Here is a 71,186-nt window from a genome sequence, read left to right on the forward strand (position 1 = left end):
TCCTCTGGTCCATAGTCCTCCCAGTCTACCAGATACTCCAGTCGCCCACCACGATGTTGGGAGTCTAGTATCTCTCGTACTGTGTAGATAGGGTTGGCGTCAGGGTACATGGTACTGGTACATGGGGTTTGATCTTCGCTGGAGATCAGCAGAGCATTGTTGCCGGTTCACTGCTTGCTGGAGATGCTGGTAGGCCTGGTCCCAAACCCTCTCACTATTTTGGAACCATGTATTAACAGCTAGGACTTCCGAAGGCTCACCTGACCAGGGAAAGAGTGGAGGTTGAAAACCTAAAACATACTGAAACGGAGTGAGGTTAGTGGATGATTGACAGAGCGAGTTTTGAGCGTACTCAGCCCAGATGAGATAACGGTTCCAAAGGCTTTGGTTCTGATGGCAGAAAATTCTTAGGAAGCGACTGATGTCTTGGATTTTGCGCTCAGTTTGTCCGTTGGCCTGGGGATGATAACTGGAAGTGAGACTGACAGTAACATTTAGTAATGAGAAGAATGCCCTCCATACCCTGGAAATAAATTGTGATCCTCAATCGGACATGATGTCTTCGGGGATCCCAAAGTTCCGAAACACGTGTTTGAACAAAAGTTCAGCAGTCTCAAAGGCTGTGGGAAGAGTTCATAAATGGATTAGTTTGCATGCCTTGGAAAATCTGTCAATGGCTACTAAAATACATGTTTTGTCATCAGAAACAGGGAGATCCGTGACGAAATCTACCCCAATGTGAGACCAAGGGTGATGGCGAATAGGCAAGGGTACTAGCTTTCCTGTGGGTAGATGTCGTGGGACTTTGGATATAGCACACAGCACACATCCCCGGATGAACTCCTGCATTCCCAGTCACCAATATTTGCGCTGCAAAGAAGCAAGAGTCTTCGTTACACCTGGTTGGCCTGTTCCTACTGAGGAATGTACCTGTGAGATCAGAGCCTTGCGATGATCCTCGGGTACAAATGTCTTCCCCGGTGGGCATGCGGGTTGCATGGGTTGCTGTTGAGCTTGCTGTCTGAGCATTTCATCTAAGTCCCATTGAATAGGATTTACGAACAGCTTGGTGGGTAAGATAGGCTCTGGCTCCTCAGGGTTCTCCTCCATGGCGTACAGACGTGATAGGGTATCTGCTCAAGTGTTCTTGGATCCAGGGCGATAGGTAATCTGAAAAGGAAATCTAGTAAAGAAGAGAGCCCACCTGGCTTGGTGAGGGTTGAGTCTCTTGGCTTCTTTCAGGTATTGTAGATTTTTGTGATCAGTTAGCACAAAAAACGGTTGCCGGGCCCCCTCCAGCCAGTGTCTCCATTCTTCTAGCGCTAGTTTTACTGCTAGGATTTCTCGGTTGCCGATGTCACAGTTCCTCTCTGCAGGGGACAGCTTCTTAGAAAAGAAGGCACAAGGCATTGGTTTAGTTGCATTTTCAGAAAGCTTGGAGAGAATGGCGCCGACACCGGTTGTGGAGGCGTTCACTTCAACTATAAACCTTTTCTCAGGATCTGGGTGTTGCAGCAATGGGAGCTGTGTTAAAAGCCTCTTTCAACGTCTGCAAGGCTTGCTCAGCTTCGCGGGTCCACTGGAGAACTTTGGGTTTCCCCTTTAAGAGAGAGGTAAGTGGGGCATTAATCGTACTGTACTGGTTTATAAATCTGCGGTAGAAATTAGCGAAACCCAAAAATATCTCGGTCTTGGGTGTTGGCCATGAGATAATGGCTTGGGTCTTCCTATTATCCATCTTTACCCCATCTCTGTTGATCGTGTAACCTAGGAACTCAATGGACTGCTGATGAAAGACACACTTTTCGGCTTTTACATATAAAGAGAAATCTCTGAGACGTTTGAGTACTTTGGCAGCATGATACTGGTGATCTTTTTCATTCTGAGAATAAATTAGGATGTCATCAATGTATACAAGAGCAAACTGGTTCAGGTACTCACGTAGAACTTCGTCCATGAAACTCTGGAAGATGGATGGAGCATTTACGTGGCCATACGGCATCACTGGGTATTCGTAGTGACCAGCAGGGGTGATGAAAGCCATTTTCCACTCATCTCCTTCTCTGATTCTGACCAGGTTGTATGCGCTTCTTAAGTCCAGTTTAGTGAAGATATGGGCATCCCTGAGCTGTTCGAGGGAAGATGGGATTAGTGGAAGAGGATAGCTGAACTTTACCGTTATTTTATTCAAGGCTCTGTAGTCGATGCATGGTCTCAACCCTCCATCCTTTTTTGGAACAAAGAAGAAACTAGCCGCTGCTGGAGAAGTGGATGGCCGGATGTACCCCTGTCTTATGGCTTCCTCCACGTACTCCTTCATTGCCTCTTGCTCAGGGATGGAGAGGGAGTAAATTCGTCCCTTCAAAATGCTCTCTCCTTGAACCAGATTGATAGCACAATCCAATGGGCGATGTGGCAGAAGCTTGGAGGCTGCTAAGGGGTTGAAAACATCTGCAAATGAGGCATAACAAGGTGGGACATTGACAGACTGGTTCTCCTTAGGGCTTTCAATGGACTTGGAGTTAACAGGCATGGTAACAGGCTGATTATCAACATTGGACATAGGATGACTTACATGGGCGTTTTGACAGTTACAACCCCATTTAAGTATCTTTCCCGTCTTCCAGTCTATAAAGGGCTGGTGTTGAATCAGCTATGGGCAGCCCAGTATTAGTTCTGCACGACTATTGTTAAGTATTAACGGGGAGAAATCCTGGTGTTCAGGTTCCACACTGAGAATGATTGGAGTAATTTGAGAGGTTACGTACCCTTTATTTATAACTTCTCCTGTGACTGTGTAGATGGAGTAGGGAGTTGGAGTTCATGTCCTTTGGAGACGGTGGGTCTTGGAAAACTTCCCTGAAATGAAATTTCCAGCTGATCCGGAATCAACAATGGCGGTAGCCTCGACATCGAGGCCTCTAAACTTCAAATTTACAGAGATGGTTAGTGGGGTCGAAACAGAAGATTGAGGAAGGACCAAACTCACCACTAACCGTGGAGGACAAGATGGACAGGTACGTATGAAATGGTCTCCTCCCCAGCAGTACAGGCATAACCTCTGTTCTCTGCAACGATTTCATTCTTCTGGAGATAGTCGTTGGGAATCGACTTGCATTTTTTCGGGCGTGGCTCAGGAGGTTTTTCAGGCATGCTTGGGCAAGGAAAATTATTCACTTGGATAGTTTCTCGATAGCAGGACTGTGACCGTAAGTGAACACACAGAGCTTGCTGCATGAATTTTTCCAATCCCAGATTGTCATCATATATGGCGAGTTGGAGTCGGAGTGCGGGATTTAGTCCTCGTCGGTATACAGTTAGTAGGGCATTTTCATTCCATCCACTTGCTGCAGCCAAAGTGGGAAACTCAAGGGAATATTCTGAGACAGTCCTTTTGCCCTTTCGTAGATTTAAAAGCTGATCGCTGACCGAGGAATCTCCCACCGGACGTCCAAACACCTCCTTGAAATGGCCGACGAAATTCTGTAAGGATGAGATGATTGTAGATTCTTGAAACCATAGCGCTTCGGCCCATCTAAGTTCTGGTCCATACAGTTGCTGTATGATAAACGATATCTTTGATCTTTCAGTAGTGTACTGGTGCGCGTGCTGTTCAAGTGCAAGTGAACATTGTAGCAGAAACCCATTGCAATCTTCCTCCCTTCCGCTAATCCAATGTGGGAGTAGGATTAGCGGATGCGCTGTCCTTTGGTTGTGCTGAATTCATCCTTGTTGTGGTTTCGGTCAAGCCTTCTGTCAGGTAGGACAGGTGAATTTAAGAAATGTGTTTATTAAAGAGTTCAAGTGCTCAGTGTATCTTCGGTGCTCGCTGCACAGTGAAGTTCCATTCATCCAGTGTAGGCAGTTATACTCGTCAAACGGAGAATTGCACAGATGCGTGGATTTGAATATCAGATGTCAAAGCCACAGTTATTGATCGCTCACTTATCTTCGCTTCCTTCTCATAAGCCAAAGAAAGTACCCACTCAGAATGGTCATGGGAGAATACAGCCACCATAGAATCACATGGCATCGCACGGTGATCCACAGTCCTGGGAACAGCAGAACAAGAACACAGGTTAGCGTAACACTGAGGTGAGTAAACGTTACGTCTGACTTGGAGGCGCTGGGAGACAACTTTGCGATGATCGTTCCTGTTGGAGGCTTGACGGGGAACTGAGGTGCGGGTGAGTGTATTTATAGTGCTCTTGATTGGTTCCGTAATACATGGCAGGTGTGGCTGGTTAATAGTCAGGTAATTGAGAGCGTTGGTGATTGGTGGGGCCCGGGCTTGCCAGATCCCTGACACTAGTAGTATAAACAAAACCAACATTTTATTTTAGCCAAACCCATTTCAAACAAGTTTATCTTATTATATTATTGTTATCTTATAGACTCAAGAATACATTCATTCCAGACTCGGAAGACGCTATGATTTGAATTTACATTTATTCGACCAAATTACACACATCAGTCTCTTTCTCTGTGTCACAAACATTTAATTATAGTAATCGTCACATGACCAGCATTTATGTTGTGTCTCGTCTCATTTTCATCATGTGATAAAGGTTCATTGATGACGATATTTAGTCATAATTTTCATTGACAAAAGCAACACTACTCCAGATCAGAGAAATAAGTAAACTTCATTAAAATCTTTTTTAAAATAATTGCCAGTTGCTTGGACATAGCTCTAGCATTGGTGCAGGTAGAAAAAACATCTGGATAGTTCATAGACACCTCATCAGTACTCTTAACAGACAAGGGATCATATAAACTCTCTGGATTTCTTCAAAACTTTTATCGGATTTTGTTCAAGATAGCTGAACAAACACACTTTGAATCCACACAAACTCATCTGCTAGGTTAGCTGCTTTGTATACCTGGATCAGGAAAGCTGATGACGCATTCCAAGATGGTCGCGCTCTGTGAGAGCTCTGCAAACTTAAGAGTTTACAACGGTCAGTCTTGCTAAATTGGAAGTAAGAAATTCAAAGAAGTTTTGGAGATCCTGGAAATGGCACCGCCTAAGAAAACTGAGCCTAAAATGGAAAGCGATAGTCATATGTCTGTGGAACTTGTCAAAGTCACCAAACAGCTGACAAAGCTAACGCTGTAGTTGTAGAAGAGGTGAAACAACTGAAAGACATGATAAGCGCAAAAGACAAAATAATCAATGAACTCGAGAGAAGGCTCGATAACATTGAACAACATATGCGAATGGAGGATGTAATAATTACTGGCCTGACCATCAAACCTCAGTCTTATGCGAAAGCTGTTGCAAGCAGTGCAACAATGGTAGCAATGTCAGTGAGGATGCGGAGAAAGCTGATTTGCAAACACTGGAAGGGCAAGTTCTTCAATTTTTGGCCGAGAAGGATATACATGTGGATCCGAAAACCATTTCTTCGTGCCATACCCTACCACGCAAAGACAAGACGAGGCCTGCTATTGTCATGCGCTTCGTAAATCGGAAAAACAGAACTGAAATGCTGAGCCAAGGAAAAAAGTTGAGAGGAACAGCGGTGTATTTGAATGAGCATTTAACGCAGAAAATGGCAAATATTGCAAGAGAAGCCCGCTCCCTGCTGAAAATTGGAAAAATTAAGGCGACATGGACAAGAAATTGTAAGGTATTTATTCAGCTTAATGGGTCAAATCCGGAACAAGCTAAAGTTGTGATGTTAAGAGACTTAGATCTAGAACAATTTAAATAATGAGACATATTCCCTTTTGCATTTTCGATACACCTCAAGATATGCCGATGTTAAACCCTGTGGGAATGAATATAATCTTGTCAAAATGTGAATTGTGGTCAGATCAATGTATTTATCTTGTTGTTGGACTGGGCCTGTATGATTTTATTAGAATGTCTATTCGATCCAAGTACTCACACTTTCGATCATGGTCCCAAATGTTGATATAAACAGTGACAAAATATTTGATATGGATACTGTCTTTGCACATAATATACTAGTGCCTGGGGAATGTCACTACTTTACAACACAAGAGTTTAATGGGACTACACAAAGTTTTTCTGATGACGCATTTTCCATCATACACTTTAATAGCCAAAGTTTGAAATGTAAATTATCAAAGATTAACAACTTTCTTAATGATTTAAAACAGACATTTAAAGTGATTGCTGTAACAGAAACCTGGTCAAAGGAAATGCAAGTTGACAGTGTAAAGATCAACGGTTACAACATGTTTTATGTAAACAGGATGGGGAAAGGTGGAGGAGGTGTTGCCCTCTATGTTGATGCTAAACTTAAATGTAAAGTTGTTGAGCACAAAACTATAGCTGTGACTGATTTGATGGAAGCATTAACGATAGAAATCATAAATGACAAAGAAAAAAATTTGTTAATCACTTGTGTTTATAGACCACCAGGGCCTGCTACTGATTTGTTTACAGAAAACATTATAGAAATGTTTGAGGATGTAAATAACAAATCAGTAATCGTATGTGGTGATTTCAATATAGATTTGGGTAGCAAAATAGCAACTAACGACTTCAAGAATTATATGGAAATTGCAGGTTTATGCCCAATGATAACTAAACCAACCAGAATCACAACTCATAGTGCTACGATTATTGATAATATATATACAAATATACACGGTGAAATTATAAATGGTATTTTCATGACAGATGTGAGTGATCATCACCCTGTATTTATAATTTATGACAATTTCTGTATTAATACTATGCAAGATAACTCTCTCGTTGTCATAAGGGATAAAGTCTAGTAAAGTCTAGTAAAGCTATTGAGAATTTTAAAGAAGATCTTAAGAGACAAAATTGGGATCAAGTATATACGAATGACTTAAATAATGCTTATAATGCTTTCATGACTACACTAATTAATTCATATGATAAAAATTGTAAACAAATCAAAATTCGTGCTCAAACTGCGAAAAAATCCTTTGATAACCCTTGGATGACAAATGGGTTGAAAACGCTTGTAAAAAGTAAAATTATCTGTATAGAATATTTCTTAAAAAAAGAACAGAAGATGCAGAATGCAGATATAAAAAATATAAAAACAAACTTGTATTAATTATAAGAAAACAAAAAAAAAGGATTATTACACCAATCTGATAGACAAAAGTAAAGGCAGTATCAAAAACACATGAGGTGTAATAAATACAGTCTTGCATAAAGGCAGGGCCAAAATTATTACTCCTGATTTTATAACCAAGAACAACTCAGATAAATATGCGACAGAAGAAATTGCAAACGAATTCAATAATTATTTTGCAAACATTGGCTCCAATTTAGTACAATACATCCCAGATGAAAACATTGATGGTAGTATTATTCCACATAGTGTAAACAGTATTTTCCTTGAGAGGGTACAAGCGAGTGAAATTTTGAAAATTGTGTATGAATTTGCAAATAAAAAGTCAAATGATTATACAGATATGAATATGTCACTGATAAAGCAAATTATAGACGTTATTGTTGAGCCTTTTACTTACATTTGTAATTTGTCATTCACTACAGGGAAATTTCCAGAACGTATGAAAATAGCCAAAGTGGTTCCACTTTACAAAAAAGGAAATAAAAATGATGTTTCGAATTATAGACCCATATCCCTGTTACCACAGTTATCTAAAATTTTAGAAAAATTATTTGTGTTTAGATGAAAAAATTTTTTGGATAAAAATGAATTGTTAAATAATAGTCAATATGGTTTCGTTCAAATCATTCAACTGCAACAGCGATTTTGGAATTGGTAGAAGAAATAACAAATGCTATGGATAAGAAACATGTTACTGTAAGTGTCTTCGTGGACTTGCAAAAAACGTTCGATACCTTAGACCATGAAATATTATTGAGTAAATTATATAAATATGGTATAAGAGGCATAGCTCATCAGTGGGTCAAAAGCTATTTAAAAAAAAGGGAGCAGTTACTAAAATGTATTTTGTTTGCGGATGATACTACTTTATTTTATGCTGGCAAAAATATAAATGATATATATATATATAAATATAAAAGTTGTAGAGTATGAGTTTGGGAAAATTATGAGATGGTTTAACGCCAATAGATTGTCTTTAAATATTAGTAAGACAAAATTTATGATTTTTAGTTGTATAACAAAGGATTTTGATGCAGCATTGTCAGTACAAGGAGTACAGATTGAAAGGACTCATGAATTTAAGTTTTTAGGTGTTGTGATCGATGAACAGTTGACATGGAAATTCCATATCGACCATGTTAAATCTAGGGTATCCCAAATTATAGCCGTGTTACATAAGGTAAAAGTATCTGTTAATAAATGTGCCTTAATTTTGTTATATAATTCATTGATTGTTCCACATCTGACCTATTGCATTGAAGCATGGGGAAGTGCAAACAAGACTTATATAGAACTAGTTTTTAAATTACAAAAACGTGCTATTCGGGTTGTAAATGGAAGTGAATATAGGGCCCACACAAATCCAATATTTATACAGTTAAAAATCTTAAAATTTAATGACTTATTCAAATATAGCCTTCTAAAAATTATGTATAAAGCTCATTTGAAAACATTACCTGATAAATTGCAAAATAGATTCATCAAGAGAGTTAGTAGATTCAATTTAAGAGGAACTGAAGTCTTTCAGAAACCTGAGTTCAGAACAAAATTAAAGGAAAGATGTGTCTCAATACAAGGTGTCAGTCTGTGGAACAATCTAAATAGCGAAATTAAAACTTCAACAGAGCAGTTTGTTGAAATCAATAACACAAAATCAAAAAATTGTCCAATAACTTGTGGTGTACCCCAGGGATCGGTACTAGGTCCAGTACTTTTTCTTCTTTATGTGAATGATATAGCAAATGTTTCTAAGTTACTAAAATGTATTTTTTTTGCGGATGATACTACTTTATTTTATGCTGGCAAAAATATAAATGATATATATATATAAATATAAAAGTTGTAGAGTATGAGTTTGGGAAAATTATGAGATGGTTTAACGCCAATAGATTGTCTTTAAATATTAGTAAGACAAAATTTATGATTTTTAGTTGTATAAATAAGGATTTTGATGCAGCATTGTCAGTACAAGGAGTACAGATTGAAAGGACTCATGAATTTAAGTTTTTAGGTGTTGTGATCGATGAACAGTTGACATGGAAATTCCATATCGACCATGTTAAATCTAGGGTATCCCAAATTATAGCCGTGTTACATAAGGTAAAAGTATCTGTTAATAAATGTGCCTTAATTTTGTTATATAATTCATTGATTGTTCCACATCTGACCTATTGCATTGAAGCATGGGGAAGTGCAAACAAGACTTATATAGAACTAGTTTTTAAATTACAAAAACGTGCTATTTGCGTTGTAAATGGAAGTGAATATAGGGCCCACACAAATCCAATATTTATACAGTTAAAAATCTTAAAATTCAATGACTTATTCGAATATAGCCTTCTAAAAATAATGTATAAAGCTCATTTGAAAACATTACCTGATAAATTGCAAAATAGATTCATCAAGAGAGTTAGTAGATTCAATTTAAGAGGAACTGAAGTCTTTCAGAAACCTGAGTTCAGAACAAAATTAAAGGAAAGATGTGTCTCAATACAAGGTGTCAGTGTGTGGAACAATCTAAATAGCGAAATTAAAACTTCAACATCGTTTTTTGTTTTTAAGAAGAGTGTAAAAGCATTACTAATAAAGAAATATTATGCTTCTATTTAGCAGGAAAATGTGATATTTGATTTATGACTATGTATATGTGCTGCAAAGTAGATGTGTATTGTAAGCGCACCTCTTTGGAATTGTAATTTAACTTATGTTGATAAGTGGCAGATATTATAAGTTTATCTTCTTTCTGCTCCTTTTCATTTCTTTTTTTAAAAGAATGAAATAAAATATGAATTGAAAATGAATGAAATGAGTACCTGCTGTGCAAGTGTGCAAGATCAGGGAGGACAAGTAGCAGGTCCTCACGGTTGCTTCCTATTGGCCTGGCCAGACCTGGTTCCCCGAACTTGTACTCCTCGTGACAGCCCCACCCTAGCCAATTCCTCTGAGAAAGGACCATCTTTCTCAGAGATGGGGCACCCTCTGGCACCCACATCCCGATCTTTGGAACCTAAATGTGTGGGTTCTGGATGGGTCACTGAAGGTTTAGGTACCTTGCCACCTCACGTGGTAGCTACCATCAATTCAGCTAGGGCCTTGTCTATCAGACACGCCTATGCTTTGAAGTGGAACCTCTTTGTCACTTGTTGTTCTTCACGTCGTGAATACCCCTGGAGATGCCTGATAGGGTCAGTGCTTTCCTTTCTTCAGGAAGGGATGAAATGAAGGCTGTCTCCCTCCAGCCTGAAGGTCTATGTGACCACCATTTCGTCTCACCATGACCCTGTTGACAGTAAGTCTCTTGGGAAGCATGAACTGGTTATCAGGGGCTAGTAGGATCTAACTGCAGGCAGTTTCAGTTGACAAAGCGTGCCTGGAATTCGGGCTTGCCGACTCTCATGTTTTTTTGAGAGCCCGGCCTGGATACATGTCCAAAGCTCCCACCACCCCCGGAAGAGACAGACCAAGCACTCTCCAAGTCTCCAAGTAAAGGTTATCCCACTGGATAGTTTATGCTATTGTCTTGTCTTATCAGGCTTTATATATGAGTGAGAGCTCACTCAACTAGGGGTGTGGCCTCCTCCTGGGCCTTACTAACAGACATCTGTTGATCTGCAGGGTGGGCGACACCTAACACTCCTGGGTACTCGCCCCTTCAGGCCTTTACCAGGACCTGCTCGCTGTCAATCAGTTTGCTGCGCCATTCCACTCAACGGACTGGATGAGTGCGCTAATCCCTTCAGGTTCTTCAAGCACTGTTGATGTCCAAAACTTGCGTGCATGCCCTATGGGTCAGCCTCTGTGTTGGACTAGGTGCCTCCATGTGTTGTGATTCCCCTTTTTTGGGCAATTCCACGTGTGTATTTCTCCAGTAAGTCTGTTGGTAACATGTGTCATTCCTTTGGCAACCCACCTTGCCATCTCTGTTGTTGAAACATTCCACCCTGTGGGCTGGGTGCCTCAGACGTAACGTAGACATTTTTTAAGGTTTAATTCAAGTTCCTCCAAATGCTAAAACTTTTCAGCAAATAACTCTAAGCAAATCAAACCAAGTAGTCTGCAAATATTTTGAAGCAGCATCTCTAAAAAATATCTTTTGATTTACTAATGCAGATACAATTTGTCTCAAAGCCTGAAGACTACCACAAACAATATGTTTTATCAGAATCTGCAATTTGTTGTAGTTCTGCTTTCCTGCAGCTATTAATCTGTTCTAAAAAAGGAGACTGAACAAACTTCAAAATCCTCCATCACAAATCTTCCATTTACAAAAAAAGTAACAAAAAGTAGCGAGAAAGTATACTATAAAATAAAATGAAGCAAATACAGGAATTTTTCCCCATAAAACAATTCCAGCCCTTGGCCACTCAAACATAGTTTACGCAAAAATAACAGCAAATTAACTACTACAACTAAATGCACACAAAGCACATGCTCAAAGTAACTATGCATCAAATAAAAAAGCATGCTACAATACAAAAAAAGAAGCAGAAATACATTATACACAAAAGCAGGCTACAAAGAAGAAAAAGTAGCAATGCATCAACTTACAAAGCAAGCTACATGACACAAAAGTAGAATTACGTAAATATTACAAAACATTCTACAAAACAAATATATATAGTCCAACCAAAATCATTAAGTAACAAAAGATATTACAAAAATAAAACAGCTCTGCAAACAAAAGGCAGACTAAATAAAACCAAAAGTAGCTCTTCAAACAAAAGGCAATTCATATCTCGGACATGCCCCCATTTGTGTTACAACCATGTTTAGGGACCAACATAAGAAAGCCATTCTAAAGACAACAAATACCACAGTGGCCAGGACAAAAAAAAAATAAGGCTTTAATTGTATGGGTAAAATAATTTAATAAAAAATAGTAAAACAGCAAAAAAATATTTAAACATAAATCATAAATAAGGACTTACCACTACCACTAACTCAACAGTTATCCTATCCCCTGAGGAAGAAATCAAACACAGCAAAAGTTTTCTGGGTCAGCTCACTTACCTTTTCTTTCTTTGTACTCTGTGGTAACTAAACAAGCAATCACTCACCATCCTTAAACAAAAGAGAATAAGGAAAACCAAAACCAAAAATCAAACACAAAAAATATAGTTCCCAGGGCATGCCACCTTTGAGTTGTCACCAGCAGCTTTTAAAGGGGTCATATGATGGAAGTTAAATTTTTCCTTTCTCTTTGGACTGTTACAGGCTCTTGGTGTATAAAGAAGATCTGTAAAGTTGCAAAGACTAAAGTCTCAAAACCAAAGAGGTATTCTTTAAAAAAGTTAAGAGTCAACCACATCCTCCTAAAACGGCTCGTTCTAACATGCCCCTACGTGTCTACATCACTATATGTGATAACTTTATTTTTAATAAAGATACAGACTTCATCAGTAAGAGCTCGGTTCTTTGTTCACTTCATTTTACCACAGATTTGTTTACAAACAAGGCACAATTTGATGCAGGATTTTCAAAACTTTTGAAGATGCTGTGTGACTATATTGCATCCGATAGTAATGTTGCAACACAAGTGTGATGGTTCCAGCCACCAAAGACAGATTCACAAATAACCTGCCTGATTTATCTCAACTGCTATGTGATACTCATAAATACACATGGACTAGACAAAATGACTGGCAACATGGGCACTATTTTCTCTAATACAATAGAAGCTGTTGCCCCATCAAATTGAAAAAGGTTAGAGAAAAACGTACTGTGCCATGGTATAACAGTAATACTCACTCTCTCAAGAAAGAAACTCGTAGTCTTGGGGGAGTCATTACGTCGAAAAAGAACAGCTAGTTCATGCATTCATAACCTCTAGACTGGACTATTGTAATGCACTTCTAGGTGGTCCTTACGAGGTCAAGAAAATATGATCATAGTACTCCAATTCTACAGTCTCTGCACTGGCTACCTATTCAGTTCCATATCAGTTACAAATTATCATTACTTACCTATAAGGCCCTAAATGGTTTATCTCCTGTGTACCTAACTAGCTTTCTACCACGTAACAATCCATCACGCTCCCTAAGGTCACAAAACGATGGACTTTTGGTAGTTCCTAGGATAGCAAAGTCCACTAAAGGAGGTAGAGCTTTTTCATATTTGGCTCCCAAACTCTGGAATAGCCTTCAGACACACTCTCTCTGTTTAAATCTAGATTAAAAATACATCTCTTTCGCCAAGCATTCGAATAAAGCATTTCACAAATTGTGACTGCAGTTGCATCTGATCAAATGCGCATTCTTGTTCTTTAGCTTGGGTTAAACTAATTAATTTTACTTTGTTGGATCAGCAGCTATGCTAATGATGTCTCTATTTGTTTCTATGTTGTGCCAGGATTTACATCCCGTGGTAACTAGGATATACACAAGCTCCAATCTGGATCCAGACGAGAAGAGATGATGCTGACCCCTCAGAGGACCTCAGATGATGCTAACCCTGAAACAACAATCAGAACTTACAAATATTGCTACTTACTATGCAGTCACATAATAATTGCTGTTAATAGTGTTCATTGTCTGTCTGACTATTTCTTGTATTAATTTTTTTTTTAAATACTGTCATATGCACATAAACTTACAGTCACCACTTATAAGCTACTACTTTTTCATTTCATTTCAACCTTTATTTTTACAGGCAAGTCATTAAGAACAGGTTTTTATTTACAATGGTGGCCTGACAAGTGGAATGATCACATAGGGAAAGGGAAGTAGGGCTAAAATAAATACAGAACATTAGAAATACAGGTTAGCATTTACATAAATACATTTTAAAACATCAAACATCATCAATCTATTTACTGTTAAAAAAAATTATAATAAAAAAATTAAAAATAAATTAAAAAAACTTAAATAATTATGCAGTGAAGCAACTACATTTGTCCATGAACAAGTATGATATACTAGTTTTGAAGGATGAAATTGGAACTAGTTTATCTAGTTTAAGAATGTTTTGCAGAGCATTGCAAAAGATGTGGTGAATGAAGAGCGGTTTCTGTAAAGGAAACCTAGCTTGGCTTTGACCTTTGATTGCAGCTTTAAAATGTGAATGGTGAAAGAAAGCGATGTTTCCAACCAGATGCCCAAGTAGTTATATGCAGTGACTTGTTCTGGATAGCCCCCTTGCAGGTAGTGATGTTAAGGGCAGGAGGATGCGTAGTACCCTTATAGTAAAACCACATTATATTTGTTTTGGAGGTATTGAGAGTGAATTTGAGATGTGTAAAAGACTGCTGTAGTTGGTAAAAGCTATCTTGCAGGGTAGCTTGAACAGCCTCAGGGGAGGAACCTGTGGCATAAAGGATTGTATCATCAGCATAAAAGTGAATGAGTGAATTACCAACTGCCTGGGAAATGTTATTAATATAAATTAAGAAAAGTGTAGGTCCAAGGATGGAGCCTTGGGGGACACCCCTGGTAACCAGGAGAGAATGGGAGAAGCGGTTTTCAAATCTTACACGTTGAACCCAGTGAGACAGATAATTTGAGAACCAAACCAGAGAGTGATCAGTGACACCAATGCTTCTGAGTCTGTGGATGAGTGTATTGTGGTCCACAGAGTCAAAAGCTTTTGCAAGGTCAATGAAAATAGTAGCACAGTGTTGTTTGTTATCTAACGCAGTTATAGTAATATCACTGAGCACTTTAGTGGTAGCTGTAACACAACCATACCCTGATCAGAAGCCAAACTGTGCCCGTAGATGATACTGTTCACATTAAGATGATTGATTAGTTGTTTGTTGACAAGTTTTTCCAGAATTTTAGACACACAAGGCCAGATGGAGATTGGCCTGTGTATTTCTACTAAATATTGTAGAAATCTAATTTTCTGTAAAGTTGCTTTACAATGATTTGTATCATAAAAAGCGCTATAAAAATAAACTTGAATTGAATTGAATTGAAAACCTGAATTTATTAACTGTTTTCAGTACGTGGTCACTGTTGCTTTGTCTCTTCTTACAGATCGCTTGATATGTTTGAACTTTTTTGTAAAAAGTTGATGCTGCTGTAGATTCTCTCTCTCTCTTCAGCAGCTGAATACAGTGATGCTGAACTGAAACTCTCACAGTCTCATCAGCCTTTATTTAGAGTGGGTGGACTGACATTTGAACTGGGAGCAGTCTCTAAACATCTTAAACCAGTTTTTCTATTGTGTGTGTGTGTGTGTGTGTGTGTGTGTGTGTGTGTGTGTGTGTGTGTGTGTGTGTGTGCAATGAAGATAAATGAAACTGAAAGTTTCATACAGTGAAATTTTAGAACAATAGATATTGTTTCAAATCAGCTTGACAAATAATCATGAAACTTCTATGTACTTTTTTGTTAAAATTTTCAATAAACATATTTCTCATTTGCTATTAACATCATCCTTAAACTGCTATGCAATTAAATGTTTAAAAAAGATTGTTGTAGCACATAATTTTTAGGCCTAATATAATCGTCAGGGTGAATATTTCAAACTTTTTAAAAGTTACTGAAGTTTCAGACAAAATAATGATGATTCAGCATCACAGAGTAGAAGCAAAATGCAAGCATCTTTGCACACGAAGTACAGATTTGTCTCAATCTGACTCCATCACATGCATCACATTCATGTTTATCAGTGGAAACTGGTTGATTTGGCTGTGGGATTGTATGAATCTGCTGTAATCTCTGTGAAATAGTTCTAATATCTGATCAGTCATTAAACATTCTCAAAATCAGTGCGGTTCAAGATTATGTCAGCTTAGGAAAAAATGTTCCCATCCATAAACCATTGCCATTCTATGCACAACAGACTTCAGTATAAAGCTGCTTAAAGGCTGTGTTGCAGGGTTAATTTTTCAACGAATTTGTGCAATTTGCTTGTTGGTAATAAACATTTAAACTGTTATCGATTGTATTTTATGTTGTTGGGTTTCACAAAACGGAATATAATACGAAAAAGTAGGTACTATCTTACAGCGGTCTCCTTTCCCCCACAATGCATTGCATCACGTCACGTTGGGGAGAGAATTTACCAAAGCCCACCTTGAGAGCATTGAGAGTGACCAGAGAGACGAGTAGATGAGAGTATTCAGATAGCGCAGATTATAGATAAATACATAGATAGATATAGATAGATAGACTAGATAGATAGATAGATAGATAGATAGATAGATAGATAGATAGATAGATAGATAGATAGATAGATAGATAGATAGACAGACAGACATGATGCCTTCTATTTCTAGATGACAAAGACAAAGTTTACCAGTACTACGACACTATGACAAAGGTTACCGGTACTTATCTGAACTAACGTCATGATCACTGCCACTAGATATAAAGAAAGCATTGATTTTTCACTCTGTGCTATTCAATGACAGTAAAAAAATATATATAAATGTGTCGTTATTGTGCCCTGCTGCTTGTAGACTAGCTCCAGTGCTCATTGCTGTGTTGCTAAATGATAGCAACTCACCAGGACACTTCACCAACTCTCCACTCATTCTCCTCGGACCATGCATTTAATTGGCTTTGATGGCCATCAGTTCTTGGCAATTCCTCATTTTCCCTCTCACGTCTGGCAGGTTCGAAATTACACGGCTTCGGGCCATCATACATGTTGGCTCTTACCACCTCTTCCTCATCCCAATCAGTCGCTGCTGCGTTCCAGGCAGGTTTTTGAGCTCGTAATCAATATTTCATACCACAACTTAACGACTTTGTACCGTTCCAGGCAAGTTACGCCAAACTTTCTGAGCACAAGCAATTGTAGCTAGATTATTTATTTTATTGCAACGTTACATTGACCTAAAAACGTTTTTTCAAAGTGTACCACTTGCATAAACACTGCATCTGTAGGCAGTATTATTCGTAGTGGCTGCCATCATTGTTTTGCATGCTGTGTGACGTCAGAACTCGGAACTTGGAGTACATCGATCTAGTATGAGTTCACGGGTGGGAAGTCACGGGTTTGACTGCCGTTCCAGTGTACTTTCACGGGTTTAAGGTTGGAAAAACACGGGTTACGGGTTGCCTGGAACGCGGCATCATACTAGGCTGAGGCTACCTTTCCTCCACTTCTCCCCAACGTGACGCCATCACCGAATTGCGTAAAAAAGCGTTAATACCAAAAATGTAAAAAACTGGTCTTTAAGACCATTTTTGAGACACTTTAAAAATGGTATACATATCTTGAGTGATTTATGTACCCATTAATCGAAGGTGGTGGTTAACCTACAACATGGCCTTTAAACTCCACACTGATGAAAATGATTCTGTGGCAAAGCAAATACTACAGAAAAACAAATGCCATTCCTATATGAAAATGTTATGTCTGCCAATACTATTTGCCTGTAGAGTAGAAGTTATATAAACGTAAATATAAATGCCAAACCTACTAAGCTTTTCTGATGGTGGTCCCATCATGCACTGGGGCATAATTAGATTTTTATTATTATTATTTTAGCATTGCTTTTGTTTTAAGGTTTAGTAATTTGTGGTTTTGTTACATCTGGAGTTCATTTTCTACTCTATGGAATCAGATTTGTGCCAAATAAAACGAACGCAACTTTTGCGAAAACGAACAAAAAATATACATTGATAAATGAGAAAAACACTCTGAAAATAAAAACGATAAACTAAATAGCAAAAAAGTAACAGCGTCTTAAAATAAACTGCATTCTTTGTTGATTTCACCTTCAGCTTCACGTTTGCTGAAGGCAGTTTTGAATGCGCTGCCAGTGTTTTCGTTTTTGCTTTCCAAGTTTTTGTTTTCGCTTCGCAGATTTACGTTCGCCATTCTGACACAAACCTCTCGTGAGGGCGGGTTTAACAGCAGCTCGCTCTGATTGGCTCGTGAGATTTTGATCGGCGGCTCATTGAACCGGAAGTAGTGTTTTAGTGGCGCGGGCGCGTGTGGGGAAATGTAAAAAGAGGTTATTAAAGAACATTAATGATAAAACACGGATATTTTCCACATCGGAAGAAGTATAGGCTTATTCGAGATGAGTAATCGGGAGGCTCACAGAGCGTCGTCAACATCCTCCTCGGCAGGACATTCGAGGCAGCCTGAGGTAAGTTTGTTGTAACTAATAACGTTAATAAATAGAGAAATCGAGATATAACAAGTGTTATTCCTGTGCAGAATGCAACAGTTGGTCTTTATTTACATTGTTCGTTACTTATATGAACTTAACTGTGTTTCTCAAAAGCATCGCAAGCTAAGATTGTTACGTTAGAAACCATTGATGCCAAAGTAAGTTGTTATAACGTTACTTGGGCTTATTTTTTAGGTTTAAAAATGGATATGTGAAACACAACGTTTCTTAATGATCTTTCTTTAATTGGAAATTGTCTTATTTTGTATTTACTTTAATGATAACGCCGTGTCATTAATCTGGTTAAGAAAACAATTCTATCTTTGTTTTTTCATACAAAAACAAATATCTAATACTCTTTTTTTTAATATATATATATATATATATATATATATATATTTATATATATATATCAAGACCGAAGTTGTCACTTCTCCAGGTAGGCAGTCTACCAATTCATGTTGTTCTGTGTATATAAAATACCAACAAATGTGCATATAATTTTTCATCTTTTATTTTTATTATAGACTGGGTAGCTGGCATGGTTCTGACCTATTAATAAACAAACACTTTAATATATAATTATTTCTTTTCCACTTTTTGCACTATCGTCATGAAGCTACTCCTTGTCATAGCAAGGGTAGTATGATGTCCCCTTTCCCTTAAAGTAAAAGTGATCTCAGACTCATTTCAACGCTATGTGTAAATAGGGCCTATGTTACATGAAATTGGAATGATGTGAAGTAAAGTTCAGGATTTTCATTCTTGACCTATTCATGTACTTGAATATAGTTACTTTGGGATTATGTAATATCCTTTAGCAATTTATCAAACTAAACATAGTTCAGGCTTATCTTTTTTGAGATCAGCACAGTTAGTATTGTAAAACTACCTAATTGTTTCTTTTTCAGATGGTGGAGCAACTTTTTCAAGAGGAAACTATTGACAATGACCCAGAGGATGATGGTGTGGTGGTGCCAGAGATCTACTGTACTTTATCAGACCAAAAACTTACTGTCCTGCAAGGAATGATGAATCCTTTGGCATCAATGACCGGGCTTTATATCTACAGACACTTGATGTCATCCAAAGATTGTGCTGTATTTAACATTTGACTTGTGAAAGTCATACAGGTTATAAAGAAGGCAGAAGTTGGTTCACAGCTGAATTCTTTCTTTGAAACAATCTCCCACCTGGAATCACAATGGAGGCAGCTCTGACTACTGGGCTTCCCCTCTCATTGTGTTCAGATGCATCTGCTGGGTTGTTCAGGCCAACACTTCATAACGTTATGCTGCCAATTTATCTTGGTATCTTCTGCCTTCTCACTGTGTCTGTCAGCCTGTGCTTTGCCTAACTGAAGAGTCAACGTAACTTAATGTTATGGACAAGTGCAATGCAAGATGTTGCGCATGTTAACGGCACATGAATGATTTAGATTAGAAACCACTATCTGTTGGTGTTTAAACACCTTTTTTTGCCAAGGAGTCACATGACCAAGACATTTTACTGTCTTTTATTTTCTGGTGTATAATAATTCACTTGAAAATCACTTTAAATTGCCATTCATTTATTTTGAACAATAATGTTTTTTGTGAAATACTGTAACAAAAGTATTTAAGACTTTGTAAACCATTCAAAAGCATGTAAAATCATTAACAAGTGTTGTTGAACAGTATCTATGAATTTTAAAAAAGAAATTAAAACTTTTGGGAAGAACAGGGTCTAGACATTCAAGTTCGTTTTGAAATCCACACTAAAAGCAAGCACCATGTTGCACTGCTGTTTTCATGATTTCTTAAAATACATTAAAATCTGACAAATGTGCAGTGGGAAATGTAATGGTTTGGGTGCATGTGTGATCAAATTCAACAGTTATTTAAAGGCTTGTCTCTGAAGCAGGTGCCTATGTGCTTGACGAGTCAGCCACTGCATCACCCGTTGGACAGAGAGTGCCTCCTCATCCCGAGTATCGCCATCTAGGGCAGTAAAATATACAATATGTATTTAAGACATTTAATGACATCATATAGTACAATAATCATTCAAGACATTTGAAAACGTACAATTAGTTTATAACTAACTGCTGCTTTACAGAAGTTTACAGATAAGGTTAACATTAGAACAAACGGTATTAACAAAGCCATGTCTACCTTTTTCCTCTCTCCATTTGCTGTACATTAAAGTACCTGTCAAAAGTTGGAAACATTTAATGTTTTGGAAATCAGTCACTTATGATCACCAAGGGTACATTTACAGTAAAAACATATATTGTCACATTTAAATTTCAAATAAGTTTTCTATTTTAATCTTGTAAAAAAAAACTTGTTCCACAGGTGGAAACTGTCACGAGCGCTGCCCCTGACTCGTGCTGGTTTGGCCAGTGAAGGGTTAAGCAGCTCTATGATGTTATAATCAGTCTGATTCTGAGATCTTTGCTAAAAAATACACGTGACATGCTTGAATATGTTAGGTATCATCACCTTGGAATTATAAGGTTCTCTTTCACATTTTTGTCCAAATTTATTTATTCACATTTGTATTTTATGACAACTTATTTACATTATGTGATTTTTAGGTTATATCTACAAAGGATTATGGTATATATAATCTTTGAAGCTCAATATCTCTAAGATGATCAGAAAATTACAATTCCAAGGTGGCAAAATGTTGGGTTATAAAGAGCAATCAGGGTAACGGACTGAATCAAACTTCATAACATAATTAAAATACAAAACATAAGTGCACTGCAGACATGTAAATAACAAACCTATACGTGACAAACACTTACCAATCTAAATAAAGACCAACTGTTGCATTCTGCACAGGAATAACACTTGTTATATCTCGATTTCTCTATTTATTAACGTTATTAGTTACAACAAACTTACCTCAGGCTGCCTCGAATGTCCTGCCGAGGAGGATGTTGACGACGCTCTGTGAGCCTCCCGATTACTCATCTCGAATAAACCTATACTTCTTCCGATGTGGAAAATATCCGTGTTTTATCATTAATGTTCTTTAATATCCTCTTATTACATCTCCCCACACGCGCCCGCGCCACTAAAACAGCTGCTGTTAAGCCCGCCCTCACGAGAGGTTTGTGTCAGAATGGCGAACGTAAATCTGCGAAGCGAAAACAAAAACTTGGAAAGCGAAAACACTGGCAGCGCATTCAAAACTGCCTTCAGCAAACGTGAAGCTGAAGGTGAAATCAACAAAGCATGCAGTTTATTTGAAGACGCTGTTACTTTTTTGCTATTTAGTTTATCGTTTTTATTTTCAGAGTGTTTTTCTCATTTATCAATGTATATTTTTTGTTCGTTTTCGCAAAAGTTGCGTTCGTTTTATTTGGCACAAATCTGATTCCATACTACTCAAAATGATAGATTCTCACTCAAAAATGAACCACAGAATCTTACTAAGAATTGTGTAGGCTACCAAGAATTGAAGTCTCTGTGTACGTATGAGCACTGCATTACTTATTATAACATAATCTCTTCTTATAACATGAAGCAACACTGAGGTGACCTTGAGAACTGTAAGTAACAATAGGCCTACACAGGGCAAGACCGTGGCATATAGGCGACATAGGCAGTTTAGTTTTGTTTTTTGTGCGCCCTCTTGTGACCATTGTGCGCTCTACACCCACATATATTAAGCAAAATAATTTCTGACGATTAACATAATTTTAGTATTGATCGATTATCAAACTGATTAAAATAATGTTAGAATAAAATAAAATTGACATCAACGAAAAATCACAAGATTTGACAACGTCATTAAAACCCTTTCTGCGTCATGACGTAATTATAATACATCATTATTACACATTAATTATGCACGAAGCACGCCGTTAAAACGTTTTGCCATTCATGTGCTCTTAAAGTATATTTTCTACAAAAATAGTTAAAATATAAAATTTTACGGGCACAAGGTAGGAATCACACAAAGAAGAGGAGCAGAAATGATCAATATAGAAGTAAAAATCACTAGTTGTATTAGCACGTGATGTTTATGTAGAAGCCTATTTTGAAATAGCCTTTTTATATCATCTTAACTGGCAACACTGACACCGTGGAACGTTCTCGCTTGAGTTAACTGCTTATTTAATTTTACTTTATTTTGTTTAAAATGGTCTGGTCTCTACAATATGCTTTTAACAGATTCACTCATAAAATACCTACAAGGCGCTTCAACATCTCCATTTATTTATTATCACAATTTATTTAATACTTATGTTAACACTTATCGGTATGTTATGTTATATTATAGTAAAGTTTTTTTTTAAATCACTTTTTATTATTGACATGATTTCTTCATGTCTTTTCAAACTCGTATGACAATTGCTTCTGTAACACACACACACACAAATAGATCTATCTTATAGATAATGGGTGACTCCAAAATGACAAGGGCATCACAAAAGTTGTCCAATTGACTCATGTTCCCAAGGATTCAAGGGAATGTTATTTTAAGGGTTGTTCGTACAGGAAACACGAGACCTTCAGTGCTGATAAACACACGCAGTGTCTCGTCAGTCGGGCAGCAGCTGTACTCGGCACGTGCAGAAGCCCCGCCCACCCAGTGCACGTGCTCGTGGCGGCACGTGTGAAGACATGAGCTCATCACTGGTGGAAAAATACAACTGCAGCAGTACATTTACACTCTTCTTGTCTTTAATAAAGATGTTTTAAAGTGTCAAGAAGCTGACTCAAACGTGCTAAATGAATACTGAATTATCGCCGTTGATGTGTGCAAATAGAAAATGATTTTGTATGATTTGCCATTTTGTCATGCATTTACGGTCAATTGAGCCAAACGTTGAGTGTATTTAGCATGTTTACGGTATTTATATGGACATCTTCGTTTGTTTTAGGTACAAAGAGGACCGCTCGCCTCGTTCCGCTTATTGTTGTAGAGCAGGATGAGGCGGATAAACCGTTGACCAATCATAGAGCGAGAATCCGCCTTGAACTCTATCTACACGCCCACTCTGCTTAACATTCATAAGCCGTTGGCGAGTCAACCAATCAGCGCTTCGAGTTTCGCGTTCATCATGAATATGTGAGTGTTAGCCCAGTACACTTGGAGTGGATCGCGACGGTGTTGTTTTGGCAGTGTTTTCTCAAAGAACAGAAACAGGAGGATTAACGGATATACAAGCGACGTTTGTGTATTTCCTCGGATAGTATCACACTAATGATGCCCGGTCAAGCGTTGGTGACGGTGGCCATCGGCCCGCAAAAATCGTCCGGTTTTGTTTTAAAGAAGATCATGAATATTCCTCCTCCAAACATACTGCAGGATCAAGACGATGGTGAGAACCATAATCCTGACAAAATGTGAATGAAATGTAAACACCGCTCAGTTAAACGCGTGTTTGTAAGGTTAGTCGTGCACTTGGCGTCACCTCTAGAGCCGCGCGCTGATTGGTCGATCAGAAGAACAGAAAGTCCCAGTCGTATCCTTCATAGCACACTGAAATACCGCGGTATTCTACGTCCAGAAAAGCCTTATTTGTACGTCGTCGAGTTTAATATGGTGTGTATAGTATTAACACATGTTGAATGGCTAGAACATGCAAACGTTCAATGGTACTAAGTTACATGTGGTTGTTTCCTCCATGGTATATTTGGATACTTGGGCATGTACTCTGTGGTATTCTCCTCTTCTTTAATATGAAACTCATTCAGGATCTGTGGATTTGAATGCATGCTAGCGTTTAAGAGAGTATTTTAGTTACAGGTCATGTTTTGTGGATATAATGTCTCAGTCTTGTGGTTTCACCGTGCACCGTGAAGACTGACCTGCTCTTTATGAACGTTATTAATACTTAATCTTATCATCTCTCTTGAAAAAGACCCTCATTAGGCATCTGTAGGCGTGTCAGTCTGTTAAACACTTTGTCATTTCATAAATCTAGTCTCTAGTAAGTGTCTGTCTAAAGTAATTTTTTGACCTGTGGAAAATTGAAGTGAAGTTGGATGTCTGAAGGTCTGAACTCTTTCTGACAATTAAACTGATAGCTAACATTGGAAGTTACTGAAAACAAATTAATTTGTGCCATTTGAACAGTTTTTACTGTATGAAATCAAAGTGAAGTTAGATGTCTAAAGGTCAGAATTTCACAAAACCTGCCAAGAACATGTTCACATCAAAATCAAGAGGAGAAATCAAGAAATTATATTATTATTTTTTTTTTAACCATTAAGTATTTTCTTTGTTGTTGTTGCATTATGACATGGTGCATTTCAAATAATGTATTATTATCTTCCTTTGTGTTTTTAGAGTATTTAAATATCGTTTTACATCATGCTGAATTAATTTACTTTGATCAGCTGTGTGAAAACGTGCTTTATAAATACATTTTACATGCTACTTACCAGAAACTATGTAAATATGTACATTTCAAGCATTTTGTTTTTTTTATTTAATTCTAGTGTATTTTTCTATTTTATTTTGTTTTGTTTTATTGTATTTATCACTCCCATTGAAGTTTCTTCTGCTCTTTGATATTTGAGTAAACTGTAATTTCTTGCACAGACATCGAGAAGGAGAAGCAGGGTTTGATCGTCGATGGGACGTCCGGCGGCAGCGGCGGTTCGGGTGGCACAGGGGGCATCTCTGCCTCTCTCACTCCCGCCATCTGGGACAAAACCATCCCGTATGACGGCGAGACCTTCCACCTGGAGTACATGGACCTGGACGAGTTCCTGCTGGAGAACGAGATTCCCATCACACTGGAGGAGGAGCTGAGCAAGTGTCCCGAGGCGGAGTGGCGTGGCGGAGACACGCAGGGATCCTCAGATGAACTGCAGATGCCTGAGGAGGAGTACAGAGACGATGAAGAGTCTGAGGATGACTCGCTCTCTGTGAGCGTTGAGATGACAGCAGGTGAGATGACAAACAAGCTCACACCTGACTTTTTTTTGCGCGCAATTCTGAGTTTTTGTTCAGAAGTGAGAATTGTGAGATTAAAAGTTGCAATTTTCATATTTTTATTATTATGTATTTTTTTTCTGCGGTGCGCCAAAAATAAAAAATAAATGCATTGTACAATTTTAACTCAGAATTCATAGAAAAAGTCAGAATTGTAAGATGTGTATACTTGCCACTCTAAGAATAAAATTCAGAATTGCAGGATATAAAAATCTAAATTTAAAAAAATCAGAATGTTGAGAGATCGACTCAGAATTCTAAACAGAAAAAAAAGAAAACTTGGGAGAAATAAGTTTCCACAGTTTTCTGATATCAGTTTGACTGCTTTAACATAAAGCATTTTGTTGTTTTTCACTCATCTCTACATCAGTCCATGCAGTTCGTTCATTTATCAGTCAAAACACACTTACTGAAACCAGCACATAAACAGAAACTCAGCTATCTGCTGGTATTTAATTCGATTTGTTGACTGACTGGTTTCTGCTAGTAGATGAATGTTTATCTGGTTACTCCTGTTCTCTGGTCATGGGTTTATTCTGTTGTTTTTATACATCGCTCTGTTTTTACCTGCCAGAAGCCAAAGTGGACCCCGACCGCGTGACGCCGACTCCGATCGACCCGGAGGAGATCGAGGTGAACGTGGCCTTCCAGCCCGACCCTACAGATCTGGTCCTGTCCAGCGTTCCCGGAGGAGAGCTCTTCAATCCGCGGAAGCACCGCTTCTCTGAGGAAGAGCTCAAACCACAGCCCATGATCAAGAAAGCCAAGAAAGTGTTCGTTCCTGAAGATGCCAAGGTGAGACTGAACCGACTGAATGTTTCTGAACAGAAAAATCAGTGATATGGTAGCAAACCTGTTACCCTCGTGACACAGGCCTCTCGCTAGTCATTCAGGAAACATATTTTAATTATAATGACCAAATCTGATTCTTAGAAGTTCACCTGCTCTTATTTAGCATAAGCAACTTCTGATTAATCCACCATGTTAAAGTCAACAAGACTTTTTTATGTCACAAATTGATTGGATAAGATACAGCTGCTATTTGGATATGGATCATATCATACTTTTATTAATTGATTTATTGATTGATTGAGTGATTGATTATTCAGAATAAGGCCTGGAACATAGATTAGGGAGATTATTATTATTGCGAACTAAAACTTGCTACTAAGACGATATTTTAAAAGTATTTTGAAGTACTAAAATATCAAAAGTTAAAAAATAAATGAATAATACAAATTCTATGGATATATTAAAATATATATGAACAACAATAACACACAACAAAATGACTAAATCTCTAACTAAAATTAAAAGAAAAACATCCCAAATGTTAATAAAACTGTAGTAGTATGTTAGTGATACTAAAATAACACTGATATTTGTATAAATCTTGATTTGCACTAAACCTAAAATACACTGATTTAAAAACTTTAAATCAGTAGTCTTTCTTTCTTTCTTTCTTTCTTTCTTTTTCTTTCTTTCTTTCTTTCACTTGCAGTGCTTTATGGGATTGTAGTTTACTCCTAAAAGCTCTTTTATCTTTAAGCATAGAATTATTCGAAAATCAGTCCAAAAACAACTGAACCAAGGCTGCTAAAAAAGTTCATAGACACACAGTTTTACACATGAATCTGTTTAAAATAAAATCGCTAATGTTTTACTTGTGAGTCAGACTTTGAGAATAATCATCCACAGTATATTTTTCTTAATGTTACAAACATAAAACGTTAGGCTACAACTAATATCGTTTTTCCTGCCTCAGTAACGAGATGTTTGCATTCTTCCACAGGATGAGAAATACTGGTCGCGGAGGAAGAAGAACAACGTGGCGGCGAAGCGTTCTCGTGAAGCCCGGCGTCTGAAGGAGAACCAGATCGCCGTCCGTGCCACCTTCCTGGAGCGGGAAAACGCAGCGCTGCGACAGGAAGTGGCCGAGCTGCGCAAAGACTGCGGACGCTGCAAGAAGATCATGTCACTGTACGAAGCCAAATACGGCTCGCTGTGAGGGACGCGCTTCACCCCGACACGCATCAGTCTCTCTATAATTCACACCGCAGTTACACAGCCGGGGATTGTGGGTAATGTGGCACCGTGTGGGAAGTGGACGAGAATGACGCGAGCACGTGTTTTTAAGAGGATGTTTTAAGGGTCTAGAAGACACAAAACACATGATAACAGCATAACCTTTGACCTCCTCATACCTCATTCTGCCCTCCCCACGACCCTGATATGACCCGAGCAGTGAGTTCTTAGAAGTTTATTCGGTATGAAAATGAGATAATGCAGCCGACTGGAGAAGTCGCACACAGCAGACGCAAAGTAAGCGTTCAGTGTTTGGTCATGACTTTTACGACTGTTTTCGGCTCGTTTTTAACCTGTTTATACCTTTTTGTACTTGACATGTCATCGGTGTTTGTGTACAAGAGGTTTTTCGCAGAAAACAAGCGCATGACCCTTGATATGAAGCAATTATTTTCTTTATTCTACAAAAACGAGTGTACTTCGGGCGATTGCAGTTTGCGAAGATTTGAAAGAAAGAGGAGTCTGTAATTATACGCTTGTATCCATCCACCAGTGTCTTTGTTCTTCCAGAATGATCTTACTATGGTAAAAGAAACATTTCTATTGTGCAGATTTTTAACACTATAACGACTGTGCTGCGTTCAAACGCATCTTCACAGCAGTTAACTGGACGATTATTTTAACGCGAGCGTCTGCGCACGAGTTTAACTGTGAGCGACTTGATCAGGTTTGTTTTCAGGGTTTGATCCTGGGCAATAATGTGCGATTCATCTTTACCTCAGATTAGATATTTCTAAAGAGTGTTTTTTTTTTTTTTTTGTACATTTATTTCGAATAATTTTAGTCTGGCAGCTCAGCATCAGTTAAGAACACAAGCGTAACAAATTTCTTTGTAAAATGTAAATGTAATTTTTTTTATTCTTACCAATGACGCATTCATCATTGCATTCTTAATAATAATGCATTTTTAGATCGATTTGTGCATTGGTAAAACCATTGTGGCGTGAGCATGATTTGATTCAGTCAGTGACATTAGCATAAACAGCACTAGCATCATTAGAGTCTCACGTTTATTGCTGTTTTCAGTGGTTTTCCAAGTTATTGTTATTTTAAATGGTGGAAAATAATGTGCTTCCAGTGTTTTTATGGGTTTTGATAGATTGCACTAATCATGGTTTGTTTTTAACGCTGTGCTTACAATCAAATTTGTACCAGATCAACGTTTTACATTTTTAATTTGGTTTTAACAGCTAATTTTTTTTTTTTACATTTATAAAACTTTCCTCATTTTGTTTCTCTATAGTTTTTTTATACATGCATACATAAAAACAACGGGTCTCTAGCACTTAAAGGCGAATCTATTGTAAATTTGATAGTCGTTAGTGCATGCTGTTGTCATGGTGACGTTGTGCAGTGGGCGTGTCCTTCTCTTGCATATATATATATATATATATATTATCTTTTATATATATATATATATATATAGATTTGTTGTTTTAACTCTTTCTACTCCTGTTTGATTTCATTTTACAAACCAAACAAGCTTTCAGGTCAATCACTGTTTCAAATGTACAAGAATGAAGTTTGTGTTTGCCTTTATAGGGCAGTTTTGTGATTTTAATCAGAATTGTGACGTTGGCCTCTGGTTTTTGTTATAAATCTGTCAAATCAACTCCAGACTTTGAGTTCTACGTTGGACTCTGTGAAACTGAAATGTAGCATTTTGTCTTTATAAAACATGTAACTTTCAGTATATGGATGGACACTTTAAAAAAAACTTGTTTTAAAGAGTGCTGTTGTTTTTCTAAAGTCATTTTCCTCTGGTGTAACGCAGTATGTTATGACTATGCTGTATAATGCATATTAATAAAGATGGATATCAGTGATTTGACCTTGCTGAGGTTGTGATGTATCTGCGCTGTGATTGGCTGCTGCTGATGACATCACGTGTGTGAGACGCATCTGCAGTACAATGTTCTCGCAGCAGAGACGATCAGTGACCTTATGGGCATCTGTGCAGAAACACAAACAATACTGAACAAAAACATTATTCTGCATGTGCTTTCAAAGCACCTTTGTCTGTACAGCATCCTTTGTGTGTGTGTGTGTGTGTGTGTGTGTTTTCCTCCATTGTTATTATTCTCGGTCTTATGTTACCTAACAATCATCCTCACATTTGAGTGTCCTTACATAACATCTGCTTCAGAGGCACACACTGATCTGAATGGGTCTGAAGAGAGACAATCAAATCACCTTTATATGCTCGACACAGAATAAAAATCATATTCATCACATTCAACCTGAAGATAACCGGTCCGTTTTAGAAAAACAAGGATTTTCTCAAGTTGCTTTTTTTATTTTAATATATAAAAAAAAAATTAATATAGTAATGGGGTTGTTTTTATACATTTGTTTAATGTCTAAATTATTACATAACACATATTTTATATTAGTACACCTATAATAAACATATTACATTTTTAAAAATGCAAGGAATACAGAATCATTAGGTTAATTTTTTCACGTCATTCATTTTCAAAATATTTTACAGAAAGAGATTCAAGAGTATTTGATCACTGTGTCGGGGTCACTCTAAATGCTAAATGTTTAAAGAAAAATAATAGCTTATCAGATGTCCATTTACTAATTGATCTTATTTATCTTACTGGCAATATATATATATATATATATATATATATATATATATATATAATTTTTTTTTTTTTTTGCCAAGACTCCATAGGTTTGATGTTATAATAAGAGATGCAAGACATTCACACCTCTCTCTCTTCAAAAAAACAACAAAAATACCTTAATGACAAGTTTTGGCTCCTTTCTCACAAACATTCATAAAAAAATGTGCAAATAAGATCATATAAACGGAGCTTATGTAGTATTTAAACTTGCTTTGTTTCCAATAGTAAATGTAAGAAACAGAATCAATGTATATTACATGACTGGAAAACTAAATGGCCCATATAGACAGTTCTGGGTTCTGATTGGCTGAAGTCTGTGGTCAGAGGTTGTGACCCAGAGCTTCAGTCCCAGTCGCAGGTGTTTATTCAGCTGCACGAGAACAGGGAGGTTATAGAAACACATCTCAAGAGTTTGACATGCTGAAATGTTTTCATTTGCTGGTTGTAGTGTCTAACAAACAAACACAGACTAAGGTCTTCATGGTTCTTAAACTCTTTTTGGATATTATTAATAATAAAAAAATCCGGTTTCAAATTAAATCACATTTAATACAAAGACACAGAACTGGAGTTGTGTTACAAACCTGAAAAACTTTTATTAACCTTAATGGTGTTCTTTTGTTTTATATTACATTACAATACTACCACAATTTCCAAAATGAGAATTTTAGACTATTTCCCAAATAAACAGGATCGATATTGACAAAATGATTAAAGGATCTTTGTGCATTTAATTGTCAATTATACTGTTAATTTGAGAGAAACCTGCAATGCCTAAGGAACTAAATATTTTGGGTTTGAACATTAAGGATGATAGGAAGTTTATACACAGTGCTTTAAAATACTTAAATGTCAAACTTTATTAAGAAATCAAGGAGCATCAAACCAAAAACTACTAGTGTTAAATTGAAATCACTTCAGTAGAAGGTACAATACACATTCAGCACTTCGTTAAACAAACTTTATTAGTCATTTCATCTTGCATATATATATTTATATTCTTATAGTTAGTTCTGAAAAAATAACTTCAGCACGTAAGAAACTAAACAAAAGATCTGGAACATAAGAAATATATACATATTAGTGTCATCATATATATCTCTTAATTTGCTTTATAAATGCCATAGAGAACTCTTAGGAAAAAAAAAAAAAAAAAAAAAAAAAGCATAGAAAACTTGTAAATAAATTACAAACAAATGTAAAAATACACCCAGCCAAAGCATTAATAGAGAAATCTAAACCCTGCCCACCCCAAATGAAGCCAATGGAAACAAATGAATATTCATGACTCTGATGTTCACTTTTCAAACGTCGAGGAAGGACATCACAAGAAGTACAGTCTCGCCCAAACATCTTCGAAAGTTCTTCATTTGATACAATCTTTAAACTACATTACCAAGCTATAGTTAAGCCATAATTGGCCATTAAAGGGTGAGTAAAGAACCTTTAGCATCTAGCATGTAGTGTTTATTGTGAGGCATTGTGGGAGTTTCCATAGGTCCTGTGCGTAAAGTGCAGGGCGGCTGGATGGAGCGGTACGCTGAGGGGGAAGTGATGTCATAAAGGAAGCCAGCATTGGCTCCTACCTTCAGGATGATTCTAGAACACCAGCCTCTATCCTAGCGCAATAAAACGCTTCATTAAACACAATCACTGCAGTCAGAATGACACAACAGTCCTACAGCAGAACCAATCAAAGTCACAACAACCCAGCAAACCATCATTTAGTCTACGGTGTCTGAATTTACCAGATCTGCCAGAATATTAAAATATACATCAATTCCCAATCTGACTCACTAGAAACAGGTATAAATTATGGCTGGTTTCATCAGGATTTGGCTCAATGTGTTCAAACTGAAAAGGAGAACTATAAAACTAATCCAACATATCAGATATGAGCTGCCTCTTAATCATCAGCTCAAGAGCACCAGACCCACGTCGGTTCAGAGAACATGTCATAAAATTAGCATTAATCCACAATTATGACAACCGAGGTGTGACCGAACTGTTACCACGGCTGTAATCAGTGTGTCATGTTTCTGAACATAAACACCATCCCAAAAATCCCTTTTAAGCATCTAGAATCTTCTCTAAGAATATAAGCTTTTTTCCCAGAATCAATTTTAAAAAGTAGCATTAACCAAAGATTATAAAGACAAACATTTGGGCAATAAAGTGACTCATTACTGAAAACAACAAACACAAATATCTGTGCAACAGGAGGCTGGTCACTCCAAGAGATAGTCAATTCATAAATAAACAACATCATGAAACGAGAAACAAATTAACGGAAAAATAACAATCACAAGTTATACTCAATTAGTAGTGATAATACTCTTCATTTAACATGGTGGTAGTAACAGTGATTCATGGAGGGGGAAAAAATGTCCTCAAGGAAAGTGTTTCAGCATTGGGATCTCTTTGACTCTGAGACTTTAGTTGGCCAAGACCACAGGTTGGAAGGCCTGGCCGGAATACTGCATGTTGTATCCGAGTCCTTCCACGAATGGAGGTTTATCCATGAAGGAAATTCCACTGTTGCCTCCAATGATTCCCACAGCCTGACCTGGTTGTGGAGTAGAGAATGGATCGAAGGAGGCGTGTGGTTGTGGAGCCTGAAATGGCGTCATTGGCAGAACTTCAACGTCAAAGTAGATGGGCCTCTGGGAAGTGGGAAACACAAACTCTTTGGCATTAGGAGACAGTTGGCTTGGGATGGGACCAGCTAGAGAGTGCATGGAGAGGGAAAGGGGTTTGTGCTTGACCAGTCCCGGTGGGGAGATGGTGCTAGGGGAGCACGTGATAATCCTCTGTTGCGGGGCCGTGGTGACGCCAGAACCGGAAGCAACACCGGGGTTCCCGTACTTCTTTATCTTGGTGGAGCCAAATTTGGTGGCGGCAAAGCTGGCTGTGGTGAAGGTGATAGGTTGAGGTGTGGGCCGGGGGTTGGGTGTAGAGTACAAAAGACCAGCATTTGGTGGCGATGGGGAGGATGTATTGGAGGAATGAGAACTGGGATTGGTGGGAGTGCTGGGAGTGGCGTAGCCAAAGAGTCCTTGGCAAGACGAGGTAGAAAGAGGAGTTGGCGAACTGGAGAGTGAGGGTAGCATGACCGGCGACACCTGGCCACCAATGGGTATGAACACCTGAGCATCTGGATTAAAGCCCACACTTTTGATGTCCTCAAACTCCACGTCTCCTTTGAAAGCAATGTCAGACCTTTCAGCATTGCCCCCTAAACCTGGAAGATCCTCCGTGTAGAGGACTTTCACTGCACCCTTCTCCCCAATCTGGTAGGACACTTCATAGGGGTCGATCCAGATGCAGAGCTCTGGGGGAACGTTGGTACGGACCTCTTCGGTGTCCAGACCACTCCTCCTGGCTGCCAGCTCCACCACAGGGTCCCCAGGAGCTCCCAGATGGAGGCAGCGGAAGGCACAACCACGTAAAGGAGCCTCAGGGTACCAGTGCCCTTCAAAGCGGGACACCAGGATACGCTCCAACTCCTCACCGAACAGATCCGCCCTACGGCGTGGGAGCTTGTTGTATAAGTAGGACACTATGAAGTTCAATGCAACCTTCACCTCTAGATGCATGATGAATATGATGGTGTCTTGAAAGTTCCTTCGGTTAGACTTACAACAGTCCTAACATCTCTTGCAAACATCAAGGTGAAAATCTTTAGTCTCAACCTTAAGCATCAATTTAAAAGCAAGGCCTCCGATTTTGGATTGTTGCTCAGAAATTACTTAAAAGTGATTGTCAGAGACCAGCTGATTTTTAAAAATCTTTACTCCGAGGCATTGACGTATGAAGACAGCAGCTCTACAAGATCCAGTTTCTTCAAAACCTCTAGAAAGACAAAGACAGACCAGTTAAACAATATTAATACTGAATTAATTCGGTGTCAGTGTGCATGTTTGTTTGTTTGAGCAGATGCTAAGGCCAAGGTACCAATCCATGATTATCTTCATGAAATCCCTCCTGTCCCTCTGGCTAAAGCACTTAGGATTACACGTTGTAAGAGAGGGAAATTTACCACCATGTGCTCGGTCTACTCACACTAGCTCAAAGTGCTAAAAGGGAATGCTCTACAAGAATATATTTATACTTAAAACCCAGTGAATAACACATTTAAGTAACTCATGTAACTGCATCACGTACACTTTCTGTAATATACTCTACATAAATTAGCTAAAGATCATATTTGTGCATTTCAGTTTAAACCATCTGAGGGGAAACCCTAGACTGCTGATAAAATGGTGCCGTTGAAGGCAGGGGTTAAAAACTACAGCTCCCAGCATGCACCACGCCACCGCCTTTGACGTCATCCCCTAGAGTATGAATGTTTACATGACGCCTCCACATTTCAAAACAAGGATAAGCCCCGTTAAAACCAGTTTTATAAATGCACCACCCTTGTTATATTTCTAATAAAGGTGGATTTGCGATGAGTTGCAGCACATGAGGACAGTCACTGCCGGTAAATGTCATGAAACGGATTATGATTATTCAGAAAAAAGACGCGTTAACTATCACGTTTTTATACGGTCTCTGGTTTATACACAGACGGGCCAATAAATCATTAATACCAACACTTATTTCATCATGCAGCTGTTTTACAAGTTTAAAACGCGGTTTAGATATATGGACAAGGATATAAGTGAGAGTTCTCCTTGTGCGGTTATCTTATTCACAACTTCTGAATAATGTCAGTTCTGACGTTTACAAATAAATCTAAATAAATTGTCTATTCGAGAATATATGATAATTTAAGGTTGATCTTGCTAATTGTCATTGATAAAAAAAAAAAGACAAAAACAAAATGAGTCGTGTAGCTTATTAAAAAGTCACTTCATGCATTCAATGTCACTCAATGTCAAGGGTTTGATCAGATGCCAGAACATTAAACATCTGGTGACAAACTGAAATTATTTATTCTGTAACTAAACAATTATCCACAAGCCTGAAAGCGTTTACACTCCTTATCTGTTACAAAACATCCAGCAGATTCACATTATCTGCCTAAACCACATCAGCTTCATCAAAACACCAATCAAACATCTCACTCTTGACTTTATAAATGTTTAACTTGTATTAAACAATTGAATTAAATACTATTATCTAACACAGCACATCCAAACATGACAACGGTGTTGCTTGAAAATAGAAACCACTAAAGCAGATGGGATGCTGGAAGTTGGTGTTCATGTTGGTCTGCTGTGTGTGTGTGTGTGTGTGTGTGTGCGTGCGTGTGTTGGGGGTTCCCCCAAAAAACTTCTTGTATCTAACTCCAAGAGTATCCAGAGAGGTTTAATTCAAATCCACAACTCCTAACATTATAATCCATGTTGCACTGTGTTCCCAATTCACACATACACAAAAAAACAGTATTAGAAAAACATGTTCCATGAAGTTATTTGTGACACTCAGATATGAAAGGAGCTTTTAAATGTCCAGCAGCTCTTTTACACACTGACAGCAGACAAATAATCAGCTTTTTGCAAACCTTTGGCCTGTTTTAGTCATCTCAGCACACCATTAAAGCCAAGGACATCTGTGCAAACACAAGTTCATCCAGGGGGTCAATAGTGATGCATGCTAGAGCCTCAAATATGATCAATTAGCGCCATATTATTGTATCTTTAAATCTGTTACTTATGACAAAATAAAATGGAGGACAACTCCTCACTCATTCAAAACATAAACAAATATTACGAACCTATCCTTTCAACATCAAGTCATACGATTTGCTGCCATTCTGATGAAAGCAGTTAGTAATTATTTTAACAAATAAATGAAGTACTTACTGATTCAAAGCTCGTGTTTTTGTCCTGTGCTTGTCATGTTCATTAATCAAATGCTTGTGGAGCTGAAAAAAAAATCCTTCAAAGAGAACGGCTGCCTAGTTTTACGTTTGACTGAAAAGCACTTATATTTGTTTTATTTTATGTTTAATTCATGGCATGGCGTGACGTGTGCACGCTCCCGCACTCGCCCGTTTAAACTTAAATGTTTGACAACCTCGCGCATTTATATCTCAGCGCACGAGCGCGCTCCGCCCTGCGCTATGACGTGTTTTCAGCTGGAACTACTTACCGATCAAATCTTGCGCAATAATAACTAAACCCACCCAGATGAACAAACGGTAAAAAGTTTGGAAAAACGTCCTGAACGCATTTAAACTTTATAGAAATTACTCAATATTCGATTTTTTTAAATACTATATGTTTTAACTTCTGCATAATCCATATAAGTTAAATATCATGCCGATCTGACATTTTTATTGGGTCTCAGATGTATTCCTGAGGCAGGTGTTTGTTTTACTTCGTCTCTATTTGATTTGGCGGAATAGTGTTTCCAAACGTGAAGCTGTGCGACGGAAGGCTAAAAATAAAAGATGTCATAGCAACAATGCAGCCATTGGCTGAAAAACCCGAGGCGCGATCGGCCATTGGTTCAAGATAGCAGCGACCAGCAGGGGGCGTGGTGACGTAGGGTCAGCGCTTAACGACGTGCATGATGGGAATTGGAGTTTCTAAACAACATAACGAAGCGATGAGAGAAAAAGATATGTGAAATGAAAAGCATATTAAATGGAAAGTGACATAAGTGACAGAGTCCCGTTAGTGGTACGTAGATTAATCAATAAATAAATTATAAATTCATGTTAAAACCATTATTCTTTATTTGTATAAAGTTTTGTTTTGTTTTTACATTAAGTACATTACAGCTTTTAACTTTTAGGTACAACACATTTTAATTCAATCATTATTATTATTATTTTTTATGTGCCTGTATGTAAGCACAGTGCAGTGTTAATGTTAAAACTGTGTGTTTACAATGTTAAAGTGGCTGAAAACAATAAATATTCTTATTAGGAATGAAACTGCCTCGTTTTTTTTTAACTATGCAGAGCTGTAGCTGAATACTTAGACCTGCTATGCTACTGTATTTTAATGTTGGTCATTATGGTGGTACATGGAAAGTAAAATACTTTCTGAGGTGGTACTTATATATTTAACCCTACAAATGTCTCATAATTCTCACTGTTAGAGAGTGTGCCTCTGAGCAGTGCCCTCTACCCACGCATAATATACTGCATTATATTTAATATTATTGAGGAGATGAACAGCAGATGACACTGTCCTGTGCTTCATATTCATATCTGAAAAGTGAAAATCCGAGAAGAAAACAAGTAATAGTCAAAAGACGAGCCTATGGATGGTATTTTGTACAATGCTTTTTACACGACAGTCACGATGTCTTAAAAAGTCTTCCTCAGTGAGCTGCATGTCAACCTCTTCTACATGAGTTTCTGACTGAACAAAGTGTTGCACGTCTGATAGAATGATGTCTAAGATATCAGGATGGACATCTAATTAAATATCATGAATTCATATAAGTTTTTAATATCTGTAGAGCTAACATAAACATGGAGCTAACGTAAAAATGAAGTGCTTTTAAGATGATTTACGTATTTTTCGTTGGGCGTCTCTGGTGTTATGTGGGCGCGTGACGTCAGTGCCGTAAAGCGCCAGCCGGTGTCGTGAATCGGCGCATGTGTGGCTGTTGTCATGCCGTGCGCTCAAGTCAAATGAGAGATTTTGGGTTATTGATGGTGTAAATGTATAAACCGGAGCTGCTGGATATCATCTGTCAGCACAGAAACACAGGACGCGGAAGCTGGTAATATGACAAAGCTGCGGAACATCAAATTTAAGAGTGACAGATTCATAAACCAGTAACAAATAGAAGTTCATAGTTACTCGCAATACTGTAATATTAATATATCTGTAAGATCTCGTTGTCCGGTTTCCGCGCGGTTAGAGTGTTTAGAGTTCTGGCTCGCTTCTGTTCTGGTTCTGGTTTGGGTTCGGGTCTGTCTTGGTTCTGGTTCTGGTCTGGCTCGGGCTCTGGTTCGGGTCTGGTCGAGGATGTTTGTGCTGGTGGAGATGGTGGACACGGTCCGGATTCCTCCGTGGAGTTTCCACCGACAGCTGAACGACGCGATCTCCGAGGAGCTCAACAAGAAGCTCGCCAACAAGGTGAGCTGAGAGACATCCAAACAAAGCATGAATTAGTTACATGTCGGAATCATGTATGTAGACAGAAATACCAGAATGAAATTCTCAAAATATTCTTCTGATGGCCTTTATTTGACCTAAAGCAGTGGAGTCTGTAAGTGTGTGGTGTAAACTCTGCAGGTGGTGTATAATGTGGGCTTGTGTGTATGTCTGTATGACATCACTAAACTGGAGGACTCCTACATCTTTCCTGGAGATGGAGCGTCCCACACTAAAGGTGATTGTTCCTCACTCCCTTCACTCTGTGTCCAGGACACCCTCTCCTCATTCTCTCATTCTCTCTCTCCTCCTCCTCAGTGCATTTTCGGTATGTGGTTTTCCACCCGTTCCTGGACGAGATTCTGGTGGGAAAGATCAAAGGCTGCAGTGCTGAAGGTGTTCATGGTAAGAGAGGGAAAAATCTGCTTTTCTCTTCGTGTTCATCACTCCTGGCATCATTAGAAGTAAAAATAAAAGTTAACTGAAATCATTGATATTCTCAACTACATATTCACCACTTCTCATTTTCGTTTAGTTCCTTAATTCATCTTTTATTTATATATATATATATATATATATATATATATATATTAGTGCTGTCAACGTTAACGCGTTAACGCATGCGATTAATTTTTGTCTGGTTTAACGTGTCAAAATATTTAACGCAATTAACGCAGCATCCGTATTTTCTGCCATCCGTTGGCTAGCTTTAAATTATATGATCACGCTCTTATTCATTTAAATGCTTTTAAACATTTCAAGCGCGGCAAGACAAAAGAGAATGCGCTGTCTGTGAATGCCCTTATGTGACACATACACGTACACACACACACACACACACACACACACACACAATGCATAGACAGGGCGCCAGAATCCAGTTCTCTTAAGTGCTTGAACTAACAATAAACATCCCAAAGTGCCAGTTTTGTCGATTATCCTCATAGGAGCAATCTTAAATGATTTATATAAAGTCTAAAATGAACAAAAAGAGTTGTGAGAGAATGAGGCGAGATCCATAGACAGTATATAAACGGTGAGATCCGCGTGTCTGTGTCAGCAGCCAATAAAGCTTCCTGTCAGTAAAGTTAAAGAACAAAGGGAACAGAGAAAATGACTCGCTGCTCTTGACTAAATAACTTTTGTAGCTTTAATAAGGATTAACTATTTAATTTATAGTTTATGCAGTGCAGACTGCATATAACTTTGATAACTTTATTAAATTTCTGTATATTTCCTAACTGTTAAGACAGGAAGGGCAGTAGTAAACATGACATTTATTATGGGTTTATGTTAGCATTGTTTTAAGTTTACTTAAATTAATACTGTATATATATATACTGTCTATATACTGTCTTTATGTTGTTTCTACATTAATTTGATTAACTGTGAAATTATTACATTAAAAAATATATTAAAAACGTACAAAAACATTTTTTTTTCATTCATTTACAAAAACAGAAAAAATGTGTGATTAATCTAGTTAAAGTTTTTAATCGATTGACAGGACTAAAATATATATATATAAAACTAGCTTTCTAATCTATCGTTTTTTTAAATTTATTATACAATTAACAAAAGCAAAAAAAAAGACCTCTAACACTAGCTTGCTCCATTCTTTTTCTATTCTATCTGTTTTCTTTTTATTTATTATATTACTTAAAAGCACTTGCTTCGTGTACTGTGTTAAGCTAACTGAGACTTGTTATAACACTTATATATCATTGCACTTTTGTTGTTTTTGATTGCTTACATTGTCCTCATTTGTAAGTCGCTTTGGATAAAAGCATCTGCTAAATGTAATATAAGTAGTAAAATAACTAAATAAAAATTTATGTTACTTATTATGTTACTGAAATGAAAATTATAATTATACACAAACTTATTTCAGCTGTTTGCTGAGACATCGTTTCTTGTTTTCATGTAGTTTTAGTTGAAATACTAAAATAATTTAAAAAATTAACTAAAAAAAAACACGTTACTTGGATTAAAATAATTGTTAATTAAAATAAAAAAATAAAACGGCAACATTTAGTTTAAGTACTAAAACTACTACAAATAATTAAAGAATAAAAAGCTAAAATGAACATTAACTGAAATAAAATATTTTTTAGGTATATAAAACAAATATAATAATATAATAATAAATGTTTTATTTAATTTAATGTTTAACTTTTTAATTTTAGCCCTTTATTCAAGTAGTTTAAGAGTAGTGGAACTTCTAGAATGATCTAAATTAGAACATGGAAGTTAATTGGAAATAGAACATGTAAAAGCCTGCATGTTGTCACAAGTTGTTATGAGCTGAATAATGACTTCACGAGTGTCGATTCCACAGTGAGCCTCGGATTCTTCGATGACATCATAATCCCGCCAGAGTCGCTACAGCAGCCGGCTAAATTGTATCCTGAGTCAACGCTTCTACCAACACATTAACATGACAGTGTTGATGAGCTAGCAGTGTATTTGTAGCATCATGTTCCCAGCATGCTCTGTTCCTTCACGGTTGGCACAGCGATGAGGCAGAGCAGGTGTGGATGTGGGAGTACGAGACGGACGAGGGCGCTCACGACCTCTACATGGACCAGGGCGAGGAGATCCGCTTCAGGGTGGTGGACGAGGTCTTCATCGACACGTCGCCCACGGGTCCCAGCGCAGAGAAGGAAGGGCCGAGCGCAGCCCCCACAGCGCCACCTGCAGGAGCGGAGGACAGCGCGCAGCAGAAAGAGGCTCCCTACACACTCATCGTGAGAATATTAGAGATGCAATCACTATATAACCCGTTCCATCCAGCATTTGTCTGTGCAGTATCATACACTGATGATTCACTCACATCTCTTGTTTTCTTCTGCAGGGATCTGTAACTGAACCAGGTCTGGGTCTCCTGTCCTGGTGGAACAGTTAACAGTCTCATCTGTGTTATGAAGCATGAAAAATCTGCTGAAACTTCTCATAAGACTAATTTACACACAGAACTGAAGAGCTGTGGACCAATCAGTGAGCAGCTGGTGCTGGCCAATAGGAGATGCTTAATAAAAGAGCCTTTATAACGATTTAAATGGGACTATTGTGTTGTATTGCTGTGTCCTATGGAGTTTACTGTATAGGTAAATTATATAAAAATTCTATAAAAAAGTTTAGCAAATAATCTTTTTCTGACACGGAATGGAATTTTTTCATGTGAAACTGTATGTTTTTTTTTCTCCTGCTTTTGACATTTTTAAATGAAATAAATGAAAAAAATATAGATTATTATGATTTTTTGTGTATTTTGTATTTATATTTAGTTTACTTTTATATTTACATTATATTATCATGTTTTATAACAGAATTTCTGTCCCCACATTGTTAACCATCTTAATGTAAAGTTTATAATTAGAGTATTACTTGCATTCACATAAATGTATATGTATATATGTACTTTTGAAATACAACTTTAATGAAAGGTTTTGATCCACTCAAGTGTTGACTACTATAGTCTATAATAGATTTACTTGTGATACTACTGAGGCTGTATGTATTGCAGGCTGACTGCTGTTTACATAACCTCACGACACGAGACAGTCTAGTGATGGGAGTGACTCATCTGAACGGATTCAGTGCGTCATCTTCGGGATTCGGTGATGCATGAACAAGCGCGTGGGTTCTCACGGTAAAAGCGTGCTAACGGGGATCTCCTCCAGCACACGAGCTCCTCACTGCGGATCTGCACCCTAGACAGTCCGTATAAAACAGACTCTAGCCTGTATTTCATCTTAACGTTACATAACGGCGATCGACAGGACGAGAGGATCTGTCAACTCCACACAGCGGCTGTAAGTTTCTGCATTTGATCCATTTATTTGTTATTTCAGTTTTTTTATACTTGTAATGTTTGTCCTATAAATAAGCGAATATGTAATCTGAAAACAGTATTAAACTGATTTAGCAAAATGATTAGATTTTACTAATGATTCCCGTCGCACCGCACTTTTTTTTGATGTCCGCTCGTTTTTCAAAACTTAGCGCGCCTTCCTACACTGCAGTTATTATAAGTGTTGATTGTGTATAAATAAAGGCATAGATGACGCCTCTAGAGAGATGCTGTCCAGTAAGTCAGCGGAGGAGATTGCGTCAGGAACATTCTGGAAGCGGCCATAGACTGTATAAAAACAGGAAGCGGCTGATGCTGCTGAGCGGAAGATCAAAGGAACCGCATCTTCGATCCCTCAAGCGTTCCTCAACACAAACCTGACGTGTAAGAGTTTGGCGCCAGTTCTATTCATTTTGCCGCGGTTCTTTTTTTTTTAGTCAAAACCGTCGTGTCAAATTGTAAACAGCTTTACTGTCTCTTGTACGTGATTGCGTCATTGCAATTTTGGTTCGCTTTTGGTCAAAGTATGCTATCACTGACTGCAGATCATATCGTAGATCTACTATATATTTTTGTGCTGTCATTATATGAGGAATTTTATTCCATAAGCGGTGATGCCAAAGTTATTTAATAATGGCAGAACCAGCAGCATCTCCGACGTCACGAGACCAGAATTCGCGTCAAACATTCATTTCAAACGCGTGAACCCTATGGAGACTTATCAACCTAAAATACAGCTGACACCTGATGTGTCATACTGTTAGGTCAGAATAAACATTGTTTGCAACTTCAATCCAACTTTATAAAATCAAAAAAGAAATGATTAAAAAAACAACATCTGATAGCCTGTTTAATCTCAGTTTGTATCTGCAGCATAAGGTCAACTAAGCATTGCATTGTGGGCAAGGCTGCAAAAAAACAAAAAAAAAATTACAACAACAATACTAATACAAATAGAACCCACCAAATAATTAAATTGGTTTCTACTAGGCTACAAATACAATTAAAAACAAAACCATCAAAAGGGTATTTCATAGTGTTTTTGTTGTTGTTGTTGTTGTTGTTTTTTGGGCATATTCCATTGGTTTTAACAAGCCACCAATAGAAGGCGACAGTAGAGTCCCAGAGAGTCTGTTACACTTCCCATTTAAACCAATACAAGTCCCATTATAACCGGTACAAATTGTGATGGTTTCTGTTGTTGTCGTTGTTGTTACCAGCAGTGTACTACACACAATAGGCTACACATAACCTGCACATAAATAGGTTTGTGCGCTATCTTTTTAATGAAATATACATCTGACAGCCAGCAGGCCTACAAGAGAAGTACAGTTCAGTCTGATCGCAGAACGGCTCCTTGTGTTCTGGAAGCCCTCTCTGAACACAATGCGGGCTTTTGTGCACGAGGAACCGGGCACGCAGCACTCGCGCCCCGGGCGCAAACCGTCTTGAATGTAAACACACACACACACAGGCTACACTGAGGCTTTGTGAAGCACAGACTAAATGCCAGTGCAGAAGCTGTTTTACTGCACGTCGCTCCTCACAGAACAATTTGTGCCACTGCAAATAAAAAACAGATCAAAGTGCGTGCACGGAGCATTCGTCAATAAACACACCATACAGCGTGCGTCAGAGGGGAGCTGCAGCTTGCACAAATAACGCGCTGGATGTGATGGGAGTTTATTGTTTCTCCCACAGGTAACCTCGTCTTCCGCGAGGATCCGGAGCTCAGAGAGCAAACCGACGCAAGTGAGCATGGCGGAACCGGAGCTGTCGCCCGCGACGGACCCGTCTCTGCGGTCCCCGCGCTCGGCCCCGCTGACCCTGTCTTTCCCGTTCCTGCGAGAGGGCAGCCGTGTTTCGGAACGAGCCGCACTGCAGCCTGGGGAGTTACCGAGTCCCCTGCCCACCAAACGCACGCGCACTTACTCCGCGTAAGTACGTAGTCGGAACCTTCTCGGAACGTAAATAGAACGTTCACTTTAGGTTCCCCGAATGTTCGAAACACGACCTTGTGTTGCAAGCGCCACACCCTCCAGTTGATTTCCAGAGAACAAATATGTTTAAAAACCGTTTAACTCATTAAGTTATACAAATGTTATTTCTGAATGTTCTCAGAACATTCAAAACATCAAGTTTTTAAAGGTTTAAACAAGTATGTGTACGTATGTTAGATTAAACGTTAATGTTCAACTTTAGCATTTTGCAAACATGACGTGGCACTTGAATGTTCTCTGAGCCAAGTAATTTGAAACAAGTAACTTAAAATCTAAAATGTTAAAATAAACGGTTAGATGAACATTGTATAAATGATCTTTAACGTTTTGATAAAGCCCGGGTCCTTCAGAACAGATGTTCTATGAACGTTACTGGAATACGTTTGTTCGTAACTAAGTGAAACTTGCCAAAGAGTCTGTCCTGTTGGTGGAACTGACAGGAACTATCTATTCTGAACACAGCACACTCTGTCACATGAGCATTCAGTCTGTGTGAATCGGTGTGAATCTGGTCTCTGTGTGTCTGCAGGACTGTTCGTGCAAACGCAGGTCCCGTCTTTAAGGGCGTGTGTAAAAACTTCTCGCGGTCGAAGGGTCACGGCTACATCAGACCAGCTCACGGTGGAGAAGACATCTTCGTACACATCTCAGAGTGAGTCAGAGTTCAGACGCTGTGATCTTCTGCTTTCACTGTCATCAGAATCAAGTCCACATCACACTTCAACACCAAAGCCTCTTTCACACGGCCATTCCGGCAAATACACGGGTAAAGTGTTCCAGCAATTGTTCCCGGGTCGCTAGATTGTTCACTTTCACACTGCCAGTGATGACCCGGGATATGTGCGTGCTTTCACACACAACCCGTAAAGATCTCGTAACGACACGTGACATCAGGGCGTGACGTGTAATGTACGAGTCGAAAACGTTAGATATGTTATACTTTCACTGAAGCAAGCGAACGATCTCGGCATCAGCGCGGAAAGTGAGGAACAAACTGATCTCTGCTTCATTACAGTTTGCACATATTTTTTCGTCGCGAACGTTGATCTTCCTTCACACGATTACGTGCGTCATCACTTCGACACGGCATTAGATCTGGCTTTTGTTCACACAGCACTCGTCCCGGGATTGAACCCGGCAATGTTACTAGGTCCCCGACCCGGGTTCAATGCCGGAATCAATCCCGGGACGTGTTTGCTTTCACACAGAAGGCGACCCGGCAATGTTCCGGCAATATGCCGGGTCCGACGTGCAGTGTGAAAGGGGCTCAAGAGGAAAAATAGAAGGAAAGATAATAATAACAACAACCCTAAGATCGTTAAATGATTTCCAAAAGATAAAACAAACAACTCTATTTTATTGTTTCTAAATTCCAGATTTAATTTTAATGTGTCACTTGTGAAATACGTGAAATTCACTGGAAATTTCGTAGTGAAAACTTTTTTTGTGTGTATGAACATTGATTAAACATTAAAAAAATATATTAAATAAAAATAATATGTTAGTTTTATTGAATAATAAATAATTTAATAATATTTAAAAATGTTAATTATTTGTAGTAGTGGATGCATTAAGTATAATAAGAACAATAATTTATAAAATATAACAAAATAATTATCATTTAATAACAAAACCTTAATAAAACAACAATTTTATAAAGTATAATAATTATAAGAATAAAGCTAAAATAATTCAATATTTAAAAAACATATAATAATTGTATAAAGTATAACAAAAACAATAAAATAGTATTTTTATTAAGTATATTATTAATAACTAAAACTTTTTTAGACTTTTTGTCCAAAGCATTAATTATTTTCTGTGTTTTTTTAAGATAAAAAAAATATATACTGGTTTTATGTTAAATCTGTAAAATAAAATGGCACATGGATGTCTTTATTTTTTCTTCTTTTGATATTTAAATATTAATCATACATATTATCAAGAGGAAAAAAAATAAATTATCTGATATTTGAACTAGCTGTGCTGTAGAAGAAAATGGGATGTTTGTGTTCTGATGAAGAATCACAGTCAGATGATGTCAGATGCAGCAGCTTCATATCTCAAACTGTCTTGTGTTGGTGTAAACCCTCGTCCCTCTCTCTCTGGCAGTATTGAAGGAGAGTACGTCCCTGTGGAGGGAGACGAGGTCACATACAAGGTCTGTCCAGTCCCACCCAAGAAAGTGAAGGTCCAGGCCGTGGAGGTGATCATCACGCACCTCAAACCAGGAACCAAACACGAGACCTGGTCGGGCCATATCATCAGCTCCTAGGATCCAGTCAGAGCAGGACTGCGGGAGGGGGGGGGGGGGGGGGGGGCCGAAGAGCATCATGGGGGGGGGGGGGGCAGAAGAGCATCATGGGAAGGCTTTTGAAAGTAGAAGAGAGTAGAGAATGTTGAGTTCAGCAGAACGAGCAACGTTACGGGAACATCAGACCTGAAACAGACTCTGCAAGTATTTATTTCACACGTCCATGTGGTTTGAAACGTCTCTGAATATACGTCACATTCGTAACAGCGTAACAGAGTTTGCATAGAGCTTGTTTGTGCTTCGATGAGTCGTCTGTTGGTGTGAGAAACTGTGAAATCATGGTTGAACATCCTCAAACTGGACTGAGAAAGAATCAAACGCATTGATTCAGAGGCACACGCTACACTTGTGGCTGTTATTTTTCTTTATGCATTAATTTTTAATGTTAAATGGATGGTAATAGGGGTGGATCTCACAAAACCTGTCCAGATCATATCATATACACAGTTATATACACCCCAAAATCAAAATGGAAAAATCAAGCAATTATGTCCTCCATAAAGATTTTCAGGACAGTTAAACACATTTCCCCCCAAATTTATAACGCTGCAGAAAAAAATCTGTTAAACTGTAAAACATTAAATATCATAATTGTATTAGTTGTACTGGCTCCATGCTGTATTTTATTCATGCACTTTACATATTTGAATTTAAAAATCATGGGAATCATTACTCAGTATAAAAATAATGTCTAAAAATGTTAATAAACAACAGTACAGCATTCAGTGTTTTATCTAAAGCAATGAGAAATTTTGAGGGTATATGCTTTATTCTCATAAAAGTCACAATGCAAAAAAAAAATATCTATATCTTAATGTCCTAAAGTCAACCTTAATTTTCATGAAACGAAATCTTTTCCATCAGATTTCAGGGTGAAGCGTGAATCAGACATGATCTTGGCAGGTTCTGTGATATATGCTGGAACTGAAGCATCATGGACTAATATTGCACTTGAAACCCCAAATATAAACTGCCAAACTGACTTCTTCTCCCAGGACTCTCTCGGGAGCTTTTCAGGGCAAAAAGCAGCATTTTGTAGACAGCTGAAGAATAACAGTCAGCTAGTATATCCATTTAAACAGCAGTAGTACTAGTGACGCTAAAGATCTTGTGTTGTTTTTACTGTATGTGTTGTTCATTATGTGATCAGAGATCCAGTCACGTGAAGAACGGTTGTGTTGTTCGTTTGGTCACGTGATCAGTAGCATGTTCTTCAGTTTGTCATCACAGATTTCTATGCTTCTGAACCCTCACTTGGGCTTTAACTGATGTTTGTTTTTAAACGGTCAACGATCACTGTGGTCAACATCATCACCGTGTGCACTTTGCAGGACTAATAAAATTAATTCATGATGTACACCTTTGTAGACTATCTTACTGCAAAGCCCGTTATTAATCATAAAAGTAGGCTAATGTTTGCATGGCAGTATTGCATTTGTTATAACACCTGCACATACACACAATACACCTTAAGCATTCATAAACAGAAGAGTACAATTCATTAAGAAAAAAACCTTGTATTTAAAATAAACAGACAGAGTCATGATTCATCACAAGGCATATCAGCATTTGCATTTTACACTGATTTTTTTTTCTCTTTCAAATTTCGAACCATTTAAATCACATTCCTGTTTCAGTTTTTGAGTGAAGTGATACAACTTTACTTTCCTTTAAGAGTAACAGAAAAAAAAAACACACTCAATGAATGAGTTTGCTTAAATTTAAGATCACATACTTTCTTTAATCTGGCACCGTTTACATCGGCTGTGTAATTTTAGGATATGAATCAATTCAGGTTAAAGTGCATTTATGCCATCAGATATGGAGCAGCATTCATAGCATGAGATCAATCGGACTATGGATTCTGAATTAGAAATACTTGAGATCCAGTTAAACGTCTCACAATGCCCTGGAAATCTATGAGATCAGCACCGTGTTTTCAGGGATCAAGAGGAGTGTTTCAGCCACGACGCCGACTCTGGCTGGAATGATTAACACATAAATATCACATAAAAGAGAGCGATTCGACATATCAATCAACTATTATTTTAATAGTGCGTCAAATCTGATGAGGTTTTATCATTTCCGTCAATCTCATATCCTCTACACTATATACTATACAAACACTTAAATATGCAGAGCTGTCATAATCTTGTAAATATCTCGGAGTCCAGTCCGAGAGTACAGACGGGGATGAACAATCCACATTCAATTAAACACAGACATCTCGCATCTCAAATCACCTGCGACAGTAAATAAGATCAGAGAAGTAGAACAAAACTTGAACTCAACATGGAAGCGACCGCTCTTCTGACCCAGACAGCACAAGAACGTCTGTTAAAGATTGCTTGGTCTGGAAAACATCTGCTGTTTATAAACATCTGACAGACGTCTTTAAGATCTCAGTTTTACATGCATTTTAAATCATAAACATCAAAGACATCTAACAGATATCTGAAAGGAAACGTCATAGATGTGCAGATGAGCAAACACTCTAAAAAATACGTCTTGCAGATTGTAAATGCAGACATCAAATAGACGTCTCCTTGATGTATGTTTACTGTTCAAATGTGAGGTTAGATGTAGGCTATAGCTAAACGTTTAATTTTCCGACAGCTCTTCTACGACAGAAAGGCTAAAAAAACAACATTAATATCAAACTACTCAACTTTTTGTCACACTTTACAGTTTTTGGATTGTAAAGAGATCATATAGTCTATGTGATTCCAGTAATGTTTGTAATTGTCAATGTGGCGAGACAATCAAACTGAGCAGTTTTTAGCATATATTAAGAGTGGATGTGCGAATATTTGAAAGTAAAACATTTAAAATGCATGATTTTACCATAAATCGAACATTTCTATTATTCCCCTAATTCCTTTGAAAGATGTAAATTAGCACCGTTATGTGAAGGAGCACACTAGGTAAACAAACACACAACACTTACTAAAAACTGATTGCTAATGTTACTTTGGTTAAAAAAGTCGAGTTAAATATGGCTGGCTTCCATGTTTTAAGTTCACAGCTTTGAGCCGTCAAACCCTGCACTGTGTCAACCATCAACATTTCTGGAGTGAGTCCTGTGAATCAGTCATTATTTTATATTCAGTTGTCACTCCAGAAACGTTGCAGTGTGAACGTGGCCACAGGAAAACAGCTTTTATTATAAAAAGAGGGTAAATCTTTAGATTTGAAATCATTAAAATGTTTATAAAACTATGAACACATTGATGAGGCGGTGTCAGTGATATGTACATACAGTCCCTGTAGTCTGTGGATCAGCAGTGGTTTAGCTCTGTCTCGATGTCTGATGGTTGTCAGACTGCGTTACCCACAGTGTCCAGCAGCGGGCGCAGTAGTGCTGCACACAGGCGGTCTGTGTACGTGCAGGTGCACACAGACGCCTTCACGCCTCGTTGGGTGGAGCGTTAAAGAACATCTCTCTGCAGAGCCGCGCCGTGTCTTCAGGGGAGCAGACGGTGAAGCCGATGGTACGAGGGTCTTCGAAGATCTCGTAGTCATTTCCACCCTAAACCGTCAACACATATTACAAATAAATAGGCATAAACACATTAACATTATATATACACAGACATTCAATCACGTACCAATGAAGTTTCATTGCCGAAAAAGTAGATGGCGTCCAGTCCTTCCTGCTCCAGGACTTCCAGACAGAGGCGTTTGTCCCAGCCCTCTGGGAAGATGTCGAAACTGATCAAACCCCCTGCAGACAATGACAAAACCCACAATTAAGAGGACATTTATGAAAAGACCGTTTGATTAATTTACCACTGGTGTAACCTTGAGCATCAAAAGTTTTATGGCTGTAGTGTTCAGTAGAGGTGTAGTGAAAGATGTTTGAAACCTCTACCTGCTCTCATCCCATACATTATAACACATGTCAGCCAATCTGAGGCCAGCAAACCGGAAACATGTAATTGAATAACAGGTACACAGTTCTTTTGATTGGTTAAATAAATAAATGCAGGCTGGTTCTCTAATAGTTAACCCTGTAAAGCCTAATATATGAAAAAAACCTTTAGACAAAAAAAACACAACAATAATAATAATAAAGATTCCATACATTTTTGTTAAATATCATATTTGATCCATCAAGCTTTTATGGCTCAAATAGTATAATATAGTGTGAGTACAGGGGAAAGAAACGAAATGAGCAAAATTGTGCAGTTTGGTGCAGATGCTTATATTTATGTGGCACAAAGGGAGATGAATTTCTGATGCTTGTACTGTAAATCAATAAGATCTTTATTACAGTATGCATACTGTGAGATGCATCTAGATACGACCGCGAAGCCTTTAGACATAGTGAAATAAATAAATGCAAAACTCTATTTTCTAACAAAATCTAATTTATATCAAGCACACATCAAGGTCAGCTCAGTAGCGTAAGACAAGAATTACGATATGGCTTAATGTGATGATTAAAGGCTGTAATTTCATTGAATATCTGATTTTGTGCTGCTGGTTTTACCGGGGAAACTACTATATTTCTATTGTTCTAAAAGCACCACCTGCTGGCAGAGAATGAATGTTCATTTTTAATAAGCTTGTCTGCTGTTTTTGTTTAGACCAATGTGAAAATTAACACATGATCTTTATGCAGGAAACACAGATGTAAAAGTTGTCAATTATTAAAAGTGCTAATTCATTCTCTGCCAGCAGGTGGTGCTTTAGAAACAGTAGAAATAGTTGTTTCCCCCGATAACAGAAGCACAAAAACATTTGAAACATGCAGCATTCATATTCAATGATAGAAGATAACACAGTGTAAAAAAATTAAACAATTAAGTTACTAATATATTTATATGTTGTTATTAAATTAACATAATAAATGATTGATAATAATGGTTTAAATTAACATAATGACACTTTTGCTTCCATTTTTCTTAAAAACACATTTTAAAAGCTGAAATGTGAAGTTAATACTTTTATAAAACTTTGTTTTTGTGAAAACCTTGATCATATTTGACACTGATTTTTTCTATAAAAAAAAAAGATGTCTGGATAATAAAATAAAGTTGCGGCGTTATGTCTCATTGGGGATGAAGAGGATTAAGAAAGTAAGGTGTTTTAGTCCAGTAAGTGTTCATCTGGAAATATTACGAACAATATCTTATGTATCAATAATTATTCTTACGTTTGCCTTATAAAAATCAGTAAAGCTTTCACAGCAAAAAGACACAAGAACCACAAGCTGAGGGTGAATATTTGCACAATTATACTAAAAGACATTTTACTAGCTAAAGAAAATGTCAAAACTATCAATCAGATGACAATATATAATGTGCAACAGGTTTTTCAGCAAAGTGTTGATTTCGAGGCCTTGGACACAGGAGGTATTATAGTGTTAATCTGTCATTTAGTGAACGAACCCTTCCAGCGGTTTTAAAGCCTCAGCTCAGCAGTGAAACAGAGTTAAATGAGTTTACAAGCCCTGAAGCTCATTCTTACAGTAATGACCCCTTTTGTGTGTGAGACGGTCTGTCTTCAGAGACGTGAACTGCGTGACTGTTTGTCCTCAGAGAGATTGAGAAACACTGCAGGGCCAAAATCAGTCGTTAAAAATTAGTTATCTTCCCACACACCCTCAACTCACACAGACACTCATTAGTGTCCCTCCACTGGACTGCATTCCTGCACTGACTCAATGGTTGCTCAAGCAACAGCCAATCAGAGGGCTTGATCGCCTCACACCCCTGGCCCCTCCCCCTCCAACTGTCCATCACACAGAAAAGAAAAACACAAAGCCGGGGTGTGTGAAACTGAGCTAAACATTACAGGCAAAACTGCTGAAGATGGACTCCAGACGTCAAAGCAAGCGCCAGACCGTGTGTGTGTGTGTGTGTGTGTGTACATACGCAGCAAACGCAAACAGGTTGTTGAGTAAATAATTCTCTCACAGGTCACTGGTCTGTCAACACACACAAGTGCATCCGTTTGCGCTCGCTAATCACCTTTAACACAGATAGCGCGAGCTTGTGTCTTATGTGCTGTGCAGGTAAAAACAGCTCAGTTTCAGCACAGATCACTTGCTTCAGATCATCAGAGAGCTGGTGATGTCATTTCCTGCTCACCTCTGGTAAACCGCAGGCCTTTTCCAGCAAACTCCTTCTGCAGAGCTGCCACAAACTTCTCTCGTATCTTCTCTCTCTGTGGGACAGGACAGTTTGCATTGAAGTTTTGCGTTGTTTTTAATGTGGGTTTAGATTCATTAGTGCTTTAAATGAAAACAATCAATTCAGGAACACAGATCGTCCAATGACAACGGTCCAACTTGCTTAACTCTGGATGTAAATACACCTTTCACTGGCAACTTGTTTGACTGTCTGTTTCATCGCTCTTGAAATATACAGACCATTTAATGAAGCCCACTTTGGGTTTTGTGTGAACCCTTTTCACAAGACTGATGATGCATTAACGGTTATCAGCATCGTAAATCCTGTAATTTTTTCATTTATTTAGATTGATTTGCAAATGCATGTATATTTATATAACTATACTCTGTATCATATCTCCTTTGCATCAAATTACAAAAAAAAATAATGCTAATGTGAGGGTGTTTCTAATGCTGCGTCTATGGGAAGGACGGTAAATTTGACATTGTTCTCTCTTCTGATTGCCGTTATCAGTCTCACTCAGTTTTTTTTTCTTTAAATTGTGAAAACACTATCGTGGAGTTTTTCTTTTGTATTTTGAGCAAATGGGAATGCAAAATATATATTTGTGGTACTCTCCCATTCACTGCTCTTGCACTTGAAGTTATGACATCTTCCGCTGCTGAGAAACATGGAAAAAAGGCCCATTATGGGAAAAACAAAAGCTCTTGTAAACAGAGTACCTTGTCAATTTCAGAGAACTCGATCCGCTCTTCTAGCGTGCAGCTGCGTCCGATGGGTGAGATGTTGATCATGCCGTTACGAAACTCAATGAATGTCCCTCTGAAAGAGAGAGATTTGGATGGTTATTAAATTTGGTTTTCTGAATTGTGAAGACATTACAGGTGACCAGGTTTGTTACCGTTTCTTGGGTAGTTTGATGAGCCCCATGTAGCTGAGACAGAAGTTGATGAGATCCTGCAGTAACTCCTCACCCAGATGATTCTGGATGGCCTGAGAAACAGATTGAAAACATTAAAGACACTTTAGAGTCTTCCAATGAAAGTTCTAAAAAGAATTCCAGTTTGGTAACAGCACCATTAAAGAACTTCTATCATATTTGAAACATGCAAGACGTTTTTTTTCTCAGGATCTACAGACACACAAAATCAATCACCTGTTTAGAGATGAGTTTGCCGTCTTTATATTGTACGGTTCCATTTTCTGCAAAGACGTAGTCGAACTTGTGTATGACTGCAGCGAGAAAGAACAAAACAACAGAATGAGACGCAATCAAAGTGCTCGAAACACATCTGCTCAGGTGAACATCTTATCATCAGCCTGGTGACCTTTACCTGTATTACACAACACACACATACTGATGTAAACAAGCTCATTTACACACTCAGAGCTTCACTGCTCTTTCTGATTCATTCAACATCACACCTGTTTGTTTTTTTGACAACAAATTTATGACAACAAATAGCTGTCATTGTTACAACACATCAGATCTGGATTCTAGTTCGAGTGAGAATGTGGTTGCATTCGGTGCTAAAAAGTACTGTTCTCAGTCTGATTCAATCATGAGTTCTTGGTTTATCTAATCAGATCTGCACAATTCCACATGCTACACTGATAATCATCAAACACGGATGAAACTAGAAACTGATCAATAAAAGAAAAGTCAAACATGGAGTTGAAACAGAAATTAACATCCACAGTTAAGACAGAATCTTGCGAATTAACATTTGCATTTTACATTTATGCTTTTTTGTAGATGATTTTTCCTCAAAGCAACAACTTCTGAGATGTTTCTCACGAGAAAAAGACCCTAGTAATCTCACATGTGTTGGTTTCAACTGGGGAAATTTTGGGATCAGTTGGTTTCTACTGGGGGAATTTTGGGATATCGGTTGTTGTGCCAATGTTTGAGTTGACTCAGAGATCCAGTCAAACCAGTTCCTCCATTATCTCATGCAACATCCAAAACCCATTAAACACATGCTTGACTAATGATCCTAAAACCTCGAGACCGGCTGCTGGCTTCTGTGATGAAATGTCCATCCTCTAACCTTCATCTCCTTCTCCGAGCTGTTCTGCGATTTTGGAATAATCTGAGCCGCCCACCACGCCGATCTTCACCTTCTTTCTCAAGGCCTGGAAGAAATCATCCAGCTCAGGGTCGATCTTCTGCGGACACACAAACAGTATCACATCACTGAAGGGTTTCTGATGTGTCTTCACTCAAACTGATTCATGAGTCCATTGAACAGTGGTGACATCCATCTGTTCAACAGGTTTCAGAGGATTCGTGTGTCTAAATTGGCTACAGAGTAACATTGTCTAGTCTCATATAACATCATGTTTGCAGCTCTATTAAAACAGACCGCTAATGCATTACCATTCACGTCCACACCAACATAATGTTCCCGTGTATTGATGTAATAGTGATACAAACGGCACCGTTTTCCGGGTTTAAAACTTGATCGCTATCGCATCTTGGTGTGAATGGTCTTTTATCGTTGTAAAACGGCATTTCCGTGTGTCTGTCTTAACACATGCCTGTTACATTTCCCCAAATCATCCCCTAACCATCGTTGTATGGGACACTGGCTTCTGTATAGGCTACGTGCAGAACGTGTGTTCCATATTATACAAACACACACTCGTACACTAATAACACACACACTCACGAGGCATGATTCACACACACACGTTAGCGCTGCAGAAAGAAACATTGCTACATGGGATCAACATGTCAATCTTATTAGAGAAGAGAGGACGCATCTTTTATAACCCCTTAATTGTTATGCATAAGCTTATTATCTCTTACATGTAATGTTATCTCATAGCTATCTTGTGGATAAAAGAGGTTCCTAAATAAAGTATACATTTACCTCTCTCGGGGGTGTCAGCGTTCCGTCCACATCAAACAAGCACAAAACATTTCGACCTCCGGCTACACGAGACTTTCTATCCATTTCTTCTTGTCCAGCAGTTGAAGTAGACATAAAATTCAATTAAAAATCAAGGACAGTTAAATATATACAAATCAGACTCTAAATGATTTAAGATGAGTTAATGCATAAGGATATAAACAGTCTCTAGTCTTGAAACCGAAAGATAAAGACATCAATACTGACGAGTGTTGTTTACTATGATTACAGTCTTTAGTGCGGGCTACATGATCACTGCTGAGTGTGAATGAATCCGCACATGTGCTTTCTCTCTGCCCTGGGGAGGGGTCGGCCTCAGCCAATCAAATCCGCGGAGTCTGGTCACGTGCTTGAAGAGGGCGTTACCGCGCTGTAACGAGCACGGTTAAACTGGGAGATAACTCTCACCTACTACTTACACCTGAGCATAACAATAACATCAACAACTGAGGCAGCATTCCGGGAAATAACAATATAAGATCAATAAGGTATTTTCAACTAGCCTAAATGTAATGAGGGAATGAACGGTGGGGTAGTTGTTGGGCTTTTTGGTTTTAGGGGCAGAGTGAAAACTGTTTTTCCCAACATTCACATTAACCTATGTACATTTACACAGAGAAAGAGAGAGAAATTAACACAGTTTACATTTTTTCTGAATACCTAAAACGCATTTCTTGATACCCTCACTCATTTTCTCAAAACCTTCAACACAAATCTTCAAATTAAGTTCACAAAACCCCTGACTCTTCAGGCAAAATCAAACAATCCCTTCAAAACCTGTATTCAAAATCAAACAAAGCTTTCAAATCATAAACATAGCCTATAAGTCAATTATATACACAATAAAGATCTTTCATTACACACTACATCAGAAAACGGAGAACACAGTGTCCTGATAGGGAGTTATAATGTTATGGAAGAGATGGCATTGACGGAGGAACTTGATCTTGCTGCTAATCTTCAAACACTGACCATTAAAACTGTCATTCAAACTCAGAGAAAGATGGTGAATTGAAGTTTCTGAGGTCCATGAAAGAGGACACAGATTCTACGACATAGTCATGTTAATTGAGAAGCAAGTTAATATACTAACGGACCCCATATTTGGCAATATAATTGATCAAACTATTATATAAAACAAATCTGCATTCTAAACCGGCAAGCCAGAGTCTTCTATAGTTCTGCCACCAGTGTGTCTATGGAAAAGCCACAAACTCAAAACATGCTAACCATTTGCCTTTTCTGTGCAAAGGAACATTTGGTGTCTGTCTGTCCTGGGTTTAAAAGAAAGATGCGCAAAGATAAGATCCAGTTTATAAAGGAAAAGGGAATATGTTTTAGATGTGTAGTCCAAGGACACATGAGTAAAACCTAATAATACCTTTAAAGTCTGCTGTATATATATATACTCCACAGAGGAACCATCATTTTCTTCCCATGCTTGTGGTCACATTGGGCCCGGTGAGGAAGAAAGTACTATCAATTGTGCAAATGAAGATTAAGGCGAACAAAGGAAAATAAATAGTGCAACGTATGAATTTTGGACCCTGGCAGTTCTTCCACATTTTGCGCCACAGACCTCATGAATCAGCTTGATATGACTGGAAAACAAGACCGACGTTCTGTGTGAACAATGAATCTAGAAAAGATGATGGTCAGTAATGTGGTGACTGAACAACATCACAGCCCTTCCAGATGTATACACACAAACCTCCATGCCCTGTCAACATCACTACCCAGGGTGAAGTATCCAAATTGCTTTACTAAAGAAAAGAGTTTTACCTGTTTTCCCACCATGGAAGCAGATATTGGCCTGTTAAGTCGCACTAATGCCTCTAAATGATTAGAACCCTATGAAATAATCAACAGCCAGGGAGATGGACCATTTGCTGTGAAAATTATGTTGGGTAGTTAACGACCCATTAAGAGGAAGACACAATCGATGTATAACAGTCAATGTCAACAGTATATCACTGGTCAATTTGCATGACTTAATCATTGCCCAACAATTAAGAAATTGCCGAACGTCACCCAGCGGTTCTAAAAAGAAAGTTCAAAAGAGATCCTGTTTTTCACAACTTTATTTCTGAAGTTATTAATAAAAGGGTTTGGTGAAAGGGTGCATAGAGAACAACTGCAAGGAAAAGAAGGTAACGTTTGGTACATACCCCATCATGTTACCCAATCAAAAGTTAAGAGTTTTTTACTTGGAGTTACTCCAAGGCCCAGACCTCTTCAATGGACTCTCAGGATGAAATTCATTAGCCATAATGGGGGACACTGAAGCAAGCAATATTCCACCAAGTAAAGATGGCAGAGGAACATGTTAACTTCATGAGGTTTCTGTGGTGGCCAGGAGGTGATGTAAGTCTCACTCAATTAGATTTCTGTACAATCGTTCACAGTTTTAGAGCTGTATCCTCTTCCATCCGTGCAAGCTATGCTCTCAGAAGAACTGATGAGGACAATAGACAACACTTCAGGTCTAAATTAATTGACACAATCCTGTCTAACCTTTATGTTGATGACTGTCTGATGTCCGTATACCCACAGAAGAAGAAGCGATATTGCTTATCCAGGAAGTAACGGCTGCTTGTGAAAGAGGATGTTTCCATCTAGCTAAATTAAACTAGTTATCTAGCATCCCAGAGTCTGGCCATGCAAATGAGGTAGAGAAGTTAGAATTAGCACTAGGAGTTCAGTGGTGCGTGGAAGATGGTAATTTCACATTTGATGTCACTAACAAGCCACAGGCACATACCAGAAGAGGTATCCTGTCTAAAGTGAGTTCATGTGACCCTTTAGGGTTCCTTGCTCCTTTCATCTTTCCTGCCAAGCTACTATTATAAGACCTGTGCAGAAGGAATGTCAGATGGGACGAAGAGATACCTCAGTCTTTAAGTGATAAATAACAACCTTCCAGGTGTTTAAAACCATAGAGGTATGGACAACTTCATCACTTTCTGAGACCCGAAAATGAAAGGAATGCAGTACACGTCAGCTTTCTGATGGGAAAGTCTAGGGATCACATTTCCAAGACTGGAGTTAGCTGCAGCAGTTCTAGCCACTAAGGTGGACAAAGTTCTCAACTACAGCTGGATTTAAAAAAACATCCGTATATTGTACTGACAGCGAATCAGTCCTGAAATGTTGAAGCATGGAGTCCTTCTGTCTAAAGCGGCCTAATCTGAACAAGTAAAGTTCCCCAAACATTCTCACGTGTCAACATTCATACTCAAGACACATACATGAAACGTTAGGACATATAGGAAGAAATCAGATTCTTTCTGAACTCCGTAAAAGGTTCTGGATCATTACCACTAATTCTGCTGCATGCAAAGTTATACCTCATTGTGTTGTACGCAGGCGAAACAGACCCAAAGTAGGAGAGCAAAAGACGGCCGATCCAGCACCAGAAAGACTTGTTCCTGATTTACCCCCTTTTACTAAGGTGGGCATTGAAACGCTATGGAGTATTGTTCACATGTATGACATCCAGAAGTTGTACATCTAGAAGTTGCACATTCACTTGACACTGACTAAGTGACTGTAACTGTACACTGACTGTAAGAGGCCAAGTGAAACATATGAGGTCTGATAATGGGAAAAATCTTATGGATGTGAAAAGAGAATTGAGAAAGGCTTTATCTGCCCTCAATCAAGATCATATTCAAAAGTCTTGACTTCATCGTAAGGTGGAATGGAGCATGCAGGAGTGATTAAATACACTAAACATGTACTTCTCTCCGTTTTAAAGCAACGAGGGTTAACTGAGGAACTACTATAATGTGAAGTAGAAGTCTGAACCGTCATAGTGAAGACCCAAACCAGTCTCCTAGAGAAGCTTGTAACTAAGATATGTTTATTACTGGAGAATATTGAACGATGCTCTACTCTACTACTCTGCTCTGCTACTTGTTATATGTTTACCCTTCTTACTTTATGTTTTCTGGAGTCTGTGTGCGTCCTCTGTCGAATGTGTCTAATGAGATGGTGTAGGACCTTCTGTCTCCCTCTCAGTGTTTTCTGGTGCTCTTATTATTTACAGCTTGAATTGTGCTGTATTTTACTTTCAATGTTGAGTTGCATCCGTTATTATTTTGTCACATTCAAGATTAATAATTCAACTGTGATCTACTTTATTGTCCTGGATTTTAAAGGATATAAATGAGCAAACAAAGAGGAGTCAGACCACAGAAATGAATCAAGTAAGGGCCACTTTATATACATATAGTGTATAAAAATACAATGTAAAAAAATCAGTGTAAAATAAATGTTGTAATTCTCTTCCACTCTTCTGTTGAACTTTAAAAACTGATTATGGTGGCCACAGAAAATCTGCTCAAATTAGTTTGACCTCTTTGTGCTGCCTCCGTTGTTCTATGCACAAGAACACAGTCTATCACAGTAGCTCTGATTTCATCTGAAATGACTTGCTCTTGCTCTTTCTTCACCTCTCAGATTGATGGATGCACTCGTGCCATCTGTGCATTTTGTACTGGCTTATATTTTAACATATTTTTGTGAACATATTTTATTTATTGTGTGTAAACGATGACAGCTGTGTTGCAGTTAGTTTCTTGTGCATAGGGTTTTTCATCACAAGTTCATCACAGATCAAATTGTGTCTTAGTGAGTGGAAATGATTAGAGTTTTGCAAAAAAAAAAAAAAAGAGTGCATAAGGCCTGCAGACTTGTTTAAGGTTTTGCAAAATAAAAATATTTATTGGACAAATTGGTTTAGGCTGTTGAGAATGTGTTTCAGAGAATTGGGTTTAGTGTCTTCGCTGTAAATAAAAAGTTAAAGTAAATAGTACTTAAAAAGAGTAAATAGAGAATAGAGAACAATAGAGAAACTGTAGTGAGCTGTAGTAACTATACTTACAGCGCCACCTGCTGACCGATACTCAGTATTACACAGATACTTACACGAGCTTTAAATAATAAACATAAAGCATTTGTGTGTAATATTTTCTCTTGAATTCTAAATGGGATTGAATGTATTGATGGGAAAGTGACGTTCATAAATGAGGAAAGATTGTAAGCTATTTCAGTGTTTTGGCGTTCGCTCACAAAACTTTTGTGATTGGAATAATATGAAATGGGAGGAAAAACAAAACTTTGTTTCTAAGTGGACCGTAAAGGTTAAGCGAGCGAAACTATTTCCCCTCATTCTCATGTTTTAAATAGCTTACCTAAATGACAATTGTGTCTATCGTCTCAGTCTGACAGAAGTGCCCAAAGGCCGGTTCAGCAACAGCACCTGACCAAGCAAACGACTCCCTGAAGCGGAATTAGTCACGAAAACACTGGAAACGACTAACGGCCGTCAGGCTCGACTAAACCTCATCTTGCTGCTCATATGAGCTGGATCTGAGAGACCACCGTTAGTCACACAAACACAGAAGAGGAAGAGAAGTGTAACGTGTGCCCTGTGTTTAAAAGGGAACCTATACTTCTGTCTCTGACTGAATATGATTGTTCGTGTCTGATATCCAGACAGCAAGCTGTTTCGGCCCAGATCTGGCCCACATTTGCCCCGCATGGATTTCACGCAGGCCAGATGTGGGCCGGTTCTGGGCCGAAACAGCTTGCTGTCTGGGTAACCATCAGGCCAGATGCTTTCTAGACAAATGCAATTGTTGTCCTCATGATTTGAAAAGGATCACAATTCAAATAAGCTTCTAGCATTTTGTTTCTCTAAAATATGAGAAATGTCATGAATCACACAGAGCATCATGAATATAATTCAAGGCTGTCAAGGCCATCATCAAATTTTCATTCCATTTGTGATCAACGTTTAACAAGATCATTTGAAGAAATGACTTTGTCGTGATGTGGGACCTGATTTCTCACGGTGTGCACACCCAGATTTCTCATCCGTCTGTAAACACTCATTCTGAGAAGAGATTTTACATGAGCAGATTTACAGACCGCAATCTGTCAGCTTTTATAGCACACAATCTATTTGCCGCACATTCTGCTTTACAGCCCTGAAGGACCTTTGGCCCCGCTTCGGTCCTCCAGAACATTTACGAACCACTCAGACCTTCTAGCACATTCTGTGAGCAGCAGACACAGAGATTTATTGGACAAAAACCACCTGTTGTGTGGAACCAGGTGGTTTGATGTTTACGGGGCATTTTGAGAGAGATTTGGATTTTATTGATTGTAATTGCTGCTGATGGACCTACATAAAGCTCACTGATACGATCAGATGTCACCTCGGATTAAAACTAGAGGGATGAAGCTTTTTTCTCTCTCTCTCTGTCTCTCTCAGATCAGGCTGATTTTGTTTGTTCACCTTCGGTTGTTCATTAACACGCAGAGACACACCTGAGTGCGCATTTCCTCTTCAGGTTCCTGTAAAAACACAAGCGCAGAAAACCCTGGCTGCAGTCAGTGTATGATGTCTTTTCAGAGATGTCATGTGGACGGTGTTGTTGGAGGATAGAGCTGATCTTTCTGATGTAATTAAGCAGAATGACCGTGGCATTAAACTGAGCAGCGTCTCTCTGAAGGACACCGCTTGTGGACGGGATGTTGGGATTGTTCTGGTTCTGGCTGGGTTCTGTGCTCTCCGTCTCTGAGTTTGATGTGTTAAGCTGCAGAAACTCCTCGGTCACGTTAAACGTGGTTCTGCTAGAGGATGAGAACTCGCCCTGGAGTCTGAAGTTTGTGAAGGACACGGTGGATATGGCTGTTGAAGAGGAGAATAAAAAAAACCAGGCCGAAAGTGAGTAGATTTCAAGAACGTTTAGTTCTGAAAAATAACAATTGGGTTCATGCGGGCTTTTAATTGAGTTACTTGTAAAGGTGACCCACCTCTCAAACACTGGTGAGACAAAAACATTGTATTTCTGCAGCGTCATTCTGTCCTACAAGATACACTCAAACAAATCAGAGATTCATCTTTAATTAGAGTTACTTCTCCAGGCAAAGAGAAATACACTATTACAAATACCTTGGCTGTAATGAAGTATTATATCATTTATTTGTTAAATCGAATTGAACACAATTCAATAGAAGACAGTGAAAGTTGTGATTTAAGTCCTCTAGGCAAAGAGTAATAAGGTAGTGGTCGAGAGATTCTCTTCATCCAAGTTTTAGGATCTGTTAATGGATAAGTTGAGCTAATTTATATAAAAGTAAACAAACATATTAAATGCAGTAGTCAGCATCATGTATTCTACAGCTATAAGGACCTATAAGATGCTAAACCTTTTCAAATGTAAATTTAAACCTGACTCTATACTTCAGAAATGTTAAAACTACTTTTAAAACTTTAAATGGAACAAAATCAGCCTTGACCTTTGACCTGCTATAATAGAACTGATGCAGCCGATTAAATCGCGAATATTTTCTATGGTTATTTAAATATTGCGCGTTAGTCAAGACTAATGTGACCTCTTCTCCCAACCTCAGGAGCAGATGAGTCAGTGTCCAGTGAATAGCTAAATACAATCGGTTTAAATTCCCTGATAACAAAGGCATTAAGGCATTCAGAATAAGAAGAAATCAAACATGATGGTGGTTTTGTTTGTGAAGGCCTGGACTTCCAGATCAAGGTGTTGTTCAGCGGCTTTAACACCACACATTACCGGCGCAGGGGCTGTGGCAGCAGTACGTGTGAGGCCGTGGAGATCCTCAAATCGCTGCATGTGAGTTCTGCTTCATAAAAATCTGGCCAAAGGACATTGTGAAGGACGTTCCGGTTTATTAATGCCGTCTGTCCTCAGGCACGCTGAAACATTATGCTTTAAACCTGTGCTAGTGTCCCAGATAGCACATGTACGTCTGCCAGATCTCTGTTAATGATCTCTTGACCTGGAAAGCATCTGCTGTGTACAAACATCTGACAGACGTCTGTAAGATCTCAGGTTTACATGCATTCTAAATCAAACATCTTGAAGACATCTAATAGACGTCTTTTTGACATCTAAAAGAAAACATCCAATTGCAGATGAACAAACACTCCTCCAATTATAATACATCCTCCAGATGTAAATATAGAGATATCAAATAGACGTCTCCATGATGTACTTGTGCTATCAAGGGTGGGTAAAGGCCGCAGCTGATTAGTGGTTAAATGTAATGCTATTTTCCGTTTGTTTTGTCCGTTAGAACAGCAGTGAGCTTGGATGCATGATGTTGGGTCCGTCCTGCACATATGCAACATTTCAACTGGTGGAGTAAGTTAAACTCAAACAAAGACTTTTTATTGAAATGTTATCCCAATATTATATACAGCATGTGATTACAATTTTGGCAAGTAGTTATTTTTTATTACTGAAGGCCATTTCAACCAAGCATGTAAAAACAAAATAAGTGTATTAGTTTTTGTGACTCTGTAATATCACCAAAACTACAACTATAACAACGGAGCGATTGTTTTTCCAGCTTGAATGGCATAAACAGTCAGTCAGTATCCATCCGACTTTAAAGGGATAGTTCACCCAAAAATGAAAAAGCTGTCATTAATAATCGCTCATTCTCATTACAAACCTGTAAGAGCTTCGTTCAAATTCAGAACACAAATTAAAGCATGAGCTAGATTTTCACAGTGAACGCTTTTAAGTAGAATGTATTTTGAATATTATCTTCCATCTAACATAGTTATCCTTATTGTTATAGTTCTTGGTGTGAAGTGCCTTAACCCTAAAACATATCATAAAGACCTGCATTATTTCAACCCTGTCAAAATACATCACGTAGACTACTGACCTATATTTAAACGAATAAATTAGTACATACATTTGAGTTAGTTTAAGCTAACAATTATCATCAGCAGCTCATTTGTGCCAAGAACAGTGTTGGAAAAGGTATTCTAAAAAGTAACAAACTGCTAGCTACTTATTAGCTACATCTTCAACCTGTGACTCGAAAAACTGTAAATTACAGAAAAAAAAAGAACAACCCCTTTACTTTTTCAAGGCAAAGGTAATTAAATTACAGTGATGAATTACTCAGTAATGTATTTTAACCTTAACTGGCCAAGAACTGGCCAAGGTGATAATTTCAATAACAACAAAATGTATATTAAACTTTTTTTTTCTTTCTTTCTGTATAGCTAGGTCTATATTAAACTGTATTGGTAATTAATGAGGATCAGTGTTGAAGGTAACGCGTTACAAGTAACACAAGTTACAAAATCGGATTACTTTTTTCAAGAAACTACCACATTACTTTTTAATTTACAAGTAAATACCTTATAGTTACTTTTTAAAACAAGTAACACCAGTTCTGTATATGAATAGGTCATTGCTTTATTTCAACATCCCGTTTGTCTGTCTGTCTGTCAGTCAGGAGGTGGGCTTGACCCTGACTATCCCCATCATCTCAGCTGGCAGCTTCGGTCTTTCCTGCGACTACAAGGACAAACTCACCCGGCTGCTTCCTCCGGCGCGCAAAATCTCAGAGTTCTTCGTCCATTTCTGGAATGTGTCCTTCGACAATCTGAAACCTGCGTGGAAGACAGCGTACATCTATAAAAAACTGGACAACACGGAGGAATGCTTCTGGTATTCACAATACAACATGTAAATGACAACCCGACACAACACAGACGCACATACTGAGACGTCTGTCCATTGGTCTGTCAGGTACATCAATGCTCTGGAGGCGCCGTCTGCTCTGTTTGCCTCCAACATATCCAGAGAGATGCTGAGGAGCCAAGGGGACCTGGAAGACAAGCTGAAAGCTCAGGACCGACACAGCAACAGTGAGTCAAATCTATCTATCTGCGTACCTATGCATCCACCTATCCATCCATCTATCCATCCATTGCTTTGCAGTTTTTGTCCTATGTGGGACACCAGACGATGTTCTGGCCATTAAGAAAAACACCACCATTCCTCCGCATGTGGTCTTCGTCCTGATCGACCTGTACAAGTGAGTCTGTGATCTCCATAATCCTGTCTCAGATCACTTGAGCCTTTTTCCATCAGCTGACTGTGAGGTGTCTTGCAGTGATGGTTATCACACCAACGAGTCCAGCTTCGAGCACATGCGGGATGTGCTGGTGGTCACCATGGACAGCTTCAGAAACTACTCCAGACACACGTCCTGGAAGACGAATTCAACGGTAAGTGCAGCATCTTAAAGGCCTAGGCGATTACTAAAATAAGCTTGGTTTATTTGTTAAACTTGTTTTAACAGGCCCCTATTCTCTAACATAGTCAATGTTGTGGAATAAAAACAATCTGTAGTCTTTACGTTTTAAGTAATTAAAATTGCACTATTTGCAAATGTTTTAGTAATATTACTGGTTTTGCGCTCAAGTTTAATTCACATCTTTGGATGGAAACCTAACTAATGCTTTGTGGTAAATCAGTTGTAAAAAAAATTGCTCTGAAAGTGATCCCAACTATATTGTTCCTCTCTATCGTTAAAAGTCGTGGTGTGAGCTCTGTTATTCTCTTAAATCTGAAACTATTTTTACAATGTTATAATTATATATATATCATTATTGGTTTGAACCGGCCTTAACGCATTGTTCTGTCTCATTTGATAATTCCCATCCCACAGGCGCTGAATGATTATGTAGTGGCTTACCATGATGCCGTGGTTCTCTTCGGTGATATGATGAGACAAAACCTGAAGGCGAAACAGCATCTAAACAATGGCATCATTAAACAGCCTTTCAGAAACATGAGCTTCGAAGGTAAAACATCATCACACTGGATTATTGCTCATATCAAATCCACCTCTCAACACTTCGGTCATCTGTTCAAAAGAAATGGGTCGTTGGTTGTGATTACAAAAAACAAAACAAATTATGATAAATTGGATGTGATATCGATGTGTATGTGTTCAGGTATGGGAGGACACTATGAATTAGATGCTAGTGGAGACAGAGACATCAATCTGTCTGTGGTTTATACAACCAGCTCAAAGCAGGTGAGTCATTCCTGTCTTAATTATAAAAACCAAAGTTGCATTTTGGTACAAAACAATTCAATGGCTTACTCATATACTGGCGTCAATGTGAAATATGAAGAGATGTTAATCGACTAAATCTCACTAAATCTTTTTGGTTAACCAATTCAAAAGATCAGAGTGACTAAAATATGTAGGCCTATTCAAATTTAGAGCACGGCTTTGTTTTTACACTTATGTTGAATGCACACTGCACGATTTTAGCCCCGATTTTCCCTCGCCGTCAGATTTTGCGAAATTGCCAACAAATGCCTGAAATCGGAGGCAAATCGAAGCTCGTTCACGCGAGTCACAATCACGTGGTGTGAATGATCAAAGACACGATCGGAGAGAGACACTGATGTCTGTGAAATATCTGGACCTGATGGCGATTCAATATCCTGCTGTGTAAAATGAGTCCTCCCCGAACACACAATAACAAAGATGGCTTCCTTATATACTCTGCTGGGAAAATGTTATATACATAAATCTATAAAGTGAAACCAACATTTTGTGTATTTTATAATGAGCCTATTTCTTATACAAAAGCCCTCAAAGTGATGAAAAATGCAATAGCATAAAAATAATACTAAGAAGAATGTTGTTTACAGGAAAAAATAACCTGTTGACGAGTAAAAATCGGGGCTAAAATCGAGCAGTGTGAACATGAATGGTACCCCAGATGTAATGCAAAAACAATGAACTCGGCATAAGTCATTTCCCTCATTTGTAAGTTGTTTTGAATAAAAGCATTTTCTAAATCAGTGGTCCAGGGATGTATAAACAAAAAGGTTTGAATTGACTAACTAAATAATTTTTTTTACAATTTTAAAATAATGAAAACATATTAAATAGATTTACATTTCACTTACATTAAAAGAAAAAATGCAAATTACAAAATTAATAAATTCCTAATATAAAAATATGATATCATTCTACACCACAGAAGTTGTTTGTATCTTTCAAGCATGTTTGGGTTTGACAGTTGTCTGTTGTTTTTCTTCAGTATAAGACGCTGTTCTCCTTCAGCACGTCTCTGCACATCACGTCGCTCAATCACACACATCCCGATCTGGTGTGGGAAGGATCGCAGCTGCCCAGAGATAAACGCGCTCACGGTAAACTGGACACGTTCGCTAATTTAATGGCATGTGACTAACAGACTGCATTACGTTAACTAGTGCTAACTAATGTATGTTTCTCAGGGACGGAGGCTCAGAACATCATCATGATTGTTCTTGGCATCAGTGTGGTCATGGCTACCGCCATCGCTTTCATCTTATACAGGTAAAAAAAAATTTAAATGGTTGCATTTCATCTCCAAAGCAATGAGAAATCAAACTCTTAGGGACTTTTAGTTCACATCTGCAGCTTTAAGATATTTTTTTGTAAACTTAATATTATTGGCTTTTGGATGTGATTCAAATTTTCTTGAGAAAAAGGAAATAATTTCAGCACCAGTGTTGGAAAAAGTTACCTTTAAAAGCAACACATTACAATATTGCATTACTCAATAAAAAAGTGACTTAGTGACTTTTTATGGAAAGTAATGCATTTTGTAACTTTTAGATTACTTTTTGTCATCTCGGCTAAGCTTGTTTATTTGTTTTTAATAATAAAAAACTCATTGGTTATTTTTTGCCAACTGTAAATAGTAAAAATTAACAAGCCACTCACTTCTGTTTTCTCTCAACAGGAGAGCTATCAGTGAATAAATGGGAAAACAAAAGAATTTAGGTTATTTATTTGAAAAAGTAACTCCGATATTTTGTTGTAACTTTAAAAGTAATGAATTACTTTACTAGTAACTAGAAAAGGTAATCTGATTACCTAACTCACATTACGTGTAATGCATTACCCCCAACACTGGTTACCACAAGAACTGTATGGGGTCTTCAATGAAACAAAACCTATTTTAGGAAGTAATATCATAAAAAAAAAAAAAAAAAAAAATATATATATATATATATATATATATATATATATATATATATTTATGAAATATTTCATATGATATGTGAAATATATGATATATAAAATGTTTGATTTGCATTAATTTAATAATTAAACACAGATGTGTTAAGACATGCATGGGTTTGTGTTTTCAGACAGAACAGGAGGGTGCGTTTCGATCAAAAGAAATGGTCTCACATCAATCCATCACTCATCATTCTTCTGGACGACAAAGAGAGAAACCAGATCAGTCTGACAGTAAAAGCGACCGTCCATCTGTCTGTCTGTCTGTCTGTCTGTCTGTCCATGATTACGACTGCAGGTGGTCTGTCAGCCTCTGAATGACGTCTGTATGTGTTTGTGTTGTAGATCGATGAGGAGAAGAAAGGTGACAACAGCGTCCTGATACACAAGGGCCGATACGACAAAAAGGTGTGTGTGTTGTCCTTAAGTGGGGTTATCCTCCCAAAATATCATATCACGATGTTATAACACAAAAGCATGATCAACGATCTGAATCGTGATCTTCCCAATTTTGAAATTCGCTATTGAGAATATCCAGACAGGAACAAGCCTATGATTGATCTATTTACACAATTTAACCCTTAAATGCATAAATGTAAAATCATTATTACATTTTCGGGTCTTTAGTGACCCGGACCTATATATCTAGCATGGATGGACCTCTAACTGCTGCAACAGCAAAATAAATATCTTGATATTTTAAGAACAATTACAGAAGAATAAAATAAAGCATATTTTGTTACCTTTTTAAACTTAAAAGGGTTCAATTTGAGGAGATTATTTTACCATCACTGTTATCGTCAGAGCAGGAATACTAAGAAAGTTGATGTCTAACTTAAAAAAACTAAGGAGGGAAAGGGTAGAGAATGATGTCCCGGGTCGCTAAAGACCTGAGGTATGCATTTAAGGGTTAAAAAACAAAGCATTGCATTAAAACAATCAGTTGTTAAAATAGTCAGTAAACTTTAAAACAATGCATTACTGTATACAATTTGATTCTCGTTATAAATTGATTGTCAAAAGCAGTGAGTGATTTTCTCTTTGTATTTTGTTTTATGATTAACATTAATGACTCAGACAGCAGAAGGTTCACTTGGCTGCTGTCTCTTTAAGTCTTGAATGCACTAATCTAATGTACTGACATACATCTGTTTCCTTCCCAATCGTTTATGTTCATTAAAGACATATACAGTCTTCATGTAAATACACGCCAAGACAGACATTTGGACAGTTTTTTCATATATATTATTTATATCAAGCATGAAAGACACGTGATATATGATACATGTAAAAGCCAATCACTGCTGGTGTTGGCGCAGTGGAGAAGACACATGCCTTTGGTCTGAGAGACCCAGGTTCGAATCCACTGTGAGACACCAATGTGTCCCTGAGCAAGACACTTATCCCCTAGTTGCTCCAGAGGCGTGTGACCTCTGACATATATAGCAATTGTAAGTTGCTTTGGATAAAAGCGTCAGCTAAATGTAAAAATGTCTGCTGTAGTTTAAAATTTTTTATGAAGACATAAAAGATCACGATCTATGATTCACTTAAAAAATAGATTGTATACATCTTCAAGATCAATCATGATATAAGATCGACCTCCCCTAGTGTGTCCTCTCATGTGTGTGTATTTTATGGATGTTTACATGTGTTTTTTCTACAGCCCGTCATTCTGAAGGAGTTGAGAAACACAGATGGAAACTTCTCTGAGGAACAACGCATCGAACTCAATGCTGTAAAACCCTAAATTTTACTTTGATATTTCAGTTTAATAATATATATTTATACAAAACAAAATTATAAACGCAACACTTTTTTTTTTGCCCCAATTTCTTATGAGCCTAACTTTTCTATGTACACATAAGGCCTATTTCTCTCAAATATTGTTCACAAATCTGTCTAAATCTGTGTTAGTAAGCACTTCTCCTATGTTGAGATAATCCATCCACCTCACAGGTGTGGCATATCAAGATGCTGATTAGACAGCATGATTATTGCACAGGTGTGCCTTAGGCTGGCCACAATAAAGGCCACTCAAAAATTAGCAGTTTTACTGTATTGGGGGGTCCGAAAACCAGTCAGTATCTGGTGTGACCACCATTTGTCTTACGCAGTGCAACACATCTCCTTCTCATAGAGTTGATCAGGTTGTTGATTGTGGCCTGTGGGATGTTGGTCCACTCCTCTTCAATGGCTGTGTGAAGTTACTGGATATTGGCAGGAACTGGAACACACTGTTGTTTACGCCGATCCAGAACAACCCAAACATGCTCAAGGTACAAGGTGATGGTCGTGGATGAATGGCAAAACAATGGGCATCAGGATCTCATCACGGTATCTCTATGCATTCAAAATGCCATAAATAAAATGCATGTGTTTGTTGTCCATTACATACACCTGCCAATACAATAACTCCACCGCCACCATGAGCCACTCGATCCACAATGCCGACATCAGCAAATCGCTCACCCACACAACGCCATACACACTGTCTACCATCTCTCTGTACAGTGAAAACCGGGATACATCCGTGAGGAGATCACCTCTCTAAAGTGCCAGACGCCATTAAATGTGAGCATTTGCCCACTCAAGTTGGTTATGATGATGAACTGCAGTCAGGTCGAGACCCTGAAGAGGACGATGATCATGCAGATGAGCTTCCCTGAAATGGTTTCTGACAGTTTTTGTGGAGAAATTATTTGGTTATGCAAACCGATTGTTGCAGCAGCTGTCTGGGTGGCTGGTCTCAAAAGATCTGGGAGGTGAAGATGCTGGATGTGGAGGTCCTGGGCTGGTGTGTACTGCAAAATTCTTTGAAACACCTTTGGAGATGGCTTATGGTAGAGAAATTAACATTTAATTCAGAGGAACAGCTCTGGTGGAGATTTATGCCTAATTTCCAATGACTGTATGTATGTATATATATATATATATATATATATGTATATATGCACACTCACCGGCCACTTTATTAACTACATCTGTTCTATTGCTTGGAAACGCAAATTGCTATCACATGGCAACAACTCAATGCATTTAGGCATCTAGATGTGGTGAAGACGACATGCTGAAGTTCAAACCGAGCATCAGAATGGGGAAGGAAGTGAATTTAAGTGACTTTGAATATGGAATGGTTGTTGGTGTCAGACAGGCTGGTCTGAGTATTTCAAAAACTGCTGATC

General features: G+C 38.1%; 6 protein-coding genes across 7 annotated transcripts in view; 4 read left to right on the plus strand and 2 right to left on the minus strand.

Moving 5' to 3' along the window:
* Positions 1-23,232: 23,232 nt before the first annotated feature.
* On the plus strand, positions 23,233-29,017 carry LOC132153336 (thyrotroph embryonic factor-like). Its single transcript, XM_059562676.1, has 4 exons — positions 23,233-23,479; positions 24,706-25,056; positions 25,676-25,896; positions 26,894-29,017. Exons 1-4 carry the CDS (start codon positions 23,362-23,364, stop codon positions 27,107-27,109), a joined length of 906 nt encoding a protein of 301 aa, XP_059418659.1. The 5' UTR covers positions 23,233-23,361; the 3' UTR covers positions 27,110-29,017.
* Positions 29,018-30,769: 1,752 nt separating this feature from the next.
* On the minus strand, positions 30,770-35,683 carry LOC132153352 (protein Tob2-like). The gene is made up of 2 exons (XM_059562677.1): positions 35,633-35,683; positions 30,770-33,674 (listed from the first exon to the last, which is right to left on the minus strand). Exon 2 carries the CDS (start codon positions 33,416-33,418, stop codon positions 32,258-32,260), a length of 1,161 nt encoding a protein of 386 aa, XP_059418660.1. The 5' UTR covers positions 33,419-33,674; positions 35,633-35,683; the 3' UTR covers positions 30,770-32,257.
* Positions 35,684-37,336: 1,653 nt separating this feature from the next.
* On the plus strand, positions 37,337-41,140 carry LOC132127240 (DNA-directed RNA polymerase III subunit RPC8). Its single transcript, XM_059539057.1, has 7 exons — positions 37,337-37,511; positions 37,759-37,870; positions 38,030-38,126; positions 38,207-38,293; positions 40,227-40,290; positions 40,404-40,635; positions 40,743-41,140. Exons 1-7 carry the CDS (start codon positions 37,450-37,452, stop codon positions 40,791-40,793), a joined length of 705 nt encoding a protein of 234 aa, XP_059395040.1. The 5' UTR covers positions 37,337-37,449; the 3' UTR covers positions 40,794-41,140.
* A 314-nt stretch (positions 41,141-41,454) lies between these two features.
* csdc2b (cold shock domain containing C2, RNA binding b) lies at positions 41,455-46,055 on the plus strand. The gene is made up of 4 exons (XM_059539169.1): positions 41,455-41,703; positions 43,443-43,678; positions 44,271-44,393; positions 45,854-46,055. The coding sequence occupies exons 2-4, from the start codon at positions 43,500-43,502 to the stop codon at positions 46,014-46,016; spliced, it is 465 nt and encodes a 154-aa protein (XP_059395152.1). The 5' UTR covers positions 41,455-41,703; positions 43,443-43,499; the 3' UTR covers positions 46,017-46,055.
* Positions 46,056-48,934: 2,879 nt separating this feature from the next.
* On the minus strand, positions 48,935-55,380 carry LOC132153368 (phosphomannomutase 1-like). 2 transcript variants are annotated; one of them, XM_059562679.1, is made up of 9 exons: positions 55,315-55,380; positions 55,069-55,154; positions 54,244-54,361; positions 53,349-53,425; positions 53,094-53,185; positions 52,915-53,014; positions 52,151-52,226; positions 49,664-49,779; positions 48,935-49,584 (listed from the first exon to the last, which is right to left on the minus strand). In XM_059562679.1, exons 2-9 carry the CDS (start codon positions 55,150-55,152, stop codon positions 49,462-49,464), a joined length of 786 nt encoding a protein of 261 aa, XP_059418662.1. In that variant the 5' UTR covers positions 55,153-55,154; positions 55,315-55,380; the 3' UTR covers positions 48,935-49,461. The 2 variants fall into 2 exon arrangements, with proteins under 2 accessions (XP_059418662.1, XP_059418661.1); XM_059562678.1 differs by having other exon boundaries at positions 55,069-55,376.
* Positions 55,381-61,432: 6,052 nt separating this feature from the next.
* gucy2ca (guanylate cyclase 2Ca) overlaps positions 61,433-71,186 on the plus strand; it is an 18,127-nt gene continuing 8,373 nt past the window's right edge. The window contains exons 1-14 of the mRNA XM_059562680.1: positions 61,433-61,843; positions 62,656-62,768; positions 63,232-63,299; positions 64,410-64,628; positions 64,710-64,828; positions 64,902-64,998; positions 65,077-65,191; positions 65,635-65,770; positions 65,924-66,006; positions 67,031-67,142; positions 67,230-67,311; positions 68,133-68,235; positions 68,347-68,409; positions 69,668-69,739. Coding sequence (XP_059418663.1) covers positions 61,648-61,843; positions 62,656-62,768; positions 63,232-63,299; positions 64,410-64,628; positions 64,710-64,828; positions 64,902-64,998; positions 65,077-65,191; positions 65,635-65,770; positions 65,924-66,006; positions 67,031-67,142; positions 67,230-67,311; positions 68,133-68,235; positions 68,347-68,409; positions 69,668-69,739 — 1,578 coding nt within the window. The 5' untranslated portion in view covers positions 61,433-61,647. The remainder of the gene's footprint in view (positions 61,844-62,655; positions 62,769-63,231; positions 63,300-64,409; positions 64,629-64,709; positions 64,829-64,901; positions 64,999-65,076; positions 65,192-65,634; positions 65,771-65,923; positions 66,007-67,030; positions 67,143-67,229; positions 67,312-68,132; positions 68,236-68,346; positions 68,410-69,667; positions 69,740-71,186) is intronic.

This window comes from Carassius carassius, chromosome 1, assembly GCF_963082965.1.
Source record: "Carassius carassius chromosome 1, fCarCar2.1, whole genome shotgun sequence".
NCBI classification, from domain to species: domain Eukaryota; kingdom Metazoa; phylum Chordata; class Actinopteri; order Cypriniformes; family Cyprinidae; genus Carassius; species Carassius carassius.

Coding starts and splice junctions, on each gene's coding strand:
- LOC132153336 (XM_059562676.1), top strand. CDS start 23,362: ATGATGCCCGGTCAAGCGTTGGTGACGGTGGCCATCGGCCCGCAAAAA. Junction 25,057..25,675: donor GAGCGTTGAGATGACAGCAG/GTGAGATGACAA, acceptor TTTACCTGCCAG/AAGCCAAAGTGGACCCCGAC. Junction 25,897..26,893: donor TCGTTCCTGAAGATGCCAAG/GTGAGACTGAAC, acceptor ATTCTTCCACAG/GATGAGAAATACTGGTCGCG.
- LOC132153352 (XM_059562677.1), bottom strand. CDS start 33,418: ATGCATCTAGAGGTGAAGGTTGCATTGAACTTCATAGTGTCCTACTTA.
- LOC132127240 (XM_059539057.1), top strand. CDS start 37,450: ATGTATAAACCGGAGCTGCTGGATATCATCTGTCAGCACAGAAACACA. Junction 37,871..38,029: donor ACAAGAAGCTCGCCAACAAG/GTGAGCTGAGAG, acceptor TAAACTCTGCAG/GTGGTGTATAATGTGGGCTT. Junction 40,291..40,403: donor CTACAGCAGCCGGCTAAATT/GTATCCTGAGTC, acceptor CGGTTGGCACAG/CGATGAGGCAGAGCAGGTGT.
- csdc2b (XM_059539169.1), top strand. CDS start 43,500: ATGGCGGAACCGGAGCTGTCGCCCGCGACGGACCCGTCTCTGCGGTCC. Junction 43,679..44,270: donor CGCACGCGCACTTACTCCGC/GTAAGTACGTAG, acceptor GTGTGTCTGCAG/GACTGTTCGTGCAAACGCAG. Junction 44,394..45,853: donor ATCTTCGTACACATCTCAGA/GTGAGTCAGAGT, acceptor TCTCTCTGGCAG/TATTGAAGGAGAGTACGTCC.
- LOC132153368 (XM_059562678.1), bottom strand. CDS start 55,182: ATGTCTACTTCAACTGCTGGACAAGAAGAAATGGATAGAAAGTCTCGT. Junction 54,362..55,068: donor CGCTGACACCCCCGAGAGAG/GTAAATGTATAC, acceptor GTGTGTCCGCAG/AAGATCGACCCTGAGCTGGA. Junction 53,426..54,243: donor GCTCGGAGAAGGAGATGAAG/GTTAGAGGATGG, acceptor TTCTCGCTGCAG/TCATACACAAGTTCGACTAC.